The sequence below is a fragment of the Sinohyriopsis cumingii genome, chromosome 7 (assembly GCF_028554795.1).
Source record: "Sinohyriopsis cumingii isolate HCF-2022 chromosome 7, ASM2855479v2, whole genome shotgun sequence".
Taxonomy (NCBI): domain Eukaryota; kingdom Metazoa; phylum Mollusca; class Bivalvia; order Unionida; family Unionidae; genus Sinohyriopsis; species Sinohyriopsis cumingii.
The window spans coordinates 120042041-120114129 of record NC_142967.1 but is presented as its reverse complement, the minus strand read 5'-3'; the positions used below and the strand labels follow the sequence as shown (position 1 = coordinate 120114129).

At 36.2% G+C, this 72089-nt stretch overlaps 3 protein-coding genes and 1 pseudogene across 3 annotated transcripts in view; 3 read left to right on the top strand and 1 right to left on the bottom strand.

Moving 5' to 3' along the window:
* LOC149796025 (uncharacterized) overlaps positions 1 to 2842 on the top strand; it is a 4029-nt gene extending 1187 nt beyond the window's left edge. The window contains exon 1 of the mRNA XM_089965940.1: positions 1 to 2842. This exon is cut by the window's left edge and continues 1187 nt beyond it. Coding sequence (XP_089822066.1) covers positions 1 to 758 — 758 coding nt within the window. The 3' untranslated portion in view covers positions 759 to 2842.
* Positions 889 to 4282, top strand: LOC149796024 (uncharacterized; annotated as a pseudogene).
* Positions 4283 to 16896: 12614 nt separating this feature from the next.
* LOC149796023 (uncharacterized) lies at positions 16897 to 35303 on the top strand. Its single transcript, XM_089963914.1, has 6 exons — positions 16897 to 19898; positions 20183 to 20269; positions 20764 to 20893; positions 21161 to 21393; positions 22171 to 22305; positions 23367 to 35303. Exons 1-6 carry the CDS (start codon positions 19506 to 19508, stop codon positions 23676 to 23678), a joined length of 1290 nt encoding a protein of 429 aa, XP_089820040.1. The 5' UTR covers positions 16897 to 19505; the 3' UTR covers positions 23679 to 35303.
* A 98-nt stretch (positions 35304 to 35401) lies between these two features.
* LOC149796022 (E3 ubiquitin-protein ligase RNF180-like) lies at positions 35402 to 58529 on the bottom strand. Its single transcript, XM_089965939.1, has 7 exons — positions 58404 to 58529; positions 55985 to 56082; positions 45079 to 45191; positions 40631 to 41543; positions 39569 to 39687; positions 37847 to 38042; positions 35402 to 35895 (listed from the first exon to the last, which is right to left on the bottom strand). The coding sequence occupies exons 2-7, from the start codon at positions 56064 to 56066 to the stop codon at positions 35561 to 35563; spliced, it is 1758 nt and encodes a 585-aa protein (XP_089822065.1). The 5' UTR covers positions 56067 to 56082; positions 58404 to 58529; the 3' UTR covers positions 35402 to 35560.
* Positions 58530 to 72089: the final 13560 nt, after the last annotated feature.

The following is a 72089-nucleotide window of genomic DNA, read 5'->3' as shown; positions in this document are numbered from 1 at the left end:
CATCAGCAACTGCCACCATAGGTATGAGGTCTAGTAGGGCACATGTTGGGCAGCTGGGAGAAGCTACATTAAGTCGGCCATTACGACAAGAAGACATGACGTCACTGTCTGATAGTGGCGCAAGTCACACGATTTCCACCCAAACAATTAATATGGCTACCCTGGATAAAGAATTGGCCATGCAATGTCAGTTGTGGACACAAAACGTGGATGTTGTGTCCAAAATGCGTGCATGCATGACAAAAATGGAAGAGATCTTGGCGAGTGTTTCTAATAAAACCCAAATGCCAAACACATCAACTGCGGTTTCTGCAGGATCGGCACACCTAGGGAAGTTTGAAAAGGATTTGGACACTGTGCACGATAAAGGGGACGCTGACTCGGATGTAGATGCTGCAGGTTTAATTATGCCAGATACAGATTCCGCTGTCAGTGCAAATGATGATGATGATTTGTTTGTGGACTTGGAGAGTTTTGTCCTGGAACATCAAAAAGCTGGTCCAAATGTGGATGACAAATTAGCGGAAGTCCTCAATAAAGGACTACGTTCTGTGTTAACCTCCGACAAGCTAAAACCCTTGCAGGAGAAGTATCCCAGACCAGGCAATTGTGACAATTTAAAGGTGCCAAAAGTCAACATTGCGGTCTGGAATGCAATGTCAAAACAGTGTGGATATACTACTGCAAAAGTTGCAAACTCAGTTAGGGCAAATTTTGGTCCCTACCTTAAGGGCATTGGAATTGTTCAAAAAGCATAGAAACAATCTTCAAGAATTGCCGTTAGATTCAGTTAGGGACCTTGTCATGGATACTTTTAAAATGTCATTGTTTTTGTTCAACAACTTCAGTTTTAAGCGTCGTGACTTAATAAAACCTGAGCTAACTGACATGTATCAGCCCATCTGTGCTGCATCAAATCCCATCACAGACTGGCTTTTTGGAGATAACCTGAATGGGCAGGTAACTAAACTAAATGAATCCCAGAAGGCTGGAACTCAGCTGCTGGGAAAAAAGCAACAAGAAGCAGCCAAACGTCAGGTGGCATCAAATTTTAAAAGCAATGTACCTTTTTTAGGACGTTCTTATTCACGGACCGGACACCTCCGGAACCGAAATTATCAGGGGCAGCAAAATCATCGCTGGAGGCAGGGTTTAAAAAAAGTCCAGAAACAAGGAACTGGATTTCTCAAACATTGGAAGGATCAGTAAGATCTTCCCAGGCTATTTGTATGCAGCCTCATGTAAGTACATGTTTCTTGTATGATCAATACACCTGACAATGTTGTTGCTGGGAAAATTTCAGCATGGTTTGATGCATGGCAGAATATTACTTCAGATCCTTGGATTCTGAATACTGTGAAAGGCTATGAAATAGAGTTTGAACAGCAACCTGTGCAAACATGTATACCTAACCGACTTAAAGTCTGAATAACTGAAGAGAAACAGATAAATGCTGAAATTAATAATTTTCTTGCAAAAGGTATTATTCGTAAAGTTAATTCAAAACCTGGACAATATTTTTCAAACATTTTCATTAGACCTAAAAAAGATGGGTCTGTGAGACTTATTCTGAATTTAAAACAATTGAATACAAATGTTGAGAAGATACATTTTAAAATGGAAACTTTGAAAACAGCTGTTAATGCCATGAGAAAAAATTGTTTCTTTGCATCTGTTGATTTGAAGGATGCCTACTATTCTGTTCCTGTGGCTCAGACACATAGGAAATATTTGCGTTTTCAGTGGTTTGGGAATATATATGAATTTACCTGTTGGCCAAATGGTTTGGCATCTGCACCACGCGTTTTCACCAAGCTACTGAAGCCAGTTTTTGCATCGAGACAAAAACGGTTCACAAATGTGGCATACACTGACGATAGTTGTTTGTTAGGGGAATCTTATGATCAGTGTAGGCAAAATGTTATGGAAACAGTTCGTACATTTGATGGATTGGGCTTAACTGTTCACCCAAAAAATAATATTTGTTGGATTTTTGCTAGACTCTGTCACAATGATTGTCAGACTAACTCAAGATAAAGCAGACAGTATCGTTGATCATTGTTCTGACATACTGCGGAAACGGAACATCACTATTCGTGAATGGGCTCAACTTGCGGGAATGCTTGTTGCTTGCGAACCAGGTCTAGAGTATGCACCTTTATATTATAAAGATCTAGAACATGAAAAAGATAAATACTTAAAGATATATAAAGGTAATTTCGATGCTTATTTGTCTCTTTCGGCAGAGAGCCGACAGTGTATATCTTGGTGGATATCTAATGTGTACTCCAGTTATAAAGTGGTTTCACATGGTGAACCAGAAGTTGTCTTGACCAGTGACAGCTCCCTTGTTGGTTGTGGGGGGGGGGGGAGTAAATCATACAACCAAAGCTGAAACAGGTGGTCATTGGATCAAGAGGAACAACTGTATCATATTAATTTCTTGGAACTGAAAGCATGTTTTTTGACATTACAATCTTTTTGTTCCAAAGTGACGAACACACATGTGCGCATCTACATGGATAACTCTGTAGCAGTTTCATATGTGAAAAAAATAGGGGGCCGCATTTCTAAACTGCATAAATTATCGCATGATATCTGGCTGTGGTGTACAGTTAGGGGTATCTGGTTAAGTGTTTCTCATTTGCCGGGAACACTAAATTGTGATGCAGATAGATTGTCTACAAACATTAATTAGGATTCTGAATGGACGTTAAGTGCTACAGTATTCAGTGCAATCATTAAAGTGTATGGGCACATAGATGTGGATTTATTTGCTTCCAGGCTAAATCACCAACTTCCGAGTTATGCTTCATACAGACCTGACCCAAAAGCTATAGCAGTTGATGCTTTTTCTTTAAAAGCAATTACAAAAGGAATTACAATCGTCATTATTGTTTTCCACCTTTCAGTATGTTTGGAGCAGTGCTGCAAAAAATGGCCCAAGACGAAGCAGATGTTATTTTGGTGGCACCACTCTGGACAATGCAACCCTGGTTTCCGAGTCTCCTGCATGCTGTAGTCGATTCTTGTTTTCTACTGCCACATCCACAAGACATTCTACACCTGGCACACAATCCACAACGACGACACCCCCTCCGAAAATTGAAGATGGGTGTTTTTCACTTATCAGGACAGAAATCAAACATCAAGGATTATCAGAAAGGGCTGCCTGCCTCATCATCAATTCATGGAGAACATCAACTAAAAAAAGAGTATTGGGGTCATCTCCAAAAGTGGATGCTATTTTCAAATCAGAGACAGATTAATCCATTTGACCCACCTGTGACTATTGTTATATAGTTTTTAACAGAATTAGTAGATAGAGGTTTAGGTTATAGTTCTGTAAATACAGCTAGATCTGCAATTTCATCATTAGTTAGTCTTACTTCTAAATCCAGACTAAGCAAGAACATTTTACTTAAGAGATTTATGAGAGAAGTGTTCATTGCAAAGCCTTCATTTCCAAAATACACTTTTGTGTGGGATGTGCGGCTTGTGTTAACTATTTTCTCTCTTTACAAGGCAATGACCAATTATCAATACAGGAACTTACTATGAAGTTAGTCATACTGCTTGCTTTGTTGACAGGACAGAGGTGTCAGACACTTCACCTTATGCAGACAAATGGCATTAAATTTGGTGTAAACTGTACAAATACACATTCCTTCAATGCTGAAACAATCTAAACCAGGTAAACACCTGGAGCCTTTTGTTTTTGAATCTTATCCTTTTGACAAAAAATTGTGTGTTGTTTCTTGTTTACAGTGTTATTTGCAACGGACCAAGCTTTTGAGAAATTCTGAAACACAGTTTTTTATCAACACACAATCTCCACATAAAAAAGTTGCCAAAAGCACAATATCAAACTGGATAAAGACTGTTATGAGAAAGTCTGGTACTGATACCTCAGTTTTCCAGGCTCATAGCACAAGGGCTGCATCTGTTTCTGCAGCCTGTGCAAAAGGGGTACCATTGGGTACAATTTTGAAGGCAGCTGGCTGGGCTAGTGCCTGTACTTTCAGGAAATTTTATAAGAAACCTGTTACAGACCAGGCTGAATTCAGTACAAAGGTTTTGTCTGCATTCAGAATTGTATAATGGTAATGTAATGTACATCTTAATTTTGCACTGTCTGGTTTAATATCAACATATAAAATTTCTTCTTTTTCGGTTTTTAGTTGTTGTTAATCAATTCCATAAATGGAAGCCTCGCTCTGAAATCTCATGGGATCACGAGGCACTTATGGGGAAGTGAAATTGATAAATTAAACAAGATTTACCAAGTCGAAGTTTGATTGTAATTTCATGAACCCCATAAGTGCCTTAGTGATCACATGCCCACCCTTAATACTTCCCACCCAATAACACATTGTGGCTTCCATTTCTTTTGCTCTCAAGACTGACCAACCACGTGACCTTCGTCATGTGATCACTAAGGCACTTATGGGGTTCATGAAATTACAGCAATTATGGGGTTCATGAAATTACAATCAAACTTCGACTTGGTAAGTCTTGTTTAATTTATCAATTTGACTTTATAGTCTGCAAAAGACTGGGTTAAGGCACACACTGAGTCATTAACAAGATGTTTTTGATACCTATATGGTCTTTTACATACAACACATTGTCAGTGAGGTCTTGATGTTGATACAATTTGAAGTTGAATTGATTGTGGGCCTTTTATGGCATCATTTGAAGTGTTTTAGATCATTCACCAAATTGTCATATCTGACAGTCTCACTTCTTGGGTGCTTTTCATACATTTACAAGTATTAACTTTGGCAGTCATATTTAGTCTATAATGATACACAGAGCCTGTGAATTCCATATAATCAGTTACTGTAGGGATGGAGCCAGAAACAACTCAGCTTAATATGCACTAATTATCATAATTCTGGTTTTATATCATAAACTCTTGTGTCAGCCATTATGCCATGTTACATTCCAACACTTTTCATTTCAGAATAGTTTTGGTCTGAATATACTGTATGCTTGATATGTTTCATGGTTAGTGCGAACTCCTCCCCCCACCCCCGTGTTTGTTTCCACTAGAAAAATTAGGTAGATGGACATTCTTTTAGTATTATTATTATTGCCGTTATTATTATTATTATTATTATTAGTAGTAGCAGTAGTAGTAATATTAGTAGTAGTATTCATAGTAGTGGTACTTATGTTCAAGCAGAATGTCCTTTGAATACAAGATTTTCACTGGTAAATGTTATTATATTTAGGATTTTCTGTTGTTATAATCATTAAGTTTTTCAGGTTATGAGGTTATCATTTAATGAAAAAAAGAAAATATGCTATTGTAATAAATATGCAGTATTTGGATAAACAGACTGAACATACATGTTTTGTTTATTATTATGTTTGCTGGTTAGGAGGTAGGAATAATACCATTATCCTTTTCAATTAATAAACCATAAACCAGTTCTGTTACTTTAGATTCCATCCTGCCCTTGTGACATGATTATCACTGTTTTGAAACAAAACATGTAATTTATAATTTTAGCAATTGCTAGTCAAGTCATTCATTTAGTTGGCAATTAAAAATTTATGTCAGTCCAAAACCAGTTTTTCTTTAATTGGAGGAGTGATTAGGAAAATGTGATAAAACATTGTCTTAAATTTTTTAGCATAAACAAACATGTATAAATTTTTTTATACTACATGTATGTAATTGTCGCTTAAGTGCTTACTTAAGCATAGTTTATACACAGCAATAGGTGACCCACTCAGTACCATTCTTGCAAATAGTCTGCATTAATATGCATGAGATGTATTAATACATCACTTGCCAGCCAATCAAAACAGTCCCAGCTGTCATGTGCAGCATCCTTTGTTTCAGCTGTTCTAGTCTGGAGCTGATAGCGACATCACGCATATTTTGGTTGAAAAAACTGTGTTACAAAATTTTCTTTGTGTTTGCATCTTTTACTAACTTTCACAATATGTACTTTCCTTACCGGATCTATAATTCCCTGTTTCTCTTCATCTTCCTATTCTGGAATTTCATCAGGTGTTTAATTGCCATTCATTGGACCCTCGGGGAGTTTACTTTGTTTACAAACAATGGCATCATGCTCTTCAAGACAGAGGTCAGTCCCATACTACTTGGACAATCCGTTCAACTGGACTGCTCTTTATTTAAAGTGGACACTAGAATCTATAGGGATTAAGGTATCTACTGTTCTCCTGAAGCACGCCTTGAGACAGCTATACATGAATAATGCACCTTCCACGAGTTCATGGCCTGCTGATTGTTTACCAAGACAAGAGAGGAACAGCCCACCTCACTCGCAACCCAGCGTACGTCAGTCGGAAGTAGTAGCAGCATCCCTCATTCCACAGCTAACTCCACGTCGAAGTAGCTGTAGTGCAAACATGGCTCATGCCACCATTGCTGAAAACATGTCTCCAGCCAACATAATGACCTCAATCCACTCCATTCAGCGTTCTATCGCTGACCTAAATAATTCCATTAGAAACATCATGGGAAAACAACAGGCGTCTTCTCCAGAGTTATTTTTAGGCGGCTCTACACATCTCTCATCATTGCCAGTAGCCCAGCCTGCGACGTCGCTCGATCAGCTGATGCAGTCTGTCATGTTTGCGTGCCTGCGATTATGTAAGTCAGGAACAAAAAAATGGGTTAGCAGCCATGTGTATATGTAGACCCTGCAGCTATCATAGCGATTCGTGTTTGTACAAGAGCCCTGCTTCGTTGGGTGTCAAAACTCACATGTAGACGTTGGAAACTTTGTTCTGGAACATTTTACCCTTGTTACTGTTGTAAATCTCCCCGCATTGACAGATGGCCTGAGGCTTGTTTGTTAAGCTGGACCAACTGGGGTAGAATTGATATCCAATCCGAACTGAGAAAGGGTGAGGCCATCAATTCGAACCAGAATTTAACAGTCATTTGGGCTGCGAATGAATTAGTGATTGTACGCCATCGTATTGGTCAAGCAGCAATATACTCCTAGGAAGCCACTCGTGAACTGGCAGGAAAACCCTTAGTACATTCTAAGGACAGAAAACTTCCTAAGGCCAGTGAGTTATTTGCTTGATTGTTGCAGAATGTTACGGCATTGTAATTGTAATTATGTGCAGTATGTATATTTACTTACTAGAATCGTTAGTACGTAGAATTACCTTTGTATTGTTTAATTTACATGCGTACTTGAGAAATGAGCTATGATTATGTCAATTGCTAGCTCGTAGTCAGAATTAATATTGTAATTCGCTATTTGGTTACTTTGTAGTAAACTAGTGCATTTATTCATGTGATATTCTAGATTTTGAAACTGTTGAATTGAATTGTAACTTTGGAAATGGTTGCAGTGTGTAAAATTGAATAATATGGATATTTGTGTACACTTGTGGGAGTGTAATGTACAGAAATGCATCTGACTGTTGTGATATTGTTCAGAATAATGAGATTAAGAATATATATATATATATATATATATATATATATATATATATATATATATATATATATATATACAGTGCAGCCTCATTAATCCGGACTCCGTTTATCCGGAAACCTCGCTATCCGGACATAATTCAACGGGAACAGAATTCCTAAACGTTAATTTGCTTGGTTAATCAAGAAATCTGTGTTCCGGATCCAGAAATCGAAATCAGGGACCAAAGTGTAAAATTACATTAAAACTTGTCTCGATAATCCGGAAATAATCTGTCCAAAAATAAGAAAATTCGAAAAATTGTATGTGAAAATACAATCAGAAGAATAATACATAAAACACAGTAGTGAAGCCCTTGAGAATCTATGGCCAATATCAATAACTAAGTAGCATGACCATATTGTAACCAGCGATTGTATAAACAATGTCTGTTTTAGCTAGTCGCCGACGGGGGTGTTAATAATTAAATAAACACACTGGGATCAAATCGTCCACGCTTTTTGACATTAGATATGGTAAATAAATTAAAAGTGTCATTAAGCCTCTTTGTCGTTTACCAATTGTATGTAACAATCACAGTTTATTGTTTGCAAATACAGTTGACATTTTTAAGCTGTGGACAGTATAGGGCTTCATTTTCGAATAAAATGGGGACATCAATCATTAGCAACTGTAAAATACGACTTATAAAAATGACTGCATTTTATTAGTTTACCATTACGCATTTAACTGGGATATAACAGTTTGCATTCGTTGTACTTTTTACATATATTATGGCGACACCATCAAGCAAGCGCAGACGAGTAGAGATACTGGCCAGCATAAAAAAGAAGATTTGCCAGCACAAAGAGGATCACCCAAAAGCTACAATTCAAGATATACGCCAGCATATTATAGCTTACTATTCCTTAGACATTGGCAAGTCGACAGTTGTGGACATTATAAAAAACAAGGACAAATGGTTGTCCATACCTGTCGACTCAGCAGACCTAATCCGCGCTCGCCATGCCAAATATGAACAAGTTGATGATGCCTTATTCATGTGGTTCTCAGACATGTCGGCCCACCACGTCGCCGTCAACGATGAAATGCTCATTGCCAAGGCAAAGATACTCGGGGACCAACTTGGCACCACTGACTTTGCCTATTCTCGTGGATGGCTACAACACTTCAAGAATCGGCGGGGCGTCAAATGCAAATTGTATGAGGGAGAAGCAGAGAGTGCCGACATGAACAAAGTGCAGGCCGGCAGAGAAGAACTAAAGTGACTACTGCAAGACTACGACCCACAAGACATATTCAACCTGGACGAAACTGGATTGTTTTTCCGACTGGGGCCAAACTACAGTTTAGCAACCCACAACATTAAAGGCCAGAAAAAGTCAAAGGATAGGATCACCGTGACACTCACTGCGAACGCAACAGGGACCATCAAATTGAAACCATTTGTCATAACTAAAGTCAACAGACCTAGGTGTTTTGGCAAAACATATAATCCAGACACATATGTGAGATACAGACACAACTGCGACGCTTGGATGACGGCAGAACTTTTCATTGACTAGTTGAATGAATTCGATAGACAGATGAGGGTAGCCAAACGCAACGTCATCTTACTTGTAGACAATGCTGCAAGCCACACACAAGGGGACATTCGATTAAGCAACGTAAAACTACACTTCCTTCCGGCAAATACAACGGCACACATTCAGCCAATGGATGCTGGCATAATGCGTGCATTCAAGGCCCACTACAGGAAACAACTGGTTAGACATTACATTGACTGTGTTGAGCAAGGCAAGGTTCAAACTGTGGACATTAAGCAGGCAATACACATGGTAATGACAGCGTGGGGTTCAGTAACACCAACAACAATCTCAAACTGCTTTAGACATGTACAGATCATACCAACAATATCCACTAATGTCGAAGATATTGATGATGGAGATGACATGCCATTATGTGAGCTCAGAGATCAAATAAGAAGCCTTCCCACCCAGACTGAGAAGTCTGCCAAGGAATTTGTACGGATAGACGAAAAGGAAGAGACAGGGCAACAACTCAACGATGACGACATTTTGACTCTGGTATCTAAAGATGAGGTTCCAGACAATGATAATGAAGAAGACGATGACACTACCGACCCCGAGGGAAAAGACATTACCATCAACCAAGCCAAGGACAGTATAGCAACATTAATTTCGTATTTTGAGCAGACGTCAGCAAATTTCACCAGTGATGACATAAAACATAATAGCGAAGCCTTTGACAATCTATGGCCACTATCAGTAATCATTGCAGATAGATCTGCCAAAGAATCCAGGCAAACAAAGGTTACAGACTTCTTCAGGAAATTGACATAATAAATGTATGTACAGTACATACATGTACATGAACATAGTGTGATGTGTTCGATGTGTTAATTGTCTAAACTTCTATTTACTGTATATGTATGTACAAGCACGTTATAATAATGTGAAATAAACACAAATTAATAGATGTATTCATTAATTTATTTCAACCATTATTGAATATACAGTACATTACATTTAAAGCTAGCATATACATGTACATATATACGGTGTGATGATATCGTAAAATAAAAAATGTGCATGATTCAATCATCCGGAAAACTTGTTAATCTGGACATATTCGCTGGGAACGAACGTGTCCGGATTAACGAGGTTGCACTGTATACATATATGTATATATATTGATGTGATGCAATATAGTGATGTCTGTATAATAAGTATCATACCGCTCTTTATTGCAACGTTGTTTTCTACAAGGACGTATGGGGTTTTCGATGTGCATGAATGCGTGACCGAAGATGCAGATAGCCTTTATCTGATGATTGATTGCTGATTTAGTGTGAGGCGAGATGGCTAACGAAACATGCTAACATCCTTGTGTTTATCGCAGGAAGCTTTTGGAGACAGAACTACTGGGTAGTTAACCCTTAGAGTGCTAGTCGCGACAATAGTCGCGCTGATGTTCAAGGTCTCGTAGTGATTGTCGTGACTTAAGTCGTTTTCCAGGTAGGCAACAATGTACGTGTCCTATTACTTCAACTTGCCATGACTGCTTGTAAAACTATATCTGATTGGTTTATAAAGGCCTGGAACAAGTATTCTGTTGTACTTTACTAAACATTGAGCAAAGAAGTTTTACAAATACTTGCTTTTGAGCACGTGGTACCTGAAAAAATTTAAAATGACTGAAACTGAATACGATGGCGATTTCTATCAACAAATACTGAATTCTGATAGTGATGACGACAATGACTTTGAAGGATTTGAGGAGGATGAAATTACTGGAGCTGGCAAAGTGTTGATGGAAATACCCATGGGTGATTTTGAGCCAGGAATCGATGTGGAACTGGAGTCAGTTGTACATGCTGGCTAAACGAGAAAAGACGGCACGCCTGTCAACCCCCCATTCACTGGCACTTCAAAATTAAATGTTGAAATGGCAAATAGTGAACCTATCGACTACTTAAGACTTTTTTTTGATGAGTTATTGCATTTGATAGTTGATCAAACAAATCGTTATGCAGATCAGAGTTCATGGGGCAGACTTGAAGGAGAACAGTCGTATGAAAAAATGGCAGCCTGTCACACCTGAGCAGCTAAAACTCTTTTTCTCATTGATTATAGCAATGGGTTTGGTACATAAATCTGATCTCAATTCATACTGGGCTACTGATGATGTGATATCAACCCCATACTTCAGCCAAAATATGAGTAGGGATAGATTTCTAGCTATTTTAAGCAATTTACACCTGGCAGACGAGAACAATCAAGGTGACACTTTACACAAGATCTGCCCAATGATTGAAAAAACTGAAGCATTTGCTGAGGTTTATTCACCAGATATGAACCTCAGTTTTGATGAAGCTACCTGCCCTTGGAAAGGTCGTCTGAAATTTCGAGTTTATAACCCTGCCAAACCTAACAAGTTTGGCATAAAGCTGTTCCAGGTGTGCGAGGCAAGCAGTGGATATTGTATTGGCTACCACATTTATGCTGGTAAAACAGGTGGAGACCTTGACAATTATTGTGAAGGACTAGAACTAAACACTGATGAGCTGAGTAAAACAACAAAAATTGTGATTGGTTTGCTTTGCATGTCTAGTCTTTTGAACAAAGGACACAGATTATATATGGATAACTATTATTCATCACCTGACCTTTTTAACGAACTTGAGTTGCTAAATACCTTGCACGTGGAACCTTGCGAACAAATAGAGTATGTGTTGCAGAGGCAATGAAGGTTAAAAAAAAAACTAAACCAGGGTGAGTGTATTTTTCGCAGAAAGGACAATTTGCTACTGGTGAAATATCATGACAAACGAGATGTAAATATGATCTCAAGTTTTCACGAAGCTAAGGTAGCAGTGATCAGTAAAATAAATTTTACAACAAACACACCTGTAATGAAACCCACATGTATTGTGGATTATGTGAAAAACATGGGAGGAGTAGATTTAAGTGACCAATTCAACCAGTACAATCCTGTAGTAAGTAAATCCAAGAAATGGTGGAGAAAACTATTTTTTCATCTACTGAATGTATGTATTGTAAATGCCTATCAGTTGTACCTGAAATTCTCACCTGTGCAGAAGAAACTAAGTCACCATGATTTCAGTGTCTCAATAGTGAAGTCATTGGTTCTGGAAGCAGGAGATGTCAGAACCTACTAGGAGAGGACGAAAATTTGCTGGTGAGCAACCTGAATGCCTCATTGGGAGGCATTTCCCTGAATTTATTCCAGCTACACCTGCAGCTAAACGAGCGCACCCTGCACGTGATTGTGTTGCTTGTAATAAGAGAAGAAAGGACCGTGAGGGATTCAAAAGAAAGCAAACATCTTTCAGATGTGAGACATACCAAGTGGCACTTTGTGTACCTGATTGTTTCAGGTTATTCCACACTCGTGTAAATTACCAACAGAGTGAATGTAGTAGTTCAGATGAGCTAGAATACCTGAACAGGTAATAAACACAATCGGTGACTCTTTATGTGCACAAGTTGACATGAAACATATCAGAATAAACAAATGAAAAATTTTCATGAACATTTACTACTGACTCGGGGGTCAAAATTTACCTCTGACATTCATGGATTGCATGTTTACAAAACTGTTACCTTTCCTTTACCTGTGATTTTCACAATTTAGATAAAACATTGTGACAGACATAACATGTACATGTACATGGTTGAACTACAAAAGAATATAACATTTCTTAGATATATTGGAGCTTTTTCATTAAAAAACAAACAAAAATACAGATGAAATACAGTCAAATCTTGTAATTTTACCTGTATTTGCACCAATACATGCAAATATGCTGAACTTGTGCATGTACCTTGATTCTAATCTTAAAGTTTATACATCCACCATCATTTTTCATGTAGGGTTTTTGTATCTATTGTGTATATTTATTGAAATGCATGCAGTTTAAAAACTGTGCAGTTTTCTTCCTTTTTTTTCTCAAACAATTCAGTACTGAGGGATCTTGTGCTGCAAAACAATATAGCACTTTAAGGGTTAAGTCCTGAGTCTCAGAGAGGGGAGACAGGATAGAACAAGGCAGTAGGCAGAGAACAAGCCTAGTCGCGAAGGGGAAGAGTATAGGAAGAATTGTAGTATGGATAACGCCGGAAGGAGGAAAGGAATTGGCAGAGTAGAACACAGATGAGTAGAAAACAAGTACTGGGGAAAGCCATCTCACACTATAATCACGTGATGAAATAGGTTGCTACATGGTCGAGAGGAAGAAGATTGGTTGAGAAATTAATATCGTTTAAATTGTATTTAATTGTTATTCTTCTGAATTTCACCTTTATGTTCTCAATAATTTAATTGTAGGCATTGCTGACTGGGGGCTTGGAGCTTTACCTCTCTCTATCACTAATTTCACTTCCTACAAAAAAGAGCCAGGGTGGAAGTTCCATAATAATTTAAATAAAATATTGGGAGCACCTCACCCCAACTCATAGCAGAACATCACAGAATGCCACAGTCCCATGGAGTTTTGCCAGAAATACTACCAGCAATCAACGTGGTATCCGAAAGCCAGCGGAAGCAGATTCTCGAGGGTAAGCACGTCAATCTTGCTACTTTTCTGCTACCACACATTGAATCGGATATATCAAATCAGGATGATATGGCTGGGAAGGATGATCCCTGATTACTTAAGCATCTCAGTCTAAGTGGGTTCATAACGGCTTTCAGAAAAGTTAAACGAATCATCTGTTCAGTTTATACCAACAGACGACATGAACTGGACACGTACGAGGACGACATTATAAAAATTGCCAATGCATATGGGGACATTTTCAATGACTACCATAATTCCTACTCCAGTCAAGCTTCTATTGCCCTGTATGACTACAAACTCAAAAGTAAACTGGGCTATGAGGGATCAGGCGACTCTTCAGCTATTGATTGGAGTCCAAAATACATCATGTAACATTTGCAATTCTATCGCTCACCCAACCGACTTTTGGCCACAAAAAACATGCACTATCGTGCCCACTGTAAACTTAGCCAACAGAAAAAAAAAAACATATTGACAAGTATGGCCAGCCTAGACAGATGAGGGATGGAAAATAACTGTAACAATTTTAACTCCATATGTGGTTGCCACTGTACTACTTGCCAGTTCTTACATACATGCAATCAGTGCAGGGCCAAAACGCATGGGGCAGCCGCATGCCCAAACAATGCATTACAAAGTTATTCCATCACTGGTACACGCAATGTCAATACCCATCGCCAGATAAGATGCATTTTGTCTTAGCAATGTTTACCCAAGCGCAATTTATACTTGCAAGCATATACCTTACGGATTCATTATATATATACATACATGTAATGTATGCTGAAATTTATCAATTAGGATAGAAACCAGCTGCAGCTTATCTACCAACCCTCACAATTTTGGCAGGAATTTCATGACTTTCTACAGCAATTCAGATTGATGCCGTGTGCCAAAACAAATAACCCATGAATTTCCCAATTCTCAATTATTTTAAATCTTTAATAAAATAAATATTTTCCCATTAAGTTCTAGTCGTGATAACAGCAGTTGCCGAAACAGCCCGGTACCACTAGCTGCAATATTGGTAGAACTATAGCTGACTGGTACAGTTGGCCTGGTAGCAAGCATTTTAGCGTACAGTGGAACCCCACTATAACGCAATAATTGGGGTCCAAAATATTGGATTGCGTTAATATCAGGGTCACGTTAATGTGGGGGTTTTATGGTATTTTACTTTTTTCAGAGAACAACTCATTGGCATATATACGTGTATTCATGTCTAATGTACCGTTTGCTATCGTGCCATTGTGGCATTCAGTTCATCTATAACGCATGTAATTCCATCCGTTGAAAAACTGCACACAGATTTACAATATTCAATAATTTTTTTTGCCAGATTATTGTGTCTGAATTCAACTTCTAATATACAGCACGAACAGAGTATCAACACTGCTTACTTGCCATCTGAAATTGAAATTAATCCATAATATATGTAATTCCACTGCAAAAATTGCATACATATTTAAACTATTCAATAATTTTGTCCCACATCATTATATGTCTGAATTCAATGGGAAAAATTAACAGTAAAATTAGGTTAAGAAAGACGAAGCACGTGTATGGTTCATTACGTTCCAGGGTCTATGAATGGTGTCTGTACAAATTTAATACTGCTAAAATAATTGTCTCATATGTATTTCTGTGTACATTTATCCATTGCAAATTTCCAGTAATTAATGCTTGTACGCCTATTTGTTTGAATGACTACAGCAAGAATAATTAACAATCAACACATGCTTTGGCATATAACTTTTACTTCAGATTTTGTGAATATTGAAAGAAACGTGTGAAAACTTCTATACTAATCATTACGCAATGTGCAGAGAATGACTTGTGTTTGTGTACTTGCTTTTCCATAACAGTAAAATACTTTTGTACAAAATAGGAAATTAATAACCAGTTCATAAACAAACACCAAACACAAGTAAAACCCAAGAACTAAGTGCAGTAGGCCTGCAATGGTCACGTGTCACTGTTATAAAAAAATTTTAAGCTGAAATCATATACAATTTCATAACCTTTCAATTTCCAGCTAATAAAATGGACATTATTTACTGGTCAACTGATTGCGTCTAATAACACCGCCAAGCCCAGCAAACATGTTGGCGGCTTTTGTTTTTTTGTTTATTAAACTGTGAGAATCTTTTATCCACCACCACATTGTCTGCTGCTTGGTTGTGTATGCAGTTAAACAAGAAACACATGTTGGCTATTGTTTGAGCAACTGTTGTTTGAGCAACGATTATATACAGAATTAATTGAAGACAATCAAAAAGGCAACTTATTGGCTTTACTCATGGATCAGTAATAAGTAACATTTTCGATAATGTTTATTTTGGCATAACACTTCAAGATCCTAGTGATATTGTTAAATTTCAGAAGCTACGCCACGATCGTATTATATTAAAATTCATATGCGAACTCTTCCCCAAAATGATAATAAATGTTTTACACACTATTTATCACACTTAAAAAAAATAATGTTTTCCCCGTACGAGAAAAATAGACATACATGTATTTAAAATTTCTGAAACAATGCCATGATCATATTAAATTTGAATTCATACGCAATCTCTTCCCCATAAAGATAATAAATTTTTTATACACTATTTCATGTACTTGGAACAATACTTTTTCATGTGCTAATGAATTTACAAAATTTTTGGAGCCATGCCACAACCGTGTTATATCCAAATTTGCATTATAGCAGGGTTGCACTGTATTTTAATCTATATATACGAGTGGTTTTACAAACACTTTTTTTTAAAAACGGCTTAACCGGAATTTTTCCACAAGTATGCGCTGCCAACAATGGATTGAATTGCCATTCAGCATCACATCTTGAAAATGTCTTCACCACCAAGGAAAAGGAAATGTATTGCACAAAAAGTGAAGTTTTGTTTGGAATATACCACAAATTGAACGTGCATCAAACACCAAAATACATCATGCTTTTTTGCACACAGTGTGCCACAAATTTTAGCATTGGGCAAGGTGGCAGCAACGATGTGAGGAAGCACATTGGTAGCAAAAAGCACATAGAGGTTGGGAAAATTAAGAACTCACAGCTGATTTCAGCTCTAGAATATTTTAAGCCATCGACGGAAGACCTACAAGGCACCAATGCTAAAGCATTGTTTGTGAGTTTTCTTGTTGAACACAATCTACCTTTATCAGCTGGAGACCATGCTAAACATTTGTTCTGACAAACAGTCCCGGATTCGAAAATTGCTTCCAGATTTTCCTGTGGAAGAACCAAAAGTGCTGCACTAGTTAAAGCAATGTCGGAGAATGCTACATAAAACTTGGTGCTTCACATGCAGATGTTTTCATTTTCTTAAAGCAACTGCTAGTAGTAATGATAGAGAAGCCATGCAACAGAACCAGTCCATAGGTATCTGGTGCTAAAAGTTAAGCCAGATTTATACTGGTCGATGTGTGTGTTCGAGCAAAAATAATTTAAAAATAATTTCACAGATTGATTAGGAAAAGACAAAAAAAACGATTCAGAGATGAATACATGAATTACACAATACAGCGTTCCATTCTAGGGCAGCTTCACGCCCCTTGCAGGCTATGTGGAAAGGATTTTAATATTGGTCATAGTGGTAAAACAAAGAACCCTTGAATTAGCTTGTTTTACTAATTCCAATACTAAGGTAACTTCTTTTTTACAGCAGAACTTAATTGTGGACACAAATTTTATAAATGCAGAGGCGTTATCTACCGAGTTCTTAATAGAACACGGACAACCCCTAGTGGTAGAAGACTACATTGGTACTTTATTCAGATGGTTGTTTCACGATTCCAAAATTGCAGAAAATATGCATGTGCAAGAACAAAATCATCTAATATTGTTAGGTGTTTAGCAGAAGATACTTCACTTAAAATTGCAGAAGCCATGAAAATTGGGCCATTTCTTATTGCAACAGACTGGAGTAGTGATTATGGTGACAAAAGGTTGTACTCAGTCTGTGTAAGAGACTTTGTCAATGAAAAGGGCAGAGTCAGAGTGCTCTTCTTTCATAACAGAATTAACAGCAGATTCCACTGGAGAAAACATTTTATTTTTTGTGCTTGATAATGCGTTGAATAAACACAAGTTGGCAGAACTGTATTGGGTTTTCAGATGATACTGCATCCGTGATGTCTGGAATTCATAAAGGAGTTGCATTCTATATTTTAAAAAACGTTTCCATCATTGTACATATCAGGTTGTCTCTGTTATATGATGCACCATACTGCAGGAAAGGCTGCTGATAACTTAGGAGAACTCCTGAAGTATCAAGTTGGTACTCTACCTGACAATGTACTTCATGCAGTCAGAGTTGACTTTTTTCATCTTATTTCACAGCTAAAAGATCCAATAACTGTAAGATATTAATTTCCTTTTCTTTGTCAGGTTATGAAAGGAATATTGGTTCTTTACCATTCTAATGCTAACTGAGAGATTGTTCAGTATTGTTAACAAAAATAACACTGAATTCAGATCCAGGCTCTTTAACCCAGCACTTAGTGTTCTACTGGTGTGCAAAACATTCATAGTCTCAGCTGGCACAAAGTGTTTTGAAATGCAATATTAGAATCTGTTGCTTTTTAAAGTTCAAAGTCTTATATAAGAAAACTTGAAGCAATAATAAATGTTAAAAGTCCAGAAGATAAATAAATCATTTTGTACATATGTTCATTGAATTTTTATCATGTCATATATGGATTACTCTTTTTCTGCTCGGATTACTCTTTTTCCCCCACTTGGATTACACTTTTTCCTCACCAGGGGTTGGCATGTATGTATGGTGCGCAAGAGAAAAAAACAGCAGCTGCATTATTGATAAGGGAAAATCCTTATATGCATAATGTTCACTGTGTTGCCTACAGGTTGGCACTGTGTACCCCCCAGGCCTCAGAGAAAACAGAACTGTTAAAGCATCAGCAAATATGGACTGAGCTTTTCTACTGTTTTGAGGGAAGCAGTCAACGAGAGGCTCGACTACATGCCATACAGGAGGTTTTAGATGATCCCTGTCTCGTATATAAGGAGCTCCATTCAGTGAGGTGGTTGGTCTTACTTTAGTGCCCTGACTGCTGTATGGAGAACACTTGAAGACAGTCACAAGGATCAAAAAGCTGGAAGGATGAAGAAAAAGATAGCTACTGAAAGTTTTATTTCTACAACATACATGATGAAGGATGCAGTGGTACCTGTAACCACTCCCAGCCAGTTCTTCCAGAAAGAAAATGTGGACATGGCCCTTGTGAAGGTGAAACTGATGAGTGTATTGCTGATCTGCAGAAGGTATATAGCTGAATAGGTCACTGACTGTATTTGTTCGAAAGAAATCGCGAATGAGAAATTTTTTATACATTTGCTATATTTTCTTAAATTAATAAACTTTTCACCTGGAGTTATTTATTAACCTAGACCATTGGCATTGCTGACAGGGTGCTTGGAGCTATTTAAATTTTAATTGTCCACCTTTCTCTGGTATTAGAAATAATACTGTAGGAGGCATGTGACAAAGCACTTAAAGACGACTTTGATGATTACTGCATGCTGCCCGATGAATGTATACCTGTATCATCAGACAATGGCCAGAAAAGGAACTTTTTTAGCTACTGGCAGGACATTATCAGCAAGAGAATTAGTACTGGTTTTATCCACTTCCCAAATCTTAAAGGTAGACCTGAGACCCCTGTATCACTTAACTCTAAATTATTAAATATCATTATTTATGTAGTATCTGAAAATTTCTACCCTATGCAATCAATGGATGGCGAGATACTTATTTCAAATGTACATGTCATGAATATTCTCCGTAAATCAAGTACAACTTCGGCAGTTTCCGTGATCTCAGGCAGTGTGACAACACAAGAGGAACCTGACATTGCAAGGAACCATTGTTGTATCTTTGTCAAGCGTGAAGCGTCTCTGGATTGTATTCTGACTGCCTGTATTTCTAGTTATGGGAAAGAGGTGTATCGTTGGTGGATGTAGCAATACACCAAAAGATGGTGTTTCATTGCACTTGTTTCCCTCGGACATTAAATATAAAGGACTCTGGTCCCGGTTTGTGCAGCTGACAAAAGCGGATTGGAGAGAGCCTTCAAAACATGCCACAATCTGTAGTGAGCATTTTCAACCCGATTCTTTTGGGCCCAGTCAGAGCTTGATGGCTACATTTGGAATAAAGAGAAAAGCTACTCTTCTCCATGACGCAGTACCATCCATTATGCCACGAGCAAAGCATGCTCACAGCCCTAATGTGGATGAAAGCCACCCACCCACCACAACCAATAATTCAGGCCAGACACCCAAGTGCCCAAGATCGGCATACAAGAAGAGGGAAAGAGAACGGGTAATATAGTATCTGTAACTTTTGCAAAATGTCTTCTTTTTATTTCATTGCTTTACGAATGATTCTTTTTCATGTGAGTGTCTGTGTGTGTGAGTGTGTGTGTGTGAGAGAGAGAGAGAGAATAGGCTGTCACACATTCATATGGACAGGTTTCATTGGTGTAATAGTGAGGTGGAAAATATTTTATATAAATGTATGTAATAGTTTCTTCATGTAAATTTTCATATGACCATTTCATCAGTATTATGCTTGGCAGTATAACATCAGCTAAATTTATCTTTCAGACATTACAGGATGTTATGGCTACATGTACAAGTTCAGTAGCAGAAGATGAGGCAGAGAATGGAACTGTTTTTTCTGACCCAGATGTGGTAGCAAGATTGTAAGCACTGCAGAGCATTCAATAATCAGGAAAAAATAGATGTTTTTAAAATAATTTGGTATTACATTTTTTCACCAACAAATAATATTGAATTTGATTAATGCAAATATATGACAAAATTGTCACACACTTCAGTAATGTGTGCATTTCTATTAAATCATTATCCCACCCATGTGATTTGGTACTATTGTACTTTTTTTCCTACAATGATGCATGTCCTAAAGTTGACAGATTGTTATTTGAATATTATGTAATCAAAGTATTTTTCCTTAAATAAAGTTTTGGGTAAAATGTCATAAAAGTAATATATAGAAATACACAACTTGAAAATATAGTAACTTCTGTTGCATTATAAACCCAGTGTCACAGTCTAGCAGTGGTGGAAAGGAGGTCGGGTGGGTGGGCAGTATATCTGCTTGGTTGAAATTAGGCTGTAGTCATCCATGGCAGTTGCTATACTTGATTCTTTCTAAAATTTTCCAGACATATGATGCCTGTGACTCAAGGGTGAAAACAGTAACAACTGGTTGTCAGACATCACTCAGACCAAAAAGAAAATCTGCTAGGACCCAGTTCAGTGGACCAAGCAAAGTTGACAAAGATAATGGAGATGGTTGATGGTCTAGATCTTAAATTGACCACAATGTGGCCCAGCAAAGCTGATTCAAACCTTTAGCTCACTGTAATCTGACTTAATGGATATTCTTTAATAACTAATTAATTTCGACATGTATGCATAACAATTATAATACCAACAGCAATATATATATATATATATATATATATATATATATATATATATATATATATATATATATATATATATATATGTATGTATACACAATTCGAGTATAAGTAAATATTTTTATATTTTTCTCAGGTTTACAGGTCCTGTTTAAGCCCAAAGTAAGGAGCTGCGGTACCCAAACTGATAACCCTAATAACACGGATGAACCACAGCACACAGCAGTTACTGTGGATGACTTGAATATCTCTTCGACATCCGAGTCCAGTGAAATAACAGTCAACCTCAGCGATTCAATGGACTCCTATGCTGCTACCAGTTCAAGAAATTCATCGTGGCATAGCAGCTTTAATGAGGATCAGGGGCAAGTACAATGATGCCTATGTAATACAGTCAGGGGCAAGTACAATGATGCCTATGTAATACAGTCAGGGGCAAGTACAATGATGCCTATGTAATACAGTCAACAAACCAACTTTGGTATTGGCAACATCTAGCTATAATATACAAGTGGCCTTGATACTGAGGTTCATTTATATGAAATGTGTTAAGATCAGTCCTGAATAATTTCATTTTACAACAGATGTTGTTTTGTAGAGGGGACTGTTGTTTTAACAATTTCAAAATCCTAGAGAGAAAAGGAAGCATAGTTCAGCATTTATGTCATAGGACTAATTATGAATTGTTAGTATTTCTATTTTTATTTGCAACTTTCCTTACTGTATATGAAGTCCGTATCATACAAGAAATGTTTATTTTTCTTACAGACAAAGGTCAACTCATCAAGAAAAGAAGTTCTTAGTAGCAGAGAGTGCTCTCCTAAGCCTATTCAGTATGTGTGTTAACTGTGGAAATGAAACTCAAGGAAATAATAATCACAGAATGGGAACTTTTTTTAATATTGTCCAGAAATGTGACTTTTGTAACCACAAAAGATCATGGAATAGCCAGCCCTTCGTTGGATCCATTCCAGCTGGAAATCTATTTTGTTTGCTGGAGCCATTCCGTCACAAGCTATGAGGATTTTTGAATTCCTGAAAATGGCCCATACCAACATGGACACTTTCTATATACACCAAAGGTACTACCTACAGCCAACAATTACACATTTTTGGAAGCAAAAGCAAGAGAGTTACTTTGAGTAGGTGAGGCGTGGTGGTGGTGATATTGTTATAGCTGGAGATGGTCGTGCTGACTCACCTGGTCATTCTGCCAAGTTTGGAATTTATTCTACTGTGGATGTCAATACTGGGAAAGTAGTCAATATGGAAATTGTGCAGGTAATCAGCTTTACCAATATACTATCATATACAGGGTCTATTTCAGGGGTCTCAAACACACGGCCCACAGGACACATGTGGCCCGCAAGGGCATATTGTGCGGCCCGCGACGCATTTTGGGATTTTAAAAAAATTGACTATTTATTTATTTCTTTTTCACTCGCCGCCTTTCAAACTTTAACGTTAGCACCATTTTAACCATAAGAAACTCTGACTTACTTATTTATCCGTTTGTTTTAGTAAAGTGATCGAGTTGATGTTGAATTATAAAGTTGATTTTGCGTATAAATGTCTTCTGTTTCGAAAAAAAATAAAACTTGCGGACGAAAAGAGTTTTTCAAGTCAAATGGGAGGATTTATATTTTGTCACCGAGGTCAGCGATAAAATTCAATGTCTCATTTGTCAACAAACGATAGCTGTTCCGAAGGAGTATAACGTGCATCGGCACTACGAAACAATGCACTGTGAAAAATATGATGCTTACGTGGGCAAAATTAGAGAGGATAAAGTTATGCAACTTAAATCAGCATTATGCAAACAAAGAAGTTTCTTTACCAATGCTAGTCAGTGCAACGAAGATTCAGTAAGAGCAAGTTTCACTATAAGACTGTAGAGTAGGATCTCAAACATGTGGCCTGCCAAGCCGTATCCTGTGGCCCACAAAACGTTTGGTGTCATGAGAGATAACAAAGGTGGTGCAGCCCTTGGGCCATTGAAAATCCCCTCATGCGGCCCTCAGGGTGGTTTGAGTTTGAGACCCCTGGTCTATTTCAATAGGGTAGAGGGTGAATGTTATAATAAAGTAGTCATGCCAAAGTATATAATTTGTTCAGTCTTCAAAAGAACTTATTATTCCTCAACATATTAATGTTTTATTTTGGGAACTGTGGTCTAGTGTTGGACTTGTAATGCCATGGTTGCGGATTCATTACCAGCCAGTGTCAACTGCCTCAGCGTGTCAATGGGGAAGACAGTTACCTCTAGTTTCCTCTGAATGTTATAGCGAAAGTTTCAAAATGCCTTTTAAATTAACAATATCAATGTCTGGTTTTACTTACAGAGCAATGAAGTCCATAGCAGTTATCATATGCAGTTAGAGGGCCTTAAGCGCACAAATGATATTTTACAGGAGAATGGAATTCACATCGAGTTCATCATCACAGACAGGCACACACAAGTCAGCAAGTGGGTGAAGGAGAATTTATCTGACTGCACCCACTACTATGACATTTGGCACTGTGCTAAGTGCAAATATGTTTCATTTTTATTAATGGCAATATCTGGAGATTATGTACTTGAACATTTGACAAATTTAGACAACTTTATATATAAAAGGGGGGTAGAGAAAATAAAATCACCCCTTTTTGTTTAGTGTTCAGGTGACAATAGAACCAAAATCAAACATTGTAAACCAAGCAAAAATGCCCCAATTTGTTGTTCAAAAAGTCATTTTTTTTACCAGGCCTTAAGAAGAAGATGAACTTGCTGGCCAAGAAAAAAGAATGCCATGATTTAAAATTTTGGACCAAGAGTGTCACCAATCACATGTACTGGATGGCAGCATCAACGCCTGATGGTAACAAATCCGTGATGCTGGAAAAGTGGCATTCAATTGTGAACCATTTCAGCGACTGCTTACCCTGCCTCACTGCAATGCAGACCGTGAAATATCTTTTTCTATGATGAAAAAAATACAAATTGTAGGAAATCCCTAAATGCTGACACACTTAACATCACTTTTAAGATGTAAAATAAATACTGACTCCTGCTGTTGTGACTTTAAAACCCCTAATTACATTCTGAAAAGTGCAAAAGGTGCATGCATTGCATACAACATACTCAAAATCAAAAGAATAAAATAAAATAAAGTTTCAGAGATGTAAATAATTATGTCAATATATGTAAAATTAGTTTGTGTGTGGCCTTGTTGTTTTAACCTTTTCAACACTGCAGACTGGTAAAGCGGTCCAGAAACAATAAACCCTGCTAAACAATGCAGACTGTGATTCTGGCCTTGTACCAGTCTCATTTTCATGACATTTTCAGACTGGCCAGGGTGTTCCCTTGTAGTAACTGTTTGTATTATAATTAATATGCGTACCACCTGGATCCTTTAGACTTTAAGCTAGATTCTTACAGCGACTATGAGTGACAGGGCATCAGTCAACAAAGCCTTCAACAAGGAGCTGAATACAATGAGGGCAGCAGCTAGTGGCACTGAAGATGACTTGAACTTCATTGCAATGCTCACGTACTTCTTGGGCTTGCAAATTCAGCTAATAAACACTGAATGTGTTAGCTTGGCAGTTGGACATGAGAGTCCACAAAATTTTCTTCTAATAGGAATAATGAAAATTCTGTGTGGCATCTTATGAGAGAGACCTGTGAAGTCGTCGAACCAAGAGGTGATGAAAGGTACTCTTGCCAAGATGCACGGCTGGCATATTGCTCACTCCAAGGTTTGAATTCAACAATTCCAGGATTCTAAGGAAACCGATTTAATATGCTGTTCAGTGCTGCTGCTGCTATCCACTTTCAAAGTCAGACCTTGCAGACTTCCTTGGCAACTACAGGAATGAGAAGAACAGGAAACAGGACGGCATTCTGCATGACACTACATGTGATGACATTCATACTCTGGTATTATCTTCTTCCGTATCACACAACCATACTGGAAGCTTTTGGGACAACCAATTGCCTATCTTAATTTCTACCAGTATGCCATTCTTCTACGCAGGTAGTAGTACAAACACACATTTCTTATGACCTGTAGGATGTGTTTTGTAATCAATTTCTTGTCAGTTAAATATTTAATTGTACTTGCTCTTTTCTCAGTCTAACAAAAAGAGTATGCTTTAACAATGATTTTTCACATTTGATGATTATTATATGATTTTAATTTTGCATTATATAATACAATTATTTATTTTTTAACTTGTGCTAGTAACAGGCATAATAAGTACAAGTAAAATTTTAGTTTTTGCATAGTTTATTCAAGTTTCAACATAATATTCATTTCTGTTCAGTTTACTCAAAATATTGTCTGTACATCCAACTTATGCCTTCACAAAAGACTCTGAGCCTCTCTTCAACATACCTGTTGCCGAAGACAACATATTCTTGTCTTTGATGAACACGTTTTGTCTTTGATCAACACCTAGAGAGAGAAACAGGAGACAGCAGCATCGATCATTTGCCATCTGTGTGCAGGAATTCGAGGGTAACATGTATAACTATTTGTATTTAAATGTGTGTTTGCATGTCCGAGTTGTAACTGCAAATACCATATTTTAATTTTGAAAAAAGTCACTGAATGACTGATTTTAATAAATTTCTAAAGGGTTATTTTTAAAGACATGAACACGAATTTTTGTTTGTAACATGTACTATTTTTTTTCCTTTCTTTAAACATGATAATATATTTATCAGGTTGTTGAACGTCAGCTTGCAGCATTCCTGCCAGACAAGCTAGGCAAGTACCATGCTGCTCAGGATGAAAAGTAACGATGCAAACTTGCTCACTGTCAGCTGACTAACATGTTCAGGGAGCAGTGCTTTGGAGATTTGGACTTCAGTCTTATCAAGTGCCGGAATGCTGAACAGAAATAAGAAAGTGTCTTCTTTTCTGGCATCCCTGACTGAGGAAGACGAAAACTTTTTGTTCCAGAAGTCTGCATGCCTGGCACAGTCTTTCAGAGCAAAACACAGTAAAGAAAAGGATGCAGCTGAAAGAAAAAGGCATCAGCTGGAGGAAAAGAAGGCCAAAAAAGACGCAGCACTTGTGAAAAATTGAGCTCAGAAGATGACAATTCTTGCAATTCTGGAAAACCATAATGGCCCATGCAGGACTGCTGCAAAAAACATAGAACTGGAAGACTCGCTGCAATCAAGGCTGAACTGCACTACCACAGGGCCATTCTACTTCTGAAGTCGCCTATCCTTAAAACTAATTTGCCCTTCAACCAAATGGTGATAATTTGAAGGAGTTCCTAAAGACTCCAACAAATGAAGAGGTAGATGAACGGATAGCAGAGCAGCAGAGGAAGAAAGTCAAGATGCTTGTCATATGCCTTGTCTGAGGGAAAGTGACCGTTTTAAGTTAGCTCGAACAGGCATCACAGTAGGTGTACTGTAAAACATCCAAATATTTTGAAAGACTACTCAAAACCTGGAAAACTTCTAACATTCAAATAAGACTTGTTATCCTGATATGGTGTAAGTTATAATAATTTAGAAATTAGTTAACATGATTCAATAAAGTTTTCCTGCTGTGTTTGTTTTATGATGTTTAACTTTCGATATTAAGCAATGCTGGCTGGGGATTTTTCAAACAGACGATAATTTTGTTATTGAATTTGCTATTAAATGTGTTTTACAGTTCAATAAAATATTGTTCAGGGATCGCCCTGGCTTCGCCAATGTCGCAAACTGCTATTTTTTTTCTTTATTGCTACAAAATATACCATCTGGCGATTCCTTTGACAACATTTTTCGCTGTTAAAGTTTGTATATGCAGTCTTGGGTTTGTAGTTGAGAACTTCAAAGGCACCATGACAGAAAGCCGCAAACTTGGATACAAATTGCTCTGGAATCTATTGTTACATAAACAAATCATTTGTTCATATTGACAAACCACCTTAACACACCATTGTTATATCATAATCTGCTTATGCTGATGTCTGACCTTAGTACTCAGTGCTGTAATATAACCCAAACTGTCATGCTACCTGACAAGCTACATTCGACCATCTCTGATGGCGGGAAGGGGAATGACTACAATCTATCAGATGATGGCAGATTTTTTTCCATTTTGAAAAATATACCAGAAACAAGTTTTGCTGAAACTTCAAAGAAAACTTATTACATCTGATGCATCGATCGTTCTGTATATATGCTAAGCAAATGAAAAAAAAATTCTGTCTCCATCAATGTTTTACAATTATTTGATGTTGCTGCAGCAATAACAAACAGGCATTTTTTTGGTCCTTCAAAGACTGCCTTTAGCTGTGCCAATAATAACACATGAACCTTCATCAAAGCGAGCCAAAGACATTTGATCAAAGAAAGCCAGCAACAAACTTAAATATAAGCATTGCTTCATTTTTCATAATGATTGGAAAATATTTATTGTGTCGTGAAAGTTTCCTGTTTCAACAAAAAAGTTCATGATTATGATCGCTACCAATGTCAACTTAAAACCAAATTAAATTTCCAATATTTTGAATAGATATCTGGCCATCGATTTAAATGAACGTGGGACATCCCACAAGAATGTTAAAACTTTTTAACTTGTTTTCATTTCCCTGTGAATAGCATCATCCCTTTTGTAGCTTCTGCATTATGGTAGTTGTCTCTGGCTGACCAAAATCTAGGCCAATTTAAGTACATGTACATGTAGCATATAAATGACTATACAGCCATGTGCTACTTGGATTAATAAATATCAGCATGAATTGTTTTGTGAAATGTGTTTGTTGACAATGGACAAACATCAAACAAGGACAACCATTTTTTAAATATGTTTTAGTTGTTTTCTAAAGGGATTTGACAGATACATGAATTTTCTAACATTCTAATTCATGGATTCTTCATATGCATGGATATTATTTAACACACTGAGGAGTGAACTACACAAATGTATGTTTTCAATATATAAGTGTATTTTAGACAAGCTGTCTTCATTTAATCAAAATTTCCATTTTTTTCTCTGCATAAATTCTAGTCACTGATGACAGGTCATCTCTTAAAATTTCACTTGTATGCAAAATTTCAAATTTATTTTCAGACGCCCCCCCCCCCACCACTTATCTAAACATCCGCTTATGCTGACAATATTGTGTAGAGGTTAGTGGGTGGGTGGTGAACAAAACAAATGCAGAGGGATAATTATTTTGAACATATCAAGATTGCAAGGTAAGAACTGGATGCATTCTTCAGTTGCAAGAAACTCTGAAGTCACATCAAAATTGGAAAACCTTTGCATTACGCTCCAAGTTAAGAGCTTTTTGGGATGGGAAGGGGAGTTGAAGACAGAACTAATAATCTGTGCATCAAGAATTTAAGTGCAGTATTTATTATTAATATTGTTTTGTCTTAAATTGTCTTAAATTGTATTTGTATTGTATAATCTGTAAATTGTATTTGAAGAAAAAAATAAAACACTCCACACAATCAACTATCACTATGTATTTTTAAATATTAATGAATATAATCTCAATTTTATGGATTACACCAAATGAATGAGAAACAATAGTTGGTATTTTGAGTTTTCATATTGTTTAAATGTTATTGCATTTTGCAAGATGTTTTATGAAGGAATATTTCATTCAAACATACATCTAACCTAAGGACAGCAAAATTAATAAAACTTCTATGCATGGTCATGAATTAACAACAAAGACAACACATGGTCTCCGAAAAAAACAATCACTTCTATGCCAAGTCATGTTAAAAGAAAAAGTGCCTCCATCTGTGACATCTATTTTAATAATATCTTTCGGTCATGTCACTGCTGTTTTATTTAAGCTTATGAATCCCTGCCTCTTTAAAATAATGACATTGCAGATTACCCATCACGATTCGCAAATTTGAGGTAAAAATTAAACTAGTTGGACAATTTCTGATGAAGTGTAAGAGATATATGGAAACAACTGGAACATTCATATTGTGTGGACAAATGCATCTCCTAAAGTTTCAAATGCAGCCATATATTGTATGGATGCGGAAAATGAATGTTTAGAACATGACAATAAATGTCAACAGGAAAAGCACACAACAAATGGTCAGTCAAAACTGTAGGGATATGGCTGACTTTGGATAGCTAATGTTTGAGCGGATAACTTTACCACTGACAGATACAAACAAGGTAATGACATTCCTCAGCCTAAGAATTAACTTTGAAGATATACAAACTTAGAAAAGTTCCATTTTATAAGATTCCATTTTGGTTGATTAGAACTGATACTGCCTTTGAAAATAAGACCTTGAAATAAACTGGATTAAGCACTGTGCTGACTTTGTTGTCAGTCAACAAGGCCAATGGGAGATACATTCTCCAGGCACAGGAAACTTGGAATTGACAAAGTTGGAAAACCTTTGCATTAAGAAGAATTGGATACATTCTCCAGTCACAAGAAACTTTGAAGTGAGATCAAAGCTGGAAAACATTTGCATCAAAAGGAACTGGGTATTTTCTCTAGTCGAGTGAAACTCTGAAGGGACAACAATATTGGAAGACCTTTGCATTAAGAAGAATTGGATACATTCTCCAGCCAAAGAAACCTCTAAAGTGACATATCAAAGTTGGAAAACCTTTGCGATATGCTCTAAGAGCCTTTTGGATGAGACTGGGGAGGAGACTGCTGACAGATCTAATAATCTGTGCATCAAGAATGCAACTGAAGAATTCAATGTCATTATCATCGTTATTGTTACTTATTTGTTTGTATTAAAAAGATATATAGGTACAAGTAGTATACACTGTACAGGGTTTCCAACTTTATTCCGTGTCATTATACTTCATGAAAACATTTACCCTAATTAAACTCAGTATATAAAAATGTATCAAAAATTTAAACATCATCGGCATTAATGAGGTGTCAATATTTAGCACCTTCTTTTTTTAAATATGTTAATGTAATGCCGTGTCTGTTTGTACAAAATTAGTAGTGGTAGTAGTATTGCCTGGTTTATATATTGCAAATTAAATCTTACAATTAAAACAACAAAAAAATGAGTACACCAAGGAGATTGTATTCTACTAATGACCACGCATGTTTAAATACTAATGGAATGGAGATTCAAATCTTTTACTCAAGTAATAATGGAATGGAGATTCAAATCTTTTAATAAAATATTACAAGAAAGGACATACTTGCAAATCTTTTACTTCCACCAAATGATGAACATGGATTTGCAAGCCACAAGTTTGGAAAATCTTTGCACTACTGTTCAAAGAGTGACAAGTCTGAATTCCTGACTGATATTGGAAGTCTGACTGGGTCCTTGTTCTCTCTGTTCTAGAACTTTCCATACAAATTGGAGGAAGGAATCATGAGCTGGGTCAAGGGAACTTGCATCCCAGAAAAGCAGGCAATATGACATGATGCATCATCATTATTAAAACCCTTCAGAAGGACATTATTTGAATCAGGAATTTACTCCTGGACATTTCACTGCATGCAGAGAAGCAACTTGCAGCAACGTCTGTAAATATCATCAGACAGTTACACTGCACAAGTGTTGTAACAGATCAGCAAAAATGGATCAAGCTCATGAAGCAAATTAAAAGTCAATCCGAACTGAGAGACTATGCTGATCAATGCTTCTACAAATTTTTCTTCAAGGAGTAAAGTCAAATAATTATATCCGCCCTGCCAAACATCACTGATTTGTTTTAACGGCAAACATTAAGGGCACGTTAAATCAACACCATCAAAATCTCTTATCAAGACATCACCAAACCTTCATGCACTGAGTAAGACAACCAACCAGATATGCAGACCTCAACAAAAATATCAGGACTGAAAATCTGCATGAAATCTTAGCAGCATGTGTGAGAAAAAGTTGTCTATTTCAGATCTTCCCATTTTGCTTTTTTTCTTTGAAACTACAAATTCAAGTTTCAAGAAAGGTCTTTAAAAGGATTTGAACACTACTAAATGCCTTTTGATTTTTAAATAAAGTAAAATTAAATCATAGAATGACTGGCTAAATACTATTTGCCATATTCATGTTTTAGAAGAAAAGTAACCATATGTTAATGGACTTCGGCATTCCTTTGTTTCCATTACTCTTCAAACAACTGAAATGACACACAAGTCTGATTATGCTTGGATATACTTCAGTAAGGAAAAATGCATTACAGCGAGGATAGAATGACAACAGACGTTAATCTGTATGTCATGAAATAGAGCAAGAAAATAACTTCATGATGCATTCAAATGATTACATGTTAATGGATTTCACTGACGCAATCAGCAATACCTCGAGTAGTTTTAATTCTTTTTACCTTGACTAATAATAATTGAGTAATAGATGCATCACATTCTAGATCATTTGCAGAGAGACACCCATATTTCATAATGTGCACAGGTAGTTTACCTTTGGGTCTTGCACTTTTTTGGTAGAATTTATAGGATGCACATGCGAATGATTCCAAGATCTTGTCAGGTAGCGTCTACTTCAATGTACCACAGCCACAGGGGCCAGTGTCACGGAATAAGGCAAGAAAATAACTTGGTAATTCCTCAGAACAATTCTGTGTATTGGATTTCGCAGATGTGTGCAGCATTACCAAGAGTAGATTTTTCTTCTAATGGTAACTTGAGCGAGATGCCCATATCACGATGTGCATGGGTGCTTTACCCTGGTTCTTGCACTTTTAAAAAAAAGCATTTATTGGAGGCATATTGCTATGAATAGATACAATGATTGCCTTGATATCGTCAGGGTGTGTCTATAGTAGACAGTACATTTATACCCATCAATCAGACACCAAACTAAGTGAAATTAAATGTTCTTGTTAACAATATCAAATATATACAATGTCTTTTGTAAACTGTCAGAATAAGTGAGGAAAATGTGGGGATTTTTTTTCTTTAAAAATCTAACTCTATGCAAAATATGAAACTGTAGAGTGCCACCTAAATGAAATATATGGAAGATAACTCTAAACACACTAAATAAGTGGTATTAGAGTGCCCCCCTCCCCACGAAAGATCTATAACGCTTCTTGTATGAAGGTCGGTTCTAGATTTGAAAAAAGGTATTCATGAGGTAGGCAGTTATGTTCTTGTTAGTAGTTAAATCTGACTGAAGAATGGTAACACTAGTGCTATCCATAACAGGAAACATACTGAGAGTGTCAATGTAAGAGAAGTCTTTGATCTTTGTACCACTTGCAAAGCAAACTGATGTGCATGAAATTCCTACAATGTAGGCACATATAGACTTGTAGTCTGCAACATACCATACAAAGAATAGTAAAAACCAAAAACCTTTTTCACTAAACAGTTGTTTGAGGAATTAACTGTTAAAGTTAACCCCCTTTTGTAAAATTATTGCTTACTGTACTGCTCTAAGTGATCTTTACATTATAAAATTGACAACATGACAGCAGGTATTTTATAGCACTATGAACTCGGAGAGACAGCATAAAATGGCACGATTACGACTTCCATCTCCTATCAAGTAATGCAAAAGAAATTTTTTTTACACAACACCCCTGTAATATATAAGAAACACAATGAAGAGTCTGATTTTAGCAATTTACAACTTGCCATAAACTGAGACCATCTGTTGTGAAAAACCGATGTGATCTCAATACACGTGTCCAGGGTTCCTGCAGACTTAACATTAAGAAATTCCATGACTTTTCCAGGGCCACTTCACAAAACTCAAGGACCACTTGTTATATTAAATGAAATATCAATTGTAACTGTGTCATATTTGATATGTCTTTTTAAAATCTTCTCAGCACTCTACGAAATTAGCCACTGTAAATTTTTTTGAATTCCATTGTCAGAAATTGCATAAGTTTTCCAAAATTTTGCTAGGTTTTTGAAAAATTCCACTTTTCAAGGCTCTTGAAATTCATTTCTAAATAACCAAAACTTTTTTCGGATTTCTGGATCCACAGGAGCCCTGTGTGCCATATGAAAAAATTCACATCTAAAAATGTACTTTTCTTTGTGTGTATGATACATGGGAATATAATTTTCAACCTGTGCAACTTTGATGAAGTCTTAAATATTCATTCATTTATGCATAACACATTAACCCTAGTGACAACTTTATGGGGCAGGAGGTAGTAGCCTACTGCCGAGCTCTGTAGCGTCATGGTCATCCATGATATACTAAAGTGGGTGGTATTATAGAAAGGTAGACAGATGTAGCTCTACAATGATACCAAATAATCTGGAATATCTAACTGCACTACAAAATTCAGATAGAAAAACCCCATTTTTTGGACCGGACTTTTTTTTAACCCAAAATTTGCCTGTGGTTGGAATCTGATTTTGTGTCCGGATTTTAGACCTTTTGGTCTCAGATCTAAGGCAAACCAGTATAAACTGTAAACAGACAGATGAGCCTTTGCAAAAATTATGATACGATGGGCATTTGGAATAAAGAGTGGTCTCCATACAAAAATATTGGCTCCGTTTAGCCAAAAAAAAAACCAAAAAAAAAACCAAAAAAAGAAGTCCAACTTTTACCCTTCTGCTCATGCGCGAGTCAAATTGCCAATGAAAATCGATGTTTCTAACACCTATAGGGGTATGTTATTGAAAGATGACCGGGGATTTGGTGTTTTCGAGTCTATTCAGAAATAGCTTTCAAAATGTGTTTCCTACTGGATTTTTAAGCAAAAATGACAAAAAGCTCCAGGGGTTAATGTGTTAAACAGTCCATTTTGATGACGTCACAAATTTTCATATTCCTTGCGTATTTAATCACTTGTGCATCAACATTGCACATAAATTACAAATTTAGCAATTACCTGACGATTTGTAAAAAAATGACAAAAAGCTCCAGGGGTTAAAGTGATAAGCAGTTACTTATAGGATACTTTTCCCCCATATATTTCTATGTAATGACCCTAAGGGGATTGATATTCAGATAAGAGTTATACAAGGAAATGCACAGCAACCTGTGTGTGTGATTTTGGACTGCTAAGGTTCAGATCAATAATTCTTCAAAAACAAGTTAAATACTCCAATAATCCATAGAAGTATTGCAACAATCATAATATACAGTCATGTCAAATTCTTCAGTGTTCATTCAATTGACAACTGATCTAATTTCATAGATCCTGTTCTGCCAGTATAGTGTACTGGCAAATCAGGGTCTATGCTTTTGCTGTTAGGTTAGCACCAGAGAGAGATAAACAGCAAAATATTTTGTGTACAACATGGTGGACTGCCTCAAGATAGAAATAATAATAGGGTAAATCAATCAAAAGCTATAATAAAATAAACGACAGTCTAGCCTGTCATGTAGCAAGTAACTAAGATATAAGTAACAGTACAAAAATGGTCATGTCAGTCACGTGCTTGTTGCCTCTAAACATAATCAAGATACTGCATGAAATAATATCTATCATAAAACTGATTTGGAATTGGACAAATATGGACAACTGAGCTACTACAAAACTACATACGAGTTCTACAGCAAAAACAAAAGTTCAGTAAGCTGGGGACTGGGTTGTGATTTTCAATTAGTAAATCCCTTTACTTAAAAATGCCAAAATGGAGACATTTTTGGATGGGAAGTTGATCCGAAGTCAGAAACAAATTATACAGTGAATTTGCCAAGGAGTCAAACATATGTACAGTGTAGTAAATATGAAAGATAGCTATGCAAAAAGTATTGCAGTGGTCTTAGAATACATCTAGATAATGAACTTGCCAAATTTCAGATCAGTTTATCCCACAAATGTTAATATGCATTTGATTTATAACATTTAATATTCTAAGCAAAGAAATTTTTAATTATGCTGGAAAAGATAATATCCAGCAATTAAGTTCATGTCATTAGATGGACTTGAGCAATGTTTAAACTGCATTTTTCCAAGATCTCAAATAAACCAGTGTCAATGTGACTTTTTGAACAAACAAAATGATTACCTGGATTCAACCATAATGTCAAACTTTAGAGTACGAAAATACATACTCAGGATTTATATGAAAATATCTAACCCAGTTTCTTCAATTTTGTCAAATTATCAAATTTTCTGAGTACACATACCTCAATGTCAAGATATTAGAAACTTTCTACTATCAAATCTGACAAGTTTTCAAGGGCAGATACCTGATCAAAAGCAAACAACATATTAAAATTAAACATGTACATTAGATATGTCACTTTAAATCAGTTTCCTGTAATTTTAATTATGAGAATAGTTAATTTAATTCTTTAAAATGCCCTTTAAAATTACAAACCCAATTTCCATCAAAACATGTCCCTGTCACAACTGATTTGTACACACTGCAAATTATATACACCAACAGTACATACATAATAGATAAAAAAATGCATCTGCTACAATCCTGACAAAATAAAAACCCTTACAATGAATTAAGACAACACCACCAATTTCAGATTGATTATAAAATCGATTTAGGACATATGTTTCAAGGCCAAAGACCAATGAAACTCTCCATACATATTTACCTACTTTTAAGGATAGCATAATAAAGTGCGAAAATATGCAGCAAAAATTACTTATATTGTCTTTCTGGGCAAGTAACATGCCTAGCGGATGATAGTACTTCTACCTGTTCTAGGAGATAAATGAGAATTTGACATCCCTGAAAATTCCTCATTAGTTAGCTCTGGATGTATCTGCCACTGGATAACAGCTGTAACTCCAACAAACATGACATACACAAGCAAAAAATAAAAAACTATCTTGAACATCACGTAAGGAATGCTAAGTGGAGATGCTCTAAGTAACCTGTTCCGAGGATAGTGGAAGAAATGGAAGCCTTTCTGAGGTAGCTGACAGTATTCCTGCCTCAGTTTTCTTTCCTCATGCTTGCGAGCTCTGTATGCTTTTGCAAAATGTATCCTCAACTTCTGGTCAAGGTCTGAAAGATCAGGAAACAGTCAAAAATTATTGTTCAATAGAAATATACAGCAATGTGGTGTCCCCTAATGCATTTCTGTGCATCTCACTACAAACTTTGAGGTGCAATTATTCATGAGTAAATATCAGCCTAAAATTTTCTGCGACGATATCTGCATCAATATTTGTACTCTTGTTGGAATAGCCCAATACACACTGCATAAGTCTGACAATAGCATTTGAAGGTGATGCATCATAATATAGATTCAAGTCGAGAAAAGAAAAAGAGGACAAGATCCAACAAGGGCAGATTTTTGCTCCCAAATTAGCGATAGATTGTAAGAGTATTTGGTATGGTTATGCCATATCCACTTTATACCAACTGCAACATATATACACACGATATAATGAAATAGTGTGAAATAAACTTAAATTTGGTCCTAAATAAAATTTTGCCACATTTCTGTCTATTTGATGTCTTCGAAAACAGCGCATTCGAAAACGCATTTGATATTTTGACAGAAAATACTTCTTGTAACCATCTAACACGTATGCAATTTTATACATGTTCTCGTTTTAGCTGATTACAAACAAGCAGAAAAATGGTGGCAAAATGCACAACTTATACCATCTGCCACATTTCAGACTGTCACTTTTGTAGTAATACAAAATGCTATTTTATGACTATAAACAAAAATGACATTCAAATGTCAATTCCTATTTGTATAGGTGATTTATTTTTTTTCTCCTACTGCTGTCTGGTTATAGAGGTACAAATCATGGCTGGAATACAGCCCATCCCTTGGGATTACCGGTGTGACTTCTGATTGCCTGATTGCAAAGATTGAAAAAGTGAATAATCCTTTCGTGATAGAGTTTAAGAATTTTTAAAAAATCTGCCCTTGTTTGCCACAAGATATCTGGAGAACACATTATCACCCAAGACATTCACAACAAAGAAATCGGTAAACTTGCAGAGACAAATGCATTATTTGATTATAAAGTCAGGGGTCATTGCAGATTTTGTTGGTTTTTAACTTTTCTGCAATAAAAGAAAGATGTAAAAGTTCAAGTGTAACTTAATAAAGAGAAGATGAATCATTAGCCTCTTTGATTTTTGGATAAATGTGTTTTAGGACGAAGTACAACAAAACCGATGATAGTACACATTTTATGACAGGCAGTAAATTAACTGCTATTTGGTTAAAAAGATTTGGCTTTTTGTATTGGCTTATATGTAATGTGTTGGTCTAAAATATTCTACAAAGAGATTATAAGGAGACTGTCAAAAGTATGATTATAAACTAAACGAACATTTAGATAAAAAAATTATTCTTTGAATGGACAATGCATTTGTGTGTTAATTGTGTATGTTGGTTTATTTGTATTTTGAGAAAGAGAATGTTGTGCAAGTTGCAATATCCTATTTCAAGCTGAAATAATTTGTCAGTACATTTTTGACCCCATTTTTTATTTGACCCCCAGTTCTGACGCCAAGTTTTTTTTAACCCCTCAGTCTTACACCCCTGGGGGATACACTGTACATGTAAACTACAGTATGCATGAATGTTGCAGGAAAGTAGTTTAGTTAGAAGTTGCAGTTAAAATGAAAAGATCACAATACAACAGTCATTAAACATTTAATTGGTAGAAAATAATATTAGCATATAGTTTTCGCCTGTATGTCAAAAGCAATTTTATTTTCTTCAGCAAAAAATAATGTTATTGAATTACAATAGATGTCAGGTTACGTTAGAAAATTCCAAGATCCCCTGACACAGTAAGTAACAGTACAATAACTGTACAAGGATTTCATTTACATAATTAAAAATTAAAATCCTCCATTCAACCATTATTATGCAAGTGAAATGCAAATGAACAGACACGTTTACTTTCTTAAAGCATTAAATAAAGTTCAGTCATCCTGAAATAATTTGTCAGAATCCAGACAGATACAAAACATACTTTATTACCTTGGTCAGGTATGCAGTGTTCTATCACAACTCTACAGAGTGGACATGTCGTGTTGGTGGGCTGATTACAAGCCAACCTTCGCAGACATGGCTCACAGAACACATGCAGACAGGGGTTACACTGCTGTGGACTGAAGTACAGATCCAAGCAAACTGCACAAAGGTTTTCTTCTGGTATTACTGATATGGTATCGTCCTGAAACAACAATTAGGATAAAAAATTTCACTTGCTTGCAAATAATGGTATAATCTGTGAGCCCATCTCATTTTTAACAAAATGTCAAAGCAGGCCTGAGATTGTTCACAGGTCAGAACTCTACCTAAAAGCCAAAGGCAAGGGCAATCGGCCTAGAAATCTGGGTTACTATCATATTTTTCCAACATTTAATGATGATGCTTTCTGACATAGTTTGTTTAATTTTGTTTAGTGATCGTTGTTGTTGTAGCTTAATGCCATTTCTCTACACATGATGGGCTATGAATGGTATTTTCAGTATACCCGGCATAAGAACAATGGAAAACCCTATGAAGAACCACCCACCCATAGCAAGCTACTGGCAAGCTTTCTCACATACCCACATTGGCCATGCCCAAGACCTGAAAGGACATGGGCAGAGGTAAAATACTGATCTGTACAGGAAAGCACCCATGCCCAACCAGGACATCACATTAGGTTGGTTATTTTTATTACAATTCATTTGAAGGTTTTTCTGTTACATGTGAAAGTGACCAAATTTGATGATAGACCCATATCACTTGTAAAAAAATGGAAATAACTTTATGCCATGCAAGCTTTCTATATATTTTCAGTATTTTTTAAAGCTTCAATGTTTTCAACTGTCTTAGTAATGATATTCATATTTGATGGCAATAAGCGCCAAATGTACAAAAACTGTACAATGGTACAAACCTGAAGGATCATTATGCCTGAATGCTTTCTGTACAATTTGGTAAATTTCTGTTCAGCTGTTTTAACAAAAAGTCATATGAATGGCTTTCTGATTTAGGAACTGAGGCAACAGCTGCTAGTGAAATGGTACAATTAGTATAAATTTAAAAAGCCTTCACACCAAGATACTTTGTGCCAAGCTTGGTAGTTTCTGAGAAGCATAAAACAGCAGTTGTTGACAGACAGAGCATAATGGACAAAAAACTGATTTCTTTATAAAAAATGGACTCCAAGTCAATAAAATAAAATTGTAAAGTTATTATGAAAAGGAAAGCAAATTTTCTTCAAGAATCCTAGTCTCATCATAATAATGTTAAGATAATAAGAAATTTAATGAACATGATAATTTTTCTGGGCAAATCCAGCAAAAGTGCTGAACTACTGCACATGATATTAAGTTGATATCAACCAGGTCTGCAAGTAATCTGGGCAGTTGATAGGTGTCTCATATCAGCAATATGGATCAGTTGAAATCAGAAAGATAGGTCACTGTGTCCGTTAGGTCATAACAATGTTGATAGTATTATGTGCCTAACACTAAAGTGATCAGAGAATACATTCAAAGGAGACATCTGTGGTAATACTTTTTTTTGGTTTAAATTCATTTTTTACAGTAGTCATCAAATTTTGAAATGGGTGGAGATTTCAAGAAACAAGATGGAACTCAAAAGTTCCAATAAAGAAAAGGAAAAAAACTCCCATCAAAGCAAAAGGATTCAGAATCTAAAAAATTCAAGAACACTACTCAGGTTTCTAATGACAACCCTAATTACCTCCTCCTTGGCTGATGAGGAACTGTTGACTTCACAAGGAGTCTGATCTTGGAGGATAGTAAATCTGTTTTTCCTTCGGTCTTTCCTTCTTCTAGTTGTATTTGATGAACTAGGCAACTCTGTGGTAAAAAAAAATCAAACATTTTTTGTGCTGCCCTTGACTTGCATGTACAACAATTCTGTTACAACAAAGACAAAATCACTGATGACTGAATCATGTGCATGCGAACATGTGCTGGAATGTAAAACTTGTCCAAATGTTGAAGTAAAGAATGAAATATGCTAAAACTTAAAACAAGAAACATTTTATGAGGTGGAACACCATTTTTGAACATTACTTCTATCAGGGTTCCTTCAATCTTTAAAAAATGTAATTCTATGACCATTCCAATTCTTTTCCAAGACTACCAGTTGCAAGAGTACTTATGTCTTAAGTTCATGACCTCTAATACTTACCTAACATGTAAATTTAACACAAAAACATTTTACAGCTGCCTTTGGGCGTACTTCATCCTATCATATAGGTCATTCTCATTCGAATGCCAGGAACAGTACAATGATTTTGAATGGTGGGAACATCCCTGGATGCAGTCTAACTCAAGTTTTAGGGGAACATACTAGAACAAATCCATATCGAAGTTAGGAAGGTTGGTAAAACTTCTGCAGCGGCAAACGAAAATGGGACTGGATAATGCAAAATAACCCAATTCCATGACTTTTCCTAAACTTTAACGACTCTGAAAATTTAAAAAAAATTCAAGGCCCTCGAAATGCTTTTCTGTAATTTACAAACTTTTCCAGGATTTCCATGACTGCAGAACCCTGTCTATAAATGAAGAAATGTATTTTTAAAAATTCTGGTTTGTCTGATGTCAAAATAACTGAGGCAACATTCATGCCTAAGAACTCGAACCTGAAATCAATGACCATGTCAATTGATTTATAAACAGGAAACCTCAATAAAATGGTTTCTAAGTCATAATTCTTGATAGCATTCATTATGTACTAAACATAGCATCCAAGACTAAACTTCAAGGACTAATAATTTCATCAAGAACTTACCTGGATATAAATCCTGTTCAAGAAAAACGTCCTCTATATTGCCAGAGATTGACTGGTTCCCAGAGTTGTCGCCATAAATAACTGTTCTGTTTTGCATTAAGTAATTAGAAGTTTGAGATGTATCCTTATTTACGGAAGAATTGCTTCTCTCTACTCGAGAGTAACGTGTAATATTTTTATATCTGCATACATCTACTCTGTTTTTATCCACACTCTGAGAAGAATTATTTGATATATTTACTGCATTGCTCCCTTGATTCTGTCCTAGTAAGTTTATACCTCTCAGTGCAGAACTCCCTTCGTTCTGCCCACGTAAATTTACACCTCCCAGTACTGAATTCCAGCTTGGATCGTGTTCCATAGAAGACATCTGTTCTTCGTCCTCAACTTTTGCACCAGAAGTTCTATCAAAGCAACTTCCTGAATGTGCTTCCAATGCTCTGACTTGAAGATTATCTTTCTGAATACCATTACCAGGCAGAGTTTTGTACAATCTGAATGATTTAGAATCCTCTTCTATTTTAGCCATTGGCTGAATCTCCAATATTTTGATTGGCTGATGATTATCTTGGATATTGCTAATCAGTTGAAGATTTGGAGTCCTAATTGTTAAAGCGTGTCCGTCAGTTTTATTAACTGATCCAATATCCTGTATGGTAATTGTTTGAAAGAATCCCTGTCGGTTTTGTGACAAATCTTTTGTTGGTGATGATGGGCTATTTGGCCACATAACTCTAAAGTCACTGGATTCATCCAAATTAAAAGTAGTCTCTGCATCCACTCTGGCCTTGAGAATGTGAATAGATGGCAGCTCATGTTTTAAACATGGACATTTCAGAGTTCTGATAAAATCAAAAGATCCCAACCTTCCCTGGCATTTTGGACACACCAGCTTTCCTTTCATCCATTTACCCTGAATAGAAATGCAAATATTTTTTCAAAAGGTGCAATGACATGCATTCAGGCTATATGTTTAACAAATTACATGTATTTTTGTTTGCCCATTTTACATAAAATTCATCCAAACCTTAAACTGAACTTTGTTGACAATCATCAAAGCTAAAATGATCAACTGAAATGCCCAGGCCTAGCCGATTCTAAATAGGGTTCTCTCTCTGTTCTAAATAAACAGTCAGTTAGGCTCATCCAGTAAAACAAAAAAAGGTCCACCATGTTTAAAAAATTTGCCTGTTAAGACCATCATAAACAACATGTGAAGTGTATTATGGACATCCTGAAAAAATGGTACTTAATATTGGTCTTGGTCACTTCTTTGCAAAATCTTGACCTTATGTTATTTCAAGCTGATATTAGCATATTTCTTAAATATGGGCATATAGAAATGTTGGGTGAACATTCAGCTGTAAAAATAAAGACCATTCCTGTCTTCTAGGTACTTTGGAAACCTTTCTGTGCATTTTTATCAAGTGGTCCCCCCCCCACTCTTGTATGAAATACTATATTCTGGAGTCGTACACATGTTGAAATTATATGTTGCTCTTAAAACTTCATGTTTTATTCACAACCTGTGATAGAATTCAAAATTGAAAAAACTCTTCAAGATATTTTTCTAATAAATTCACACCATGCATCCGAACACATGTACCATCCACCTTGTGGTTATTTCTAACTGAAATTTGCTATTTTTTTAAATATGGTAAAAAAGAAACGTTTTGTTAACATTCAACTTTAATAATAAATTTACTTTTTAACTGTTTCTGGTACTTCTGAAGCTTTTTTGTGCCTTGTTTAAGTGACCTCCTACAATCATTTTTGTTCTTCATAATATACCATAATGATGAGTCATACACAAGTTGAAATTATATCTTACTCTTAAAACAATGCAAAATCATTACAATATCCTTGTGCACATATACATGTTGATCAAAAATCACAATTTAGTCAACAGAATTGCCACTTTTGCATTAAATTATGATAAGATAGTAATTATCAATTTTTATATCTTTAAAATTAATGACCAAGATTAAACAAACTGAAAAATAACTTGCCATGAATACTTCCACAATTCTATAAAAGGAATTCAGTCCAAGATCAAAATTCTCAACAAATTCCTCATTTACTCTTTCACACTGTACAAGTTTTCCACCAATTTATTATTACATTAAAGCTGCATTTCTATGATGTGAACTGTATATGTTGCAACATTGAATTCTGGATGTCAGTCTGTTGTACTTTCCTAATAATTCTAACCAATTTTGAGTAATATCATATACTTTAAGAATAAGTATTAAATATTCTTCAATATTCAGAATAGATTGATATTCACAATAAATGCCATGAATTGGTTTTCTTTTCTTCAAAATAGTTTAAATTTTACTTTTTGGCCCACACAAAAGTGTACCAAACATTTTTAATACATTTAGTATAATAAATGAAAACATGTGTATCATCCGATTCCCTGTTATAAATGTTCACTTTGTCATAGTGTGCGTTTTTGAATTTATGCTGTACGTTTGCTATTACATTTTTATGGACCCATGTGCCTGGAAGAACTACTGTTCTTGCTAGCAAAACATCGGTCCTAGACTGTCAAATAACATAAAATGCAACAAAATTAAAATGAATACTCGCTACCATAACACTAAACTTGCATTAATGAAAAAATCCATGAAATGGAAAAGGTAGATTAATCCACAAGTCAGCAAACACCGTCAAAATTGTGTGACCCTCACATTTGAATTTATCAGATATACTCGCCTTGAGATGTTGAGTTCTACAGTATAACATATATCGAATCTAAAAAAAATCCAGACCTTTTCAAGGCCTGGTAAAGCGATTTTCAAATTAAAAACTTCTTCCAGAATTCCAGACCTGTGCGGGAACCCTGGATTAGGGAAAAGTGCTTTTCTGTTCTCTGTATTCCATTGGTTATGTATCTTTAGTACTCATTAGTCCTTCATAAATAATAATGAGCTACTCACATCTTTAAACGTCTCTTGTTCGTGTGTACAGTAGAGTGCATCAGGGGGGTAAATCTGTCAACTGGAACCCAATCAATTATTGGGCAGTTTGGATAAAGAAGGGTACTACAGACCTATTGAAATGCCTATGACAACAACTTTCACCTTTAATGAACAATGATCATTACTTTAGTCCATTAGTTTACAGAGTTGCTAGCTGTTGATGCCAATGAAGTACATCCTGATTGTTATGCATCAACAGTACAATCATTTTTTAAAGATGAAAACAGCACTTATGTAAATAAAAAAAAACAGAAACCATCTTAAGAGAAATGGGTTCATACTTTAAATTGTCACCTAATTTTTGCCAAATAAACATTCAAGATACAAGTCAATAAAAAGTATTTTTCTGTTTCTATCTTTAATTATAGCAATTTGATACAATATGTAAAATAAATGATGAAGAATACAGTTCTTACAGGCAAGTGGTTTTCAAATCAGGGCAAGTAATCTTTATAAAGTCACCCTAAGCCCACATATTAAAATTTTTCCTTTCAATCTTGACATGTAGTCCAGGACAGGTAATATATTTTTATTACCATGCTTTACCATTCAATATATTGACATTATGAGGGCTGTTCCATTCAAACATAAACTGGCCCCAGGGAAAGCACTTTTAAAGTGGGGTACTTATACACAGATGCAATTTAGAATTTTCTTATCATTTTAATATGAACTTGGTGAAATAAAAGTACCCTGGCATATACATTTAAAAAACTGCCTTCCCTGAAACTTTTTAGTTATGTTACCCCTGTAGTATCAGACTGTAAGAGGGGTGCCACTATTGGCTCCGAATGGAGGATCCTTAAGGGAGGTCAAAGGGCATATATGTAAAAATTAAATTACAAAGACATTTTTGTTTAAATTCTGACCAAACTTCATAAATTTTGTTACAAGATTCTGTATCCAATACAGGGTTCTTTCTAGATTAATAAAACACATTGATGTGTGTATTGATACATCTGTGACATGATTCTGTATCCAGGAAGGGGATGTCTTTGGGCCAATAAACCACACACTGAAGTGCACTTAATACATTTGTGAAATGATTCTGTATCCAGTGAAGGTAGGTCTATGGGTCAATAAACCACACGCATGTTTTTATAGATACATCTGTTACAAGAAGGTCTCTAGATTTAGATACCACACAATGATGTGCATTAATACCTTTGTGACAAGATTCTGTATCCAGGAAGGGGATATTTCTAGATCAATAAACCACACACTGAAGTGTATTAATACCTTTGTGACAAGATTCTGTATCCAGGAAGGGGATGTTTCTAGATCAGTAAACCACACACTGAAGTGTATTAATACCTTTGTGACAAGATTCTGTATCCAGGAAGGGGATGTTTCTAGATCAATAAACCACACACTGAAGTGTATTATTACCTTTGTGACAAGATTCTGTATCCAGGAAGGGGATGTTTCTAGATCAATAAACCACACACTGAAGTGTATTATTACCTTTGTGACAAGATTCTGTATCCAGGAAGGGGATGTTTCTAGATCAATAAACCAAACATTGATGTTCTCCTCAGCACCATCACTCAGGTTACAGGTCTCTTTGCTTTCTCTATCTGCAACATTAAGATGAAACTCTTTAACACATTGGAAACCCTTCCACTGAAAAGTTACAGCTTAACTTTGCAAATTATTTTTTTTATAATGCTGACAATTTGCAAGTTTCTAATATTTTAAATCTCTTTTGTACCAAAGTGAGTGCAAATTATGTAAACACTAAAAGATACCATGAAATTTAATTTTTGGAAAACCTTTAATTTTTTCTCGCATAAATCAATATATTTCCTGTCTTTTATTTATTTTATTGCATTTAATCCTGTTACATTTCTCCATCATAATACCACATGTCAATACAAGGAACTCCCTTTTAAAGGCAGGTATTGTCAATGCTCCCATTATTAATAGATACATTATGTACATATGCCTCTTCATACAAAGACCTTAATAATGCAGATCTAATGGCTCTATGAACATTTATAGTAAGGAAGTATTGTACTGATCTCCATGTTAGTTATGTCTTTCCCCAAAGACAAAACCATAACTTTATCAAAAAATGTGCATTTGTCTTTAGGTATGTGTAGCGTGTCTGTAAACACTTACTATCCATGACATGTATGCATATGTACACAAACACACACACACACAAATAATGGTGGTAGATCAGAAAGAAAATCCTAAAATTAGGTATCATAAAAGCCAGATATTTAAGGTACTGTTCATACTTGCAAATTAGGACAAACTCCAAAAGGCTCTGACCTTGATCTGGCATCGCATAATGCACAACAGATCAGGACCTAATCAGTTTGCTACAAGTAATGAGTTCTCTTGGGTCATTGGTTCTTTCCAGGGTTTTCCCGGGTTCTTCCTCCACCATTAATACTGACCGCCATGTATAGCCTATCTTGTGCTGAAAAATGGCGTTAAACCCTACAACAACAAAAAGTAATGAGTAGATTAAGGACAAAGACCCTGATCTGCAAATACATTATGCAATGGCAGGTCATGGTTCATATTATTTGCAGTTTGAATAGACTTGTCCAACTCCAATGACAAGTTCAAATTTGGTTTGGGCAAACTCAAATATGCAAAACGCTAGCCCACAAAATAGAGAGACCCAAGACACAAAATAAAATACATAAATCTGTGCAAGATAATTTATGGGCTAGGCCATGCTATATTTGTTTTCAAAACAGTTCAGGCTTCTTGCTTGCCATTTAATCTTGGTGACTAAAATTGTTGCAAATTTTCAGCACCTAAGGAGGCACTAAAGTTTGTTTCATTTTTCCTCATAATAACAAATAATCTTTCACTGTCATGTTGCTGATCTCCAACTGAGAATGGCAGGTTATGTTCAACAAGAAAGCTCACAAACAATGCTTCAGCACTGGTAGTATGCAGGACTCAAGTGCTTTTTCACATTGTTCTGCTACATGCACACAGGGGCTCGTATCATTGCTTACAATTTATATCATACATGTACTATATAACAATATTACTATATGGTACATGTATGACATTTTAAGCAACAATACCAGTCCTTCTGCACATTCCCAACTGTAAAATTCATGACACACTACTGTGTGAAAAGCATAATGTACATTGATTTTTTATTTTATGGCTGAATGCTAGGCCAAATTCTGGTGTACATCAATCTACACTTCACTTTTTGTGGAATACAAATCTTTTTCCTTGGAGGTGAAAACACTTTAACTGCTGCATAGCTTAATTACGAAATGGTACTAAGCCAGATGATAAAACATCAAATGATTAACAATTAGTGGTGTTGGTGCATGCGCAGAAAACTGAACTCGTGCAAAGTATGTACATGTGCCATTTTTAAAATTAAAAATCAGTTGGGTCCTGTTTTATTTCCCACGAGTATTTGTAAAAGCTCTGTTCTAAATATATTTTATATACTTGACAATACTTGCTACATGGCATAATGTAAAAACTGGATATAATTCTATTAACGTCACGAAAAGCAACACATGACTGTAATGGGTATCAGTGACCACTGCTGCTATTTTGACTAGCACTTACGGAATAAAATTTATTTTATTCCCGATTTAAGCTGACAGAAAATTCGGGAATTCATGATTTTCCTGCATGCAACGTGAATTCATGAATCGCTGTTGAGAGGCGTGAAATTCATGTCAAAATTATAAGGGTTGGCAGGTCAGAATGTAGCTAATTCCAAAATCTTTTCTAACTATCCATTTATCTGTCAACAAACATGCACACTTTTGCTTTTATTCTTCAAAGTATATCTGCAGTCGAGCTCTTTCTAATCTATATATCCATCTATGTGTATTATTTACATATACATTTTCATATAGCTTTAACTATCATCATATGGTTGTAAGGTGCTAACAGAGATACAAAGAAAACAAAAATTTAAATAAGCGCGATTTCCTTAAAATATACAGTTTATCTTGTTTTATTCCTGTTGGGCTATTATGTTTGGGTCAAGCTGAAATTTAAAAAAAAATTTAAATCCCTGAAGCATACAATTCTTGAACAGAGGTACACTATACACTTTAACAACATCCTGTTGGCCAACAAACAAATGCAGAACACGATCATACTAATTTGCTAGATACAACAAAGCCTGTAAGGTCTTTGATATCCCTTAAAAATGTAAATTCTCATGGAACAAAATTGCAGGTTTGTCTTTTTATGAATTTTTAATGTAGCTTTTGCAATTTCAGTCATATAGTTACAGTATCTGCAGTGTGGCAGTTTATAGTGATATCTAACACTGGGCATCATGCCGCAGACATACAGCATGATGTCCCATCCAGTCAAGTTATCCTGACACCAAGCCAACCAGTCCTAACACTAACGTCTTAATGCTGAGTACCAAGCAAGGCAGATGTCAGTACCATTTTTGAAAGTCTTTAGTATGACCATAAAAATGTACAAGGAACAGTACAGCATAAATTCAAAAACACACACTACGACAAAGTGAACATTTATAACAGGGAACCAGATGATACACACGTTTTCATTTATTATACTAAATGCATTATAAATGTTTGGTACACTTGTTTTGTGTGTAATGTATTTTTGAGGTTAGACTCGGACTTTTATTTATCAGACATGATTTTGGTATTCCACAAAAAAGCTGAAAATTTGATGGGGGGGGGGGGGTCCTACCCCAATGGGGTCTCAAGGGACAGTGTCCTCGATATGGGGATCCATTTTACAATCATAAAAAATTGCTCATTGTGCAACTTATGATAATCATCTGAAAAACTAATAAACTTAACAAAAGTTTTCAACTTGACTTGAATAATATTTATTGTCACATGAATTTGTTCTCCAATACTATTGGTGCTTAAGTTATTTCATGTGCATGTCAGTGTTCACATCGTAATTAAATATACAAATTTCTCAAGTTTTGCAGCAAATAGATTTTACTTCTCTCTTATAATAATAAATCTGAAAAATAAACACCCAAGTACATCAACTATACAATAATAATAAAAATACTATACAAAAATAATGATAATAATAATAATAATAATAACGAGGACTTTGTATAGCGCCTAATCTTTAGAAGCTCTAAGCACTTTACAACATTAGACAACACCTATAAGATAAAAAACATAATGATATGATTACAAAAACAAACACCATGAAATTAGAAAACATTAAAAAAATATGCTGAGAATATTTAAGGTAGGAAACATTAGTTTCTTGCAGTCGAAATAAGTGAGTTTTGAGAGCACTCTTGAATGTGATCACTGTGTCTTTGTGTCTAAGTTCAGTGGGCAATTCATTCCACATTGCTGGCCCTGGTATGCAAAAGAACGCTGTCCATATGACTTTGTTTTCATAGTGAGAATAATGAGTATACGATTTTCAGAAGAGGAGCGTAAGTATCTTGCTGGTGTGTACACATGGGTGAGGTCAGATAGGTATGTTGGACTAGTGTCCGATAATGAAAAGTAGCACAGGGAACAAATTTTGTGTTTGATTCTGGATCGAATGGATAGCCAGTGTAGGGTACAGAGCAGCGGGGAGGTGTGCTCTGATCGTGGTACTCTAAGTATGATCCGAGCAGCTGTGTTTTAACTTTCTGAAGTTTCTGGAGCAGATATTGAGATGAACCAGACAACTGAGTTACAATAGTCCAGTCTTGAAAGTAATAATGAACACACAAGTGTTTTAGTGTCATCAACAGAAAGATATTTGCGAATTGAGCTGATGCGTCTAATTTCAAGATATGCAGCCTTGCATATGTTCATGACATGTTGGTACAATATGAGAGTACTGTCCAGAGTAACACCTAGGTTTCGTACTGATTGTGAATTTAATGTTGTTGTTGCTGATATTTATTGTTTGAGGTAAAGGATGTGAATGAGAAAGTCTTTGTGTTGTGATCAGAATGCCTCAGTTTTATCATCATTCATCTGCAGCTTGTTACATGTCATCCATGATTTCACGTCAGAAATGCACCTCTCTACACCTTGGATGGTAGCATCAACTTCAGTTGGGTGGCTAGATTTGTACATTTGGGCGTCATCAGCGTACAATTGGTGAGACACTGGGTGATGATATATGACCCTTGAGAGCTACTGAGTGTACAGAATGAAGAGAATGGTCCAAGAATAGACCCCTGTGGAACATCACAACATAGATCAACTGGGCTGGAGTGCATTCCATTTGCAGACACAATATGTGTCCTGTTGACCAAGTAGGACTCGAACTACAGCAAGGCTGTATCATGAATGTCAAATACATGCTGGAGACGGTGAAGTAATATATCATGGTCTATTGTGTCAAATGCTGCAGACAAATCAAGGAGGGTGAGGACTGTAATCTTTCTGCTATCCAATGCAGAGAGAATGTCATTAACTAGTTTTAAAAGAGTAGTTTCAGTACTGTGGCAAGAGTGATATGTAGATTGTACATTGCTAAAAAGACTTTGAATTCAGATGAGATACAAGCTGGGATAGAACAACCTTTTCTAAGATTTTTTATATGAAAGGGAGATTAGAAACTGGGCGGTAGCTCTTTAAATCACCTGATGTGTTTAGCCATGTTTCTGTCAGGAAAAAGATGTTAATATTCTGGTCGTTGATAAAATTAACTATTTCTGTGTGCTTTTCCGGTGGTCCTACTGAATGGGCATTGAATAATGCAATATGCAGAGGTATCTCTTGGATATTTGACACAAAGGTTGATGAATTAATCGGGATTTGAATTAGGTTATCTAAATTAACAGTCAAACTTTTTTAAAATTGTTGAGCTGAAATAAGGGAGATAACTGGAATTCTTCTTCCTGTTATACGCCGGCCAGCTTTGAAACGTTTCTTTTTTCGCTTCTGTTTACATTTAGGTAATGACGAATGTAGTCCCAGTTCGTTTAGTCTAGAGCACACTGTAGTGTGGAGAGCCAAGGAATGATCATTTAAAGCAATTAATGACGTTCCTTCATAGCATAAACGGGTTGACTGGCGAGTATCATGTGATTGTGGTTTGTTCAAAAACAGTGGAGCAAGACAGCTGAGAAAAAGTCTAATTGTTCTCATTTCCAAAACAAGGAGATGAAGAAACACATACGAATTGAACAGCCAATACATAATGAATACAATAACGCAGATGAAGACAGGCAACAAGCATGAATATCATGAAAAGGCACAACAAAACGGAACAGCTGCTTCAAGCCAGTTACGTGATAGTGGCCATCTTGTACATCATACAAATAACCTGTTGATAATCCAGTCAAGCTCTTTGTGCAATTGTTTCTTTTCCTTCTCAATGAGAGCCTTTTTCCTTTCAAGCTGGAGATTGTATTGGCGACATGCAGTGCGCATATTCTGACAGAACTACATCAGTTCTCTCATGCAAGAAATCTTTCTTCTTATAGTAATTAACTGCACTTTTTCCAGATCCCTTCTCAGCTACAATTTTGCCAACTGCAGCTTCTTTTGTAAGTACCATTCCTAACTATTCCAACTGTGATTAACGTAGAGCAGAGGTCACAAAATGCCAGTCCTCTAGCGTTCAGTTTTCTTATAAACTGACCAGCTAAATTTCCGTCAACTTTTCGCTACAGCCATTACCATTGCCATACGTTTTTTAAACCTTTATGTAAACTTCTCATATCATAGTCTCTCTCAACAACTCGGGATGCCATTTTTTGCAAACAGGCTTCTTCTTTCCATTGCCATCAGTTTCCATTTCACGAAAATTCACTGAATGAATTTAAACTTTTGACCAATCAGAATACTCTTTACAAGAGACACGGGCTAACTAATATATGAAACAAATGTGTTACAAGGGTGGTGGAATGGGGCAGAACAGACCGTTTTTTTAAAAACCAGATCGGAGATGATATTTTAAAAAAAGGACAATATCAAGAAAAACCAGATTCAAGTCAGGAGAAAAGTTGAATTCCATTTTAAAACAGAGAAAAATCAAGTCTGATTTATAAATGATAGGTGATAACTAGAGGCACTGATAGGCCTATTTAATTAAAAAATGTATATTTTGTGGAGGCAAAAAGTAAAATTTAAACTATTTTGAAGAAAAGAAAACCAATTCATGGCATTTATTGTGAATATCAATCTATTCTGAATACTGAAGAATATTTAATACTTCTTCATGAACTATATGATATTACTCAAAATTGGTTAGAATTATTAAGGAAGTACAACAGACTGACATCCAGAATTTAATGTTGCAACATACACAATTTACATCATAGAAATTCAGATTTAATGTAATAATAATTTGGTGCAAAACCTGTACAATATGAAAGAGTAAATGAGGAATTTGTCAAGAAATTTGTCCTTGATTGTGGAAGTATTCAATGGAAGTTATTTTTCAGTTTGTTTAATCTTGGTCATTAATTTTAAAGATATAAAAATTGATAATTACTATCTTATCATAATTTAATGCTAAAGAGGCAATTCTGTTGACTAAATTGTGAATTTAGATCAACATGTATATGTGCACAAGGATATTGTAATGATTTTGCATTGTTTTCAGAGTAAGTTATAATTTCAACTTGTGCATGACTCGTCATTTTGGTAATTTATGAAGAACTAAAATGACTGTGAGAGGTCACTTAAAGGAGACCAGAAACCAATGGAAAGATAGAATAATAAAATTACTATAGCAGAAAACCTTATTCTGAAGTATCATCTGCGACTGTAATGCCAATATTAAAATACTGGCCTATCTTCTCGGAGCTGAATTTCCGTGACCTCGTATGCAAAATTTCCGCGCCTATTCGGTTACTTTCGGGATGTGACGTCATAGTAGGAAGTCCAGCAGCCCAAGTGGGAGTTGCCAGAGTAAAAGACAATACCGTTTTGCGTTGCTTACGGGTGTAATAGAACATTAAGAAAAGCCTGTGGACAACATTTTTTTTTTCTTTTCCGAAAGATAAAGGCATAATGAAAGAATGGATACATTATTACAAACGAGTCGATTTCAAAGCAACACCATACAGTACTATGTGCTCGTTACATTTCTCAAAGAATTGTTACGAGAGGGATTCTGAAAAAATGGCAGCTCAAGGATACGCAAATACTAGGTAGGACTAAAAGTTGGCGCTGTTCCAGACATAACGTTGAATATTTTAAATCCTGGGAAAAGTGTTAAACGTGCGAGTTACGAAAATAGGCAGAAGGCCGAGTAAGTGACCACAAAATGCAACAATCAATTCACAGATCTTTTATCTACATCAGCAGTGCTAAAAATAAATCTGGTAGCCCGACACCCTGGGCCCCTCTGGGTTTAGTTCCGGCCCATCCTGTATTCCAAGTGAGGTGCCCGTCAGGCTGGTCGAAACAAAAATTATTTGCCTAAGGAAACTTTGATCGCGCTGGTGAAATGAGTAAATGTATTTTCAAGATGTTGACATACATGCCTTAACAGGGCACAATCTAAATCAAATCACTACTGTCCAAGGTGAAATTTAGATCTGATTTTAATCAAATGGAGGCTTTGCCAAAAATAAAATTCTAAACCTGTCGTGTTTCGAGAAAACACAATTTTCAGTAATCTTATAAAAATTACAAATTTTTTAAAAAAATCATTGTATACATGTAGTATGTATAAACGGTAATCTGTAATGATTGGAACTGATATAAAACTATTCCTTGGGCAGTTTAAATAGCAGCGATTAAAAGAAAGAGGTCAAAGTTTCACATTAAATGGCTGACAATAGAGACTGGAGGGGGGGGGGGGAGACACTACTGATCAAACCCCCAACCCCTTGCCCCAATGTGCGAGCACCCATGGGACGTACCTTTTCTCCATGTGATAGGCCTTATTATTCCCCAAGGACAAGCCCATTTTGCATATTCTTGTCAGCTCTGGCTAAATTGCAAAATAGTTAGTTTTAATTTAAGTACGCAAACAATAAAGCCGGTGTGACTAATGAACAGACTCCTTATCCTTGCATTGATCTTGTGGAAAGGACTGCCCTTCGGACATACTTCAAAGAAACCATATTCGACAGTGTGCATGTGTAAGCACCAGCAATTGATTGCCAAAATAAACGATGCCTATTTTGTTGTTACTTACGATGCCATGGACTTCAGGTTTAAGTCTTAATGCATGTAACACTGTTTGCTGAACAAAATATTTATTCAGAATTAGTTCTTTAGGGCCACATATACTACATGGTATATTTTGTTTTATTCCTTGTAATTTAATCATGGTAATTAAACTTTACATATACGGTAGAGGAATGTCAGGTGTTAACTGGCCGAGTTTCTTCGGCAGAAATGGAGATGCGATTTTGTTTTTCAGAGAAAATTTCACAGTGATCATTTATTTAAGCTAAATTGGTGACAATTTTATTCTTTTAATTTTTTTATACTATAGTACTGTTGTAGTTGTTTAAAAACATCTGAAATTTACTTGAATAATGTTTAATTTTCACGTTCTATTTACTGAAGAAGAAAAAAAAAGCTGTTGTGTGATATTAATTAGTTCGTCCAGTGCCGGATTTAGACGTGTGTGCGTGTGATTTGAATTTTTAACGTAGCTTTTAACAATTTTTCAGTCATATCAATACGATGTCTGCAGTGTGGCAGGTTAGACTGTGGATTGCATACGTTATATTTATAAATGGTTTGTGGTTGGGGTTTTTTCTTCTTACAAATGAAAATTGACAGACATAATGTAATAATCGGGACTTCGCTGCGAAAAATTTAGAGATATTACGAGATCGGGATGTAGATGAGGACATACCCCCAAAATCTGGAGGTTTTTCTCCCGGCTTGAGAGTTGACAGGTATGAACTGTCCGGGCTTGTGGAATTTCAGTCAGGGCTTGAGTTTATTTAAGTCACCAGCCCGGGGCCTGTGCCTAAAAAATTTCTTTAAGCACTGACCAGTACAAGACATAAACTATTATATCAGACTGCAGATTCAAGTTTTGAATGTGCAACCCAAATGTGGTCTCCTTCCGTCTGCCTTGCTCGCCAATGTTTATGTTTGTATTCGAGGACTGGGTTGTATTGCGTCATGGTACCACGTGATCTGTCGTCTCATAAAAACTCGGCAATTTACGGAATCGTGGCATCTTCCATGCAATAAAATCACTACCCGCTTACGATATTTAATTTATAAACATGACAGTCGGATTAAAATCTGTTGAGAATTACATACGTAAAAGGCCTCTCCTTCAAAGCACAAAAAGGCTTCAGAAGTACCAGAAACAATGAAAAAGTAAATTTATTATTAAAGCTGAATGTTCACAAAACATTTCTTTATTACCATATGTAAAAAATAGCAAATTTCAGTTAGAAATAACTACGAGGTGGATGGTGCACATGTTCGGATGCATGGTGTGAATCTATTAGAAAATTATCATGAAGATGAGATTTTTTAATTTTGAATTCTTTAATCACAAATTGTGCATAAAACATTAAATGTTAAGAGCAACATATAATTTCAACGTGTATGACTCCAGAATATAGTATTTCATACAAGTGTGGGTGGGGGGGGCCACTTGATAAAAATGAACAGAAAGGTTTCCAAAGTACCTAGAAGACAGGAAATGTCTTTATTTTTTATAACTGAATATTCACCCAACATTTCTATGTGCCCATATTTAAGAAACATGCCAATATCAGCTTGAAATAACACAAGGTCAAGATTTTGCAAAAAGTGACCAAGACGAATATTAAATACCATTTTTTTCAGGATGTCCATAATACACATCACGTGTTGTTGATGATGGGTTTTAACAGGCAAATTTTATAAACATGGTGGACTTTTTTTTTTACTGGATGAACCTGACTGACTGTTTATTTAGAACACAGAGAGAGCCCTATTTAGAATCGGCTAGGCCTGGGCGTTTCAGTCGATCATTTTAGATTTGATGATTATCAACAATGTTCGGTTTAAGGTGTCCCACCCAGTCACATTATCCTGACACCAGGCAGACCAGTTGAAACATTAAACTCTTAAACCTGAGCACCAAGCTGATACAATTTTTATTATCTTTAGTATGACTCAGCCAGGGTTTGAACCTGATGCTCTAACCACTTAGGCCACAGGAACAGTGGAAAAAATTGCAAACATGACAGTAGACGTCTGTAAATTTAAATTTTTTATACATTACCGTTTCTGAGTTTTTGAGACCTTCAGGCACAAAATATATTAGTGTACACTCACTGAAACCACTACTTTATGCAATGTATATGTAACAACTAGGACATTCCAAGTTCTCTAAAACAAGGGTCCCTGCCTTTCTATGATAGCCAGTTACTGGTGTTCAGTAGTTTTCTTTACACTGGAAACAAGTGTCCACGCATTTCCCAATTCAAAGTCTGCATCATGAAATTCAACAAATGGCAGACTTTCTAACTGATACATACCAAGCTTTTCTCCATGCCATGTTAGAAGACTATCTTCCACTCCCAGCTGACACCGGCACTTTCGACACCGCAAAATGTACATAGTACCACAGAATAGCCTGAAATAAAGGAATTAATAATTTGTATTCTACATTTTAAGTATTTTAAAAACAGTGGCAGATACAATCCTATAAAGCTGTATACAGGAGGTAGCCTGTATGACAAGCCTGGTTTTAATTTGGCTAGAAAGTTAAAAAGTTTTGTAAGAAATCTACAAAACTTTAACAATGACCATTATCTAGAGAGTGGACAGATGGATAGAATGACATAGAGGCACACCCACAGACGAATGGATGGATCAACAAAAATGCAAACAGATGGATAGACAGGCACACACATGAATGGATGGACAACCACATAGACACACACAGAAGGCTGGACTGACATTCAAACACACTCATGGATGGATGGACTGACAAACAGGCACACAAAGAAGGATGGACTGACATACAGGCACACACTAATCAACGGATATACAGGCACACAAATGGAAGGACAGATGGCCACACATATAGATGGACTGGCAAACAGGCACACACAGATGGATTAATGGACACACATGCACACATGGATGGATTAATGAACATACAGGCACCCACAGAAGGATGGATGGACATATAGGCACACACATGGATGGACTGATGGACATACAGGCACACACACACAGATGGATGAGCATACAGGCACTGAGGTCATGCTACCAGGCGAAGTAGGTGGCTAAATCACCTAAAAATTGTGAACTTTGCCTTCTGTTAGAAAAGCGAAAACAACTTAGCCCTGTGATTTTCATTAGACATACAATGTCAGTAGCTTATGATTTTTGATGCACCTTCACACTTGTCAGGTAGTTCTGACTTGATTGTGATGTAACAAGTCCAACCGCCCAAATGAATTGACAAATGATGCAGTGATAGTTCCTCCATAAAGAGTGGGAAGCATTCTGATTGGTCAGCTTTTGAAAACATTCATAAAAAAATTCTGCCATATTCACAATTTACATGCAATTTCTTCTACAATATTTATTTTTTACATCTGATGAATATAAAATTGTACAAAATTCCAGAAAATTATGAAAAACTGAAGAAGAATAAAACCTGTCCACATGTACACTTCAGTGCCTACATAGAACAACACTGCCATTATATATATATATATCCATTGTAACTATAAATGCTGAAGTAATGGTTTCCATAAAAAAACTGACATGCACAGTACTAACTTATTATTTCAAACAGAGCATCATTTTACACTAACTACATATACCACCATGTCAGCTAATTCTAAGCAATGACACATCATTTCTGTAAACATTGAATCATGTGTTATTTGTTTTCAAAAATCTATTTTGTATCAAGTAAGAACGATCATACTTTAATTAAGGAAAGTGATATTCAAAAAGTGTACACAAATTTCCCACATTTAGACTTGAAATGCATATGAAAATGTGATTTCTACTGTAAATGTCAACAAGAAGACCCACTCCATGACCTTCTTGAACCAATAACCCAGAAAATCTGATTTACTTAGAACATAAATTCTCACGAAATTCCCCAGCGTATAGTCTGTTTCTAAATTCTTTAGCAATTTTTCCCCATCAACAAGACGTAAACATTACATCCTATTCATTGTTTCTCTTCGACATAACAGCTTATTTTTTAAAATAAAATGTTTAAGTTTATTAACTTTTTTTACAAGATCGGTTTAGTTTGCTCAATATCTCTTGCCACTTATTGGAATTTTTTATGTTGAATTTTTTAAAACTAGCTAAAAGCCTGACCTAATCACTCGACTGAACTGCTGCCAAAAAGAGTCCAAAGTAATGTATTTCATTTCTATAGCTTGATAGATAAACTATACATCTTTCCAAAGCTGTGCGCAGAATAGGCCGACATAGCGCGAGTCAGGGAAACACAGGTGGTATCCCCCCACCCCCACCCCGTGTCCAAAATTAATCTTATTTTGAACAGAATATTCTGGTAACAATTGCCTCTTTTCAAATGGTAAGCATTGGTGTAATTTATTTTCGTCAATCGGTCGAATTCGGAATGCGTTTTGCTTCAATACTAGAGACGGAAACCTTAAAGTGTGCAGAAATGCCCGACAGCATTGTAATTTCAAAAATTCTTCCCATGTTGCATCACGACTGCCCTGTACCACAGGGGCTCGTTACAAACTTCTAACCTGTAATAATATAACACATTATTACAGGTTAGAACCCCCATCCCTTGATTTTCTTTGTAACGAGCCCCTGTGCCCTATATCATGGCCATTACTGTAATTCCTGCACAATACGGGTAATTGCAGCACACGATTAAGCGCGTATTTGCTTAAAAAACTATCACTGTCATGCACGTTTTTAAATTTCATACTATTAACGTACTGAAAATGACTATTTCTTCATTTTTCCTTTACACAGTATCCAGCTTCTTTCGCCAAAGTTGCGCCAAAATCGGACATATGTCCCACATTCAGCCCACACTTCGCGAGTTCCTGTGTCGTGTTACCGATCACTGCACCGTGGTATTGAGGCCTATGAGGGCGCTCTACAGATATTGCGAACATTTGAGAGAGTGACGTGTGTAAGGTGGAGTTGTTTACAATTGCAACTGGAGAGGATTTTGGTATGCGTCGATATTACTTTCAAATACTGTGGCTGAAATTTCTTTGCATATTGTACTTATGAAAATTGTAAATGATCTACGCATAACACTAAATAAAATTACTGCTCCCTTGTGCGTAAAAAAAATCAGCTTGAATTATAATTATAGTCTAAAATACACTATCTTTAGCAGTAATTAAAATAGTGAAAGGAATATTGCCAGACTAGACAATACCAACTTGTGAAATTGAAACGAATGAATTACCAAATATATAAGATATCAAAAAAAGTTATCGGCTCTTTTTTTAATAAAAACAATTTATCTCTTAAGTCCAGGAAGTGAAAATGACCAAGCGGAGCTAGCAGTTTTTGAAAGATGCACAAGCAAGGCCAAGCTGTATGCTAATTAACCCATATTTCACACTCATAGCAGCAGAGAGGGTGAACAGACCATAGAATTCCGACAAAACAAATAAAACAAACAAATAAATCATCTCGTAGAAAGGTCCAGATTTTACAAATGAACTTTCCTTGAGATGTTTATTTTTGCACTGACCGATTGTGCTAATAAAACCTCAGTTTGAAATAGTAGCTGAAAAAATAAAGTACTCTACGTGTTTATTTATTTCTTGTTTATTTTTTTGACGACCAACGTTGGTAGGTACCCTCTCTGCTGCTATTAATTTACCACCATACCAAGTTTGATGAATATTTTTCAACTCGTTCTCGCTGTCGTTTTTCCTCATCTGTTTCATCTTCATCTGAATCTTCGGAATTTGTTCTATGTTTCAAGTAATATTCAAGTTCTGATGGTGGTTTTTCTATTTTGGGATTTATGTTTTTTCTTTTTCCGTAATAGGTCATCAAACTTCTGTATTCCTCCTTTGCTGATATTAATTAAATTATTATGTTATAATAAAATGATACATCCAGAATCTCATACTGCAAGAACAGCACGAGAACGATTAGAAACAATTAAAAAATTTCTTCCTGTCAGAGACTCATTTAGAAAAAATCTGCAAGCGCAGCAAGAAGCAAAAGTTGAGTATGAAGAGGACACTAAAAAACTGTTTAAGCCCGTCACTGCAGCTACTAAGAAAGTTAGAACTGTCATCAAAGAAGATCTTCTTCCGGTATCAAAACAAACTGCAGCGCTGACTGAACAGACGAGGGAGATTTTACGAAATCTTCCAACTAATATAGCTGCGGCTCAGCCTCCACGTATTGATGAGGAAATACGTGAAGGTATTGGAAAACTTCGTGCTGAAGTCGCCGATGTGAGAAAAAAACTTGCATCTGAACCCAAAACAGTAGAAGAGAGCTTAAGATTAATTGCAAGATTTAACGAAGGAGTTGTTGAGGAAATTAGAAACACTGAAAGAGAGAGATTACCTGAGTTGATATCAAAAAATATATCTAATAAATCTAATTTTTTAAAACCCTTTTATGGAAAAACAACTGATGATGATTTCATTAAATGGATATATCGCGTATATTACAATAAAAAACAAGCTAGAGGTCAAGAATTTAAAAGACTTAAAGAAGAAGTAGAAAGATTTAGAGCAGGGCCGGGAACAACCAAAACAAGGAGAGTCCTCCCAGTATCAGCTTCCTCCACCTCTGCAACAAATAGAACAACAACAACAATCTTCTTCGCCACAGCAAAGGTTGTTGTCGAAAATTAAAAAGGCTAAAGAGTCACTTAAATCACCCTTCTCGAAGAAAATTTCTGCACCGAAAATGACATTTACACCGACAGGTTCACCACATGGATTTCGAGAAGGTGACTCACCCCCGGACACCACTGAAGTACCTACTCCGGTAATGCAACCACCACCCCAAGATGAACCTAAAACAGGATCTGGTTTATGTCCTGATAATATCATCAATGACGTATCACGGTTAGAAGTTCTCATAGGAGGAAAACGAGCTGGAAATAATTCACCAGAAATAACCAATGAAGCAGCTGATATTTGTCGGCGACTATTTCAAGGTGGTATCATGGATATCGGTGTTTACCGAGAACTTATTGATGAGCTCGTTGATGACTAGTTGTTAGATAAATGGTAAATAAAATAAGATGATTGTGCATGATAATCATCGTAAACCCACACAGGTTAGAGCGGTAAACTCACGATTACCAATCTATAGTGTTATTTACGGAAATGGACTTGGTGATGTCATTCGAGGATTATTCACGAGGATAGCTCCCAAAGTAGCACCTGTTGCAAAACAATTATCGATGAAGGCTATTGATATTGTTCGTGATAAAGCTCCTGGTGCAATTGTCAATGTTGCTGGTAAGGCGTTCTCGGCGATCAAAGAAAGATTATCACGATTATTGCGACGAAAACAACAACCACCGGTGAAACTGGCAAGTACTGAGGTGATGCCCGCAGACGTAAGTAAAATAATAAATCAGGCTGCAAATCAAAAACTAGCGGCGATATCTGAAGAAGCAGAAAAAAATATAACAGCAAATTTAATAGCAGGAAGTGGTCTTCGTCGACGATGATCATCATTTGGAAAAATGGTAACTATAATAAAATGTTCAGGCGCGAATCAGACCCAGCATTTGATATGGAGGCACCTGTCCTTAAGTACGAGTCAGTACGTGATTATCAGTTTTATTCTTATGACGCAAGACAACCAAATCATCCGGGGAGAATCGAATTACAGGTTCATGATACAAGTAGATATTTCTTGCCCGCTGAGGCGTTTATTGAAGTAGAAGGTAGACTTGTAACGAATGTTGTAGCTAATACGCCATATGCTGCTAATTTGCGTGTTGGTTTTGTCAACAACGGGATCATGGCGTTGTTTGATAGCGCCACATACATGATTGATGGAAAAAATATTGAATCAGTTCAGAAGGATGTTGATGTTGCTACAACAATAATTGGTCTAGCGAGATATTCTGACGACTTTACAAGATCAGCTGGTCCAACAATGATGTTTGCTAAGGATATCACCGACAACGCTGATCATATCAGGTATGCTAAAATACGAACACCAGTAGGTACTGCATCTGATCCACAACCGGTTGCTGATGGTCCTGAATATGCAGCCAGACCAGCTGCTGCTTTTGATATTGTAAAAGGTGATAGCACGACTTTCAACTTAGGATTTGCAACACGCCAAGCATCGCTGTCGGGAGGTGATAGAAATTTTTCGTGTGCAATTCCATTATCTCACATCTTTGGATTTTGCAGAAATGTTAGAAAACTCATCTTTGGAGCTAAACACACAATTGTGCTCGTAAGAAAAGGTAATGATAATGATGCAATCTGGCGAGGTGCTGGTGTTGCTGATGCTGGTAAAGTAAATATATCAAAACTTTCATTGTGGATGCCAGTAATGACTCCATCTATTACTGAGGAACAAAAATTACTATCTTTTATGGATCAAGGCGGTAAATCATTGCTATCATGGTTAACAGTAACCACAGATGCTTCTCAAAGCGATATTAATGGTTTATTTACATGGCATATAGCATCACAACAAGGTGTTTCTGCACCACGACATATTTTTATTGCACTACAAGATAATGCTCGGACGAATAATCAACAACGTTCACATATGATATTTGACAACCTTGGAGTTAGTGAAGTTTCTTTACGGATAAATGGACATCAAGAACCATCCGAGGATATACAACTAAATTATGCACAAAATCATGTAGCGCGCGCATATCATCGTTTAATGTCATTCATGGGACGTGATCAAAATATAGATACCGGGTTGCAAATATCACAACTAGATTTTACAGGTCTATATCCGATTTATTATTTTTCACTAGAACATCTTGATTTATCCAAACAATCTGTTGTTGATATACACTTTCGAGCTCGTGTTAATGCCCTGCCAGAAATCGCGGCTGGTCCACCAGTTGTTTATGGTCCTTACAGAGCGATCGCGGTCATACTTAGCGACAAGGCCATGTTACTTGAAGGTGGCAGTGGTCGAATGAGGGTCGTTGATGCACCGGTGGAAAATCTTTAATCGTGTTATTTAGAAAAATATATTTTATATAAAAATGTCGTATGGTCATGTTAATGTTACTCTGACCCCGGGTCAGGTAAAAAAGCTTCAATCAAAAACCGCCAACAAATGCGGAACTAAAATATCACTAAAACGAGATCAGATTGGTGGTGGTCCAAACAAATTATCGTTGACAAATAATCAGATTAAACATTTCAATAAAGCCCTAGAATCAAAAACTGGAGTTCAATTCCATCTCTCCCCGAGCGCCATCAAAGACATGGTTAAAACGGGTGGTATATTTCCATTTCTTGCGGCCATTCCGGCATTAATAGCTGCAGCTGCTCCAGCCTTAGCAAAAGCGGCCGCGTTAGGTGTTGCTGGAGGTGTTGCTGGAGCGGCGGGTAAAAAAGTTTTCGAAAAAGTTACTGGTGGACGATATAACAAAAAAAAGGGACGCGGTCTAAGATTACCGGGATCTCGTTGGGGGAGAGGCCTAAGGCTTCCAGGGTCATTTCGTTAAACGTTCCATCATCAAATTTTGATTTACTTGATGCTGCTAAAAAATTAAAAATATCCGCCTTTAGAGGTGTTTTTATGCGAGATCAATTACCGAAACAACCAAACAAACTAGAAACAGGTATTATTAATCTTGACAAACGTTCTGGACCTGGTATTCATTGGGTATCATACGCGGTTGATCCACGTGGAATTGTTTATTTTGATTCGTACGGGTTAGCTCCACCTGTTGAATTTATCAAGTATGTCGCACCACTCCACGCAACAACTAGCGGTTCCAAAGTTTGGTATTCAACGCTACCCACACAAACAATGACAGATCCGCCAATATGCGGCCGTGAAGTAATTAATGTACTCGACGCTATATCAAAATCATCCAGGCCGCCACATAAAGTCGTGCACGATTATACAAGCAACCGATATGTTGCGCGTAAAGCATTTTAAACAACGGATCTTATTATAATGGTTGACATTTACGGAAGATCTTCTACTAGTAAGACAATAAAATCCGACGTTGATCTGTCAAAGTATGCGACTAAAGATGACCTCGCTGATATTATGAACCTTGCTGGAGTTGACCCAGATGAAGTTGTTATTTTTCAAGATCGATATGGTAAACTAAAAACCAGCAATATCAAATGGAATGATATAGTCCGGCGAGTACTCGGTGCAGTTACGGATAATATTCCCGTGTTTACTGACGGTGGTAGAATCAGAGATTCAAGTATGTCACTTAAAACCATCAGAGATGAAATTGCAAAAAGTGTTGCTAATCGCATGAGAAACACCGGTGACACAATGACAGGTGAACTTAGCATGAACGGGAACAAAATAGTAGCTGTAACAGCTCCAAAATCTGACAACGACGTCGCAAACAAACTATACGTCGACGACGTGGATGGAAAACTATCCACGCTACGGGCTGAGTATGACGTTCACGCAGGAGCTTTTGGAAGATTTCGAAGAAATTTTCAAAAAATCGATGATACCATAGATAAATTCTTCGGTACTCCACGCGCCATTGACATGAAACTCGTTGATATCAAAACTGACCTAGACACGATCAAACAAAGACAGCAAAACATCGTAGCGGGAATTCCTGAGATTGTCAACAAAACAAATTTGATTAAAATTCCAGCTGCAATAACTCCCGGGCATATTACAAACATCGTATGCACGGTATCATCGGGATTTGCAACATGGTCGCAGCAAAATAATACTATCAAATATGCCGCAACAGTCACTGGCGTGTACAGGCTATCTGTGTTTAGTGCTGCAAAATTTAAAATATTTACAATGTTTCCATGGCGTCATTCCACCGACAGGTTTTCCGGGGTTGTATCTGTTGTATTAAATAGCGGAACCGAAGAAATATTTATCCTGGATGCAGATGATAAGACATTAACCGTAACATCTTACTGGTGGTGTTTGGAATTTGTAGCTGAAACACCTCAATTGGTTACTGTATAAAAATATATATGGACGGTGCACAATACAGATACAATCAAGCGCGTGAATGGCAGGCGGCGCTCAAAGATCAAGTTGATCAATATACAGTAAAAGTAAAAAAATATCGACGACGATTGGTTATCGTTGATGTGATTGTTTATTCAGTATCCGCTGTTGTTGCTGGAACCGGTGTAATATTATCAGCGTTGACAACGATGGCACCAGTAGCTGTAACTATTTGTATTTCAGCAGCAACAACTATTGCAGGTGTGCTTAGTATCATCACAAAAAAAATATGTACTTGTACGAACGAAAAATTATCCGATTACAAAATAAAATTACATACAGCGACGGTAGCATACTCGAAATTATCCTCGTTGTTATCAGCGAGTCTCAGTGATGGAATTATATCTGATTTCGAATTTTCAATGATGACCAAAATATACGATGAAGGTATTAAAGATACAAGTATCAATAATGACAGAATTACTCCAGCAGATCGTGACCAACACAACTCCGCCAAAGATAACGATGATCTCGGTAAGTTCAATTAATCCTGAATTTAGTGTTAATTTTCCTATTGCAATTCCAGTAAAAGAAATAGCACTAGCACAATTACGAGTATATTACAGCTGGCCAAATATCAGATCAAAATCATTTAATGGTACACCAGCAAATAATTCGCTTGTATTTACTAACAACAACAAACCCGATGGAACACCTGACTGGGTTGTTGTTGGAATACCAACCGGCAGTTACCAGATTGAAGATATCAGTGAGGAATTTGCGCGTAGAATAAAATCAATAACGGGAAAGGAATCAAAAATATCAATAAACGTTCATGAGCCGACGTTGTCCTCGACGATTGAAATAAACTCGCCTGATTATGCCGTTGATATTTATCAATCTTCAATCAGATCCGTGCTAGGATGGCCTGAAATTCCCACGGTGCATGAAGGACCACCAGAACCAACTCGGGATGATTTTACGTCAAAGACCAGTCTTCGTCATGATATTAAAATGAATTCAGAATGGCTAGATTACATAGAAGTAAAACCAGGATGGAGGGGGGGAACACCTGTATATGATCCTAAAGCTCTTTTGTATAATCTTAATGAACGTGTTATTGCTTTGAATATTGATTCTATATTTGCTTCAATAAACTTAGACCATGAAATACAGGTAAATAATTTACGTGATAGTTTTCAAGAGTATTTATTTGATTCAACATCCGCGCGCGATAATATTATTAGGTACATAGAAGTTTTAAATTATATAGTTAATTCTTCTGAAGTTATCTATAACAGAATTAGAGATATGGTTCTTAAGTCATCAAGCGATTATAAAAAATCCTTCGCAGCCAAGTACAAAATACCCGAAGCTGACATTGTAACGTTTAAGTTTCCTGATTATAATCCGGATAAATTAAGAAAATCTGTCAATGATGTCATTGATGAGTTTTTTCCTAAAATACTCGATGCGTGGAAAAAACTAGCACCATTAGCAGTTGTTCTTAGACATGATAATGATCCACATGGCGGCGGAAGACACGTATCCCCGCGGATCGTTAATATAACACCGACGGTCGCGGTCAATCTGGTTTGTGACGTAATCGATGGCAGCTATCAAATAGATCTCGGAAGATCAAATCAGGCTCAACAAGGATACATCCTGTACACGTTCACACCACAAGTCCCCCCTGGAAATTTAATCGTGCAAGAACCAACTAATCCCGTGTATTTGCGGTGTCACAATAATATGTTAACACGAATCAATTTTAAACTCACAGACCACCTTAATCGCTTGATTGACATACGTGAAGAAGAGCTTGTAATAAATCTGTATGTAAAGTCGTAAAGACTTTTGTCGTAAAGACTTCCGTCGTAAGACTTCCGTCGTAAGGACTTTTGTTGTAGATCTTCATGTGGAGGAGGGTTTTACAAGCGAGGATTTCTTAACAGTTAGAAGAACATTTGTAACAGAGATCAGAATCAAATTCGATCAACTTAAAAAAATAAAAAAAATAATATTTATTAATTTTCCTGATTTTTACTGAAATTGTACAAGTTACTTGATTTTGACTACCAACTACCCCCTCAGAAACATAAAAATGCACGAACTACTTGATTTTGACTACCAACTACCCCCTCAGAAACATAAAAATGCACGAACTACTTGATTTTGACTACCAACTACCCCGTCAAAATCAAGAAAGTTCTAACCTTGTCAAATTGTTCCTAACAAATTTTATTTATTATAAATTAATTTTATTTATTAATAATATTATTTTTACTGAGATTTTTATTTTTTTTTTTACTAAAATACAACGAAATTGCTCAATTTTCCTGATTTTGACTACCAACTACCCCGTCAGAAATCAAGTAATTCGTGCATTTTTCTTTGATTTTGACTACCAACTACCCCGTCAGAATCAAGTAATTTGTGCATTTTCTTGATTTTAGTAAAAAAAAATAAATCCTCAGTAAAAATAATATTATTAATAAATAATATTATTAATAAATAAAATTTATTAGGAACAATTTGACAAGGTTAGAACTTTCTTGATTTTGACTATCAATACACGTGGTCAGCGTTGACTTGGACCCCAGTTACCAAAACTTTCATTTTCATTATCACCAGTAACGAAGTTACCTTGGATCGTTTCACCAACGAAGTTATCTTGGATCGTTTCACGATCTGACATTATTTTTCTTAATAGTCTTATGCGAGTACTAATCGTTTTCTTTGCCTCATACTCGTGGGATAATAACGACTTAATTCTTTCTACCGCCGTAGAAAGAGGAACGAACTCCTTCACATGATCATCTTCTACGGTAGCTAGCGACTGAAACATTGCCGATTGAATCCGTTTCATGAGCCTGTATTCAGATGATAGTGTGTGTGTCCCCATGGTTCTACGTTCTTGTAAAATCTCAAAGTCAGAAACTATTTTTTCAGGATTAAGTTCATCAGATATATTAATTCCATCTTTTTTTAATTTTTTAATAGCGACAATTACATCATTGATATTTTCATGGTTCATTATATAATATATAAATCTTTAAAATAAAAAAAATATCCCTTGAACACCTATCGAGTGTATTAGCGAGTTCGTCGGGATGTTTCAGGGACAGCACAGCCAAGAACTCGTAGCTTGCCACCGCAATCTACCAAGTTCATTAGGCAAATATTCCCTCTACGAGAGCCCCTAACCCGCCAAACAACGGTCTAGAGGCCCAAGAGGGGAGGACAACACAACCCTCATTAAACTCGTAGCTTGCCACCGCAATCTACCAAGTTTAGAGGATATACATATAACATATAACTAACTAAGGACAGCACAAGGACAGCACAGTCCTCATTAAACTCGTAGCTTGCCACCGCAATCTACCAAGCTTAGAGGATATACATATAACATATATACAATGAGATGGTTATATACAATGAATGAAGAGCCCCTATCGAGTGTATTAGCGAGCTCAGATTATGAATGAAACGGCACTAACTAAGGACAGCACAAGGACAGCACAGTCCTCATTAAACTCGTAGCTTGCCACCGCAATCTACCAAGTTTATCGGACATACATATAACATATATACAATGAATGAAGAGCCCCTATCGAGTGTATTAGCGAGCTCAGATTATGAATGAAGTACAAACATATAACTTAACTAAGGACAGTACAAACATATACGCTCAGCAAAATCACACCCACAATAATTAATCCAGTGGGTGATACGAAAATATGTATCAACCACAAGTCAATATTGTGGTTTGTGAATTTGCTGAGCGGAGGGGTTCTTGCGGTTCCCCCCACTATTATAAAAATCGCAATTATGCGCACCACCGACAAATTGTCAGCCATGGGGATTCGATCCTGGACCGCGAGCGCCACAGTCCAATACCATACTGATCGAGCTATCAAACATTGTTACGAACATATGTTTCGGAAGTTAATATATAGCTAAGGAACCAATATTTACACTAAACAGCGGTTTCTGAATAATAACGGTTTCTGTATTTAACAGTTTCTGTATTTGTAGCGGTTTCTGTATTTAAAACAGTTTCTGAATAATAGTTTCTGTATTTATAACAGTTTCTGAATAATAGTTTCTGTATTTGTAGCTGGTTTCCTAAGCAGACCGAAAATCAATAATAATAGTGGCATTAATGCACCAGTCAAAGAACTTTCCAGAGTGTAAGTTCAGTGAACACACAACTGCAGGTCAATTACAATGAGTAACGGTTTCTGATTCACACACAGCTTCCTACGGATCAATAATATTATCATGTGTTGTATGATGGGGAAATATTTAAAAACCATAAATAATACTTATGAGTCTAATGAGTTAGGTTCGTCGGCACTATACGATGTAATTAGTTAAACTGACTAATTACAATCATAAAAAACCAACCATCTACGAAGAAAACTATATATTACAAAGTAATCTCCCTTATGTAATCAAAAATTCAGTAGTGTATGGAGGACCTCTGTGACATAAATTAAAAAAATTAATTCAATGTGGTGATGATAGTTAATAATGTGGTGATGATAGTTAATAATGTGGTGATGATAGTTATTGATACTGAAATGTAATTTTCTGCTTATATTTTTTCGAGAGAGCAGATCTGGTTATATTATCTGCCACTCTTTGTACTGAACGCGAGTGAATATCAAAATATGTCGCAGCTGAACGCATCGAACGAAACATAATTTCTTTACCGGTTTCTATGTTTGTAGAAATTACCGCCCTCTTTCCGATTGTCTTACATCTTCCTGTATTACCGCGTGTATTATTCTCGCTGTGAGAGATAGCTTGTAAATTGGATAAATTATTGTTTTGAGTGTCCCCGTCAATATGATCAATAACAAGACCATCATTGATCACTCCGAAGAAACATTCATACGTAAATCTATGACACAAATAATGTTTCTTCCCAACTGTAAATCTAAGATAACCAACATTATTAATACAACCAACTGGTCTCTTCAACTTGCGGTGTCTGATGATACCATTAATATTTGATTCATAGTTTGTTATGACAGGATGTGGGACAAATATATTTTGCTCCATTATAATAATATTATATGTTTAAATCATTGTTTGTCTGAAATCTTGATATATAATCCTTCACGGATTTTATAGCGTTTTCACCGCTATTATTTTTTTTGTCATAATATCTTTTAAGTTCTCTGAACCGTTTCCCGCCACACTTTCCACATAATTCTGTCTTTCCTCGCACTCCAATACCACACCGTAGACATGGTATTGGTCCTAGACTTTCTCGTCGTATGTTTTGTGAGTGCATCCAACAAAATTCCTTTCTACAGGATTTGTTGCATCGATTTACTGAGCCGATCATCAACCATCTACATTGGGACATTGTATATATATATATAATTTTCTTTATTTAAATATTTGTTTTAATTATATGAACGAGTTTGAGAGATTATCCCAAACTAGGCCTGTTAAGTATAAATTCAACTTTGACAGATTATCTTCTGACTTGCCAGTACGAGATCTGGTTGATCCGAAAAATAAAAGTTTGATCTCGAAAATTCACGACGCCAAGAAAGAATTTTACACGGATGGTGCATCTCATACATGGTCAACGTTCAAGATTATACGCAACACTGTCACGGACGCCACAATGAACGACAAACGAGCGGCAACTATCATTAACTACATCGCTGAATACGAGGGCAATCAAAAATATTTCTTCAGAGTAAAATTTATTGTATTAACAGAAACAGATAGTTGGATTATCCGTGACAAATATGATCCTGTCCTTGGTAATAATAAAACTATCATATTAAGTAAAAATTCCAGACCGGGTCTACTGACAGGTATTGATAAACCGTATTATGAGCGAGCGTATCCTGTAACAGCAGTTATTTATGGAATTTATGAGATAAATAAAAAACCCAACGTTGATAAACTAGCGCCGATGAAATTTTCAAGGTTAAATTGTGTAGCTGAACGAGTAATAGAACACTTTACAAACGCGATGCGTGGAAATGGATTAACTGATTTAAGGCGTGAAAAAATAAACTCGTGGGCTGATTCAGTTAAGGATACTGGTGCTACAATAAAAGATGTTGCTGAGTTAGGAAAAATATTAAAATTTCCAATAACTGTGGCGACAATAACGGGAGAAGTACTGTACCAGTCGAAATATAAATCGAAAGGAGCTCCAATAAATATTATCGATCATAACGCGCACGCATGGACTAACGCAGTAACAATATTTCCACGTGATCGAACTGTTAGATTTTATCCCACAGAATTATCTGTGGCAGATATGAGTATGTTTGATTTTATCAACGAAATAAGTAAAACCGATCCTGTATCGGTATGGTTATTCAAAAGTAATGAGGAGGGTGAATTTGATCAGTTTGTCAAACCGAACGGTGAAATATATCGCACAGAATTCCTCCATGACGAGATGAAAAATCTTGCGACGTTTTTACAGTGCAAGCACGTGGAAAATACTGACAAATTACTAACTAATTGTTTTACCGTTCCATCTGTTGCGGCTCATTTCGCCAGAGAACGAAATTCATGGAAACCAACACGATTTGATTTACTCGAGGACGTGCGCGCAAGCTGCGTCGAATATGGACATGGCGGATTATGGAATACCAAATACAATTACAATGATGTTATTTCGGTTGATATGGTTGCATGTTATCCAGGAAGTTTTCTAGGATACGGAGATTGTTCTGTGTACTTTGAAAGATTTGGTCACCCAACAAACGAGATGACGCGAGTGGCAATTAATGGACCATTACCTGATTTTGATCTGACTGGATTCGCCTGTATTGAATCATTCGAGTTTAACGAAAATCTTCACAAGATTTGTTATGTTTGGTTTGGTAGACATTTTTGTGAAAAACGTTGGGCACCTATAGTTTTGTTGCGATATATGCTAGATTGTGCGATACTGACATCGTTGGTGGTCAGTGAGGCAATTATATCATATCATGCACAGACCAAAGTTTGGTTGCCCATGTCAGATTCTGAAGTTATCAGCGAGTTTAAGGACGATATTCCTAATAAACTCAAAACCGCAAAAGATCTCGGTAGAAAAATTATAGGTAAATTTACTCAAGGTGGTGCATATGATTATAAAAGACATCACGCACGATTAATTCTAGATGATGCCGAGTACGATTTTATAATCGCTGATACAACGGCGAAAAATACATTTGTAAATCGAGAGAGTGTTTATTTATCCGACGGAACAAAATTAGGTACGATCGTTAGTTACATAAATGACGTATCCCCGCAATATACTCATCTAAGATCTTCCATGTTGGCTTATGTTTCTATAAATTTATTATCGATGATTAATAGATTTCCTGAGACCGCAGTCAGAGTCGCAACGGACTCGTTTTATATTTCAAGTAAATATTTAGAATCTGTTATGAAATTTACAAGTAATGATGAACGATGGGGTTCGTGGAGAATAAAAAAGGAACTATTACACAATTACACAGAATCAGCAGATGTTCC

What these genes read in the sequence shown, in the direction of transcription:
- LOC149796022 (XM_089965939.1), bottom strand. Translation starts at nt 56,066, where the DNA reads ATGTACATTTTGCGGTGTCGAAAGTGCCGGTGTCAGCTGGGAGTGGAA. An exon ending in ATGGCATGGAGAAAAGCTTG is followed by an intron (nt 45,192 to 55,984) that starts GTATGTATCAGT and finishes TTAATGTTGCAG; the next exon opens with ATAGAGAAAGCAAAGAGACC. An exon ending in TACAGAATCTTGTCACAAAG is followed by an intron (nt 41,544 to 45,078) that starts GTAATAATACAC and finishes ATTTCTATTCAG; the next exon opens with GGTAAATGGATGAAAGGAAA.
- LOC149796023 (XM_089963914.1), top strand. Translation starts at nt 19,506, where the DNA reads ATGGGAAAGAGGTGTATCGTTGGTGGATGTAGCAATACACCAAAAGAT. An exon ending in AGAAGAGGGAAAGAGAACGG is followed by an intron (nt 19,899 to 20,182) that starts GTAATATAGTAT and finishes TTTATCTTTCAG; the next exon opens with ACATTACAGGATGTTATGGC. An exon ending in TCAATATGGAAATTGTGCAG is followed by an intron (nt 22,306 to 23,366) that starts GTAATCAGCTTT and finishes TTTTACTTACAG; the next exon opens with AGCAATGAAGTCCATAGCAG.